Source organism: Rhipicephalus microplus, unplaced genomic scaffold (genome assembly GCF_043290135.1).
Source record: "Rhipicephalus microplus isolate Deutch F79 unplaced genomic scaffold, USDA_Rmic scaffold_28, whole genome shotgun sequence".
Taxonomy (NCBI): Eukaryota; Metazoa; Arthropoda; class Arachnida; order Ixodida; family Ixodidae; genus Rhipicephalus; species Rhipicephalus microplus.
Window position 1 is genome coordinate 6,994,163 of NW_027464601.1, and position 72,089 is coordinate 7,066,251.

Genomic DNA, 72,089 nt, shown 5'->3' on the forward strand with positions numbered 1-72,089 from the left:
CCCAAAAACAAAGAAACTTTTCCAAAATACCATGTCCTCCACTGCGAACAATCATCTACAAAAGCTAGAGCAATGTCACCCTTCCTTGTAGCCAAGTGCTTGAGAGATACCATTGGAACCGGTTATAAGGCCACGAAGATGGCAAGTGGAGATCTGCTTCTCGAATTAAAAGACAAGGAACAGTACAATAAACTCTCGCATCTCGTGGCCTTTGGTAACATCCCTGTCTCTGTGAGCGCACAGCGTACCATGAATACAGTGAAGGGCGTGGTATCGGACGAAGATTTGATGGCACTGAGTGAAGAAGAGCTCTTTGATGGATGGAAGGATCAAGGTGTAATACAAGTCCAGCGCATCAAAATCAGACGTAACAACAATGAAATAGCAACAAAGCACTTGATACTCACCTTCAACTCAACCACTTTACCCGAGACTCTCGAAACTGGCTATGTAAAACTCCATGTCCGACCCTTCATTCCATACCCGAGGCGTTGTTTTAAATGCCAGCGATTTGGTCATTCATCCCAGAGCTGCCGAGGACAGCTGATGTGTGCTAAGTGTGGCACAACCGGCCACAGTGCTGATGAATGTAGTTATGACGAGATCCTCAGTGCAAACTGCGAAGGTAGCCACCCCGCATACTCCAGAGCGTGCCCAGCCTGGAAAAGAGAAAAAGAAATAATAACTATAAAAGTTAAGGAAAATATCACATTCAGGGAAGCAAGACAACGAGTCCCGTTATCATTAGCACTAAAAATACCTTTTGCCGAAGTGGTGCAACGAGGGGCGGCACCACAAAGGCCCTTGGCAGTTGCCCGGACCACGCCTAGCGTGCCGAGGCCAATGCCACACGCCCCTGCGGCGGGAGCAGCCAGCGCTGCCCTGCCCACATTCAGCCTGTCCACACCAGTGACCTCTACAAGCTCTGGCAGCAGCCAGGGCAATCACGAGGCCAAGGGGGCTCCATCAACCCCCAGCTCGGTGGGGACAAAGACTTCGTCGATCGAGGCGAAGTCTAAGCGACGCACAGATCGCTGTTTAGAGCGGGTGTCCAGTGCCTCGCAAGAGGCTATGGACACCAGTTCAAGCCAAACGGCGCAGGAAGCGCCGAAGGAGCGGCGAGCTTCGCTCGACCGCCCCAAAAAGGACAGAACGCCGATTACAGGGCCTGACAAAGGCCCTGTAAAATGAGTTAATCCCCGTCTTCTTTGCACACAGCACTTTTTCCCTTTTTTTTCCACTATGGACAAAATCATACAGTGGAACGTAAGGGGAATACTTAGAAATTTAGATGACGTCCAAGAACTTCTGTGTAAGTTTAACGCGAAAGTGCTATGTGTGCAAGAAACGCACTTAACTCCTAAGCACAAGGACTTCCTACGACAATATATTATTTTCCGAAAAGACCGGGAGGATCCTGTTGTACCATCTGGCGGTGTAGCCATTATAGTCGATCGTAGCATGCCAGCATTTGAAGCTCCAAACGGCCCTGGAGGCAGTGGCCCTTCGAGCTGTACTTTTTAACAAACTTATTACTATATGTTCTGTGTACATACCACCACATCAACAGCTACACAGACGTGATCTGGAATCACTAATAGATGAACTCCCAGAGCCATTTCTAGTTCTAGGTGATTTTAATGCACATAATGTCCTGTGGGGCGATGCTCACTGTGATGCGCGAGGACGTCTCATTGAGCAGCTCCTTTTCTCTTCTAGTTTATGTCTTTTAAATATGAAGGAGCCTACGTATTTTAGCCTTGCAAGCAACACATACTCCTCCATAGATCTTAGCATTTCATCACCGTCCCTTTTACCTGTTTCTAAATGGAACGTTCTTAAAAACCCTTATGGGAGTGATCACTTCCCAATCATCCTGAGTGCGCCGAACAAAGATCAACTACCCCCGCAGGTTCCTCGATGGAAGATTGAGTCAGCTGATTGGGAAGGGTATAGAACTCTTACACACATGACATGGACTGAGCTGTCTGCCCTGACCATAGATGACGCTGTCACGTATTTTACAGCTTTTATACTTGATGCCGCATCTAAATGTATTGCCAAAACGAGTGGCATGTCTTCTAAACGACGAGTCCCATGGTGGAACGACGCATGCAGGAAAGCACGGACCACTCAGAACAAAGCATGGGCGTTGCTTCGCGATTCCCCTACAGCAGAAAACCTAGAAAATTTCAAGCGGGTCAAATCGCAGGCACGGAGAACGCGTCGACAAGCTAGACGAGAGAGCTGGACAAAGTTTATATCGAGTATCAACTCGTACACAGATGAGGGAAAAGTGTGGAATAAGGTAAAGAAAATTAAGGGCCAACAAACGTATTCTCTTCCACTAGTAAATAGCCTCGGGGAAAGCTTGGAGGATCAAGCCAACTTTCTTGGCACACATTTCGAACACATATCGAGCTCCTCACACTACTCCGAATCCTTCCAGAATTACAAGGCACGAATAGAAAAACAAAAGTTAGAAAGAAAATCCCCAAGAAATGAGGCATATAATGCACCAATCTGCTTAGCAGAACTGCGAGCAGCACTCAACTGCTGTAATACATCTACCCCAGGTTCTGACAACGTAATGTACGCGATGCTGAAGGAACTACCCTCCGAAACTAAAGAAACCCTCCTCTCTCTTTATAATCGCATATGGTTTTCAGGTGTGATCCCCTCCTCCTGGAAGGAGGCTGTTATAATTCATGATTACAAATAAGCAGCGCACGACGTTTTACACAAAGAGAGACGATAGGGACACCGCTGCACTCTCAACTAGTTTATTTCGTAAACGACCTTGGTTATTATACAGCAAGACGGTGTACCACGTGCTACAATGACAACGTATTTTCTAAAAAGCCAACTTCGCAATCGCTCAAAGTAATCGATGCTTGGCTTATACAGTAATCTTTTCTTTTTGCGATGTGTGTGAGTTTACGTGGGAAGTGCCACGGGAAAGTCAGCTTCAGTTTTTGGACTTGTTGTTATCACGTAAGCCAGACCATGTTTGCTGGTTATATAGCCCACGATCTGAGAAGCCCCTGCTTAGCTATTCTTCCGGGCATTCAAAGACAGTTAAGAATGGCATAGCATTCTCTTGTCTCCGCGCTGCCTTGGCCAAATCTTGTCCCCACAAAGTTAATGATAGCTTCATCAGACAAGTAGATAGATTGGCTAGTGCGGGTTACGAAGAGCATGTTCTGCGCAGAACCGCACAGAAGTTGGTTCATCGTGTGCGCAAGAATATATCTTCGGAGCAGCCTCAAATTGAGAGGAATTATGAAGAAAGGAAAAAGAAATGTGTCTCCATACCCTATGCGCACAGTATATCACATAATCTAAAGAATGTAGGCAGCCGGTATGGCTTACAAGTTGTTTTTTCTGCACCTAACAAACTAGGAAAGATATGCGCTAGGCTAGATAGGAAGCGATTGACAAAAAAGGATAGGTGTCGGTGCTCTGTTAAGCACAGTGTTTTGTTTGTTGAGTGCAGAACCGCGGTGGTTTACTGTTTGCTCATGTCATGTGGGAAAATGTACATCGGTCAAACAGGCCGGTGCATAAATACAAGGTTAACGGAGCACAAGAGAGCATTAGCTAATAATGCTTACTCGCACTTAAGACGGCATTGCTTAGAATGTGGCTGTTCCCCGCTGTTCTCTGAGACTAAAATTCTTTCCAGCCACAGAGATAAGATGACAAGGGAAGTGATCGAGGCCTTCCACATCGCAAAAAGAAAAGATTACTGTATAAGCCAAGCATCGATTACTTTGAGCGATTGCGAAGTTGGCTTTTTAGAAAATACGTTGTCATTGTAGCACGTGGTACACCGTCTTGCTGTATAATAACCAAGGTCGTTTACGAAATAAACTAGTTGAGAGTGCAGCGGTGTCCCTATCGTCTCTCTTTGTGTAAAACGTCGTGCGCTGCTTATTTGTAATCATGAACAATCACCAACTCGCCCAACTTTCGGTGTTACTGAAAGGCTGTTATAATTCCATTTTGAAGCAGGGAAAGGATCCCTCTACTGTATCAAGTTACAGACCTATAGCGTTAACAAGCTGCCTCTGTAAGCTATTTGAAAAAATCATTAATTACCGCTTACTCCACTACTTAGAAACAAACAATTTGCTCGACCCATTTCAGTGCGGGTTTCGAGAAAGTAGATCCACCACAGACCACCTTGTTCGTATTGAGGCACAGATCAGAGACGCCTTCGTCCATAAACAATATTTTCTCTCTGTGTTCCTCGATATCGAAAAGGCTTATGATACAACATGGCGTTTTGGAATTCTAACAGACCTGTCCCACCTTGGTGTGCGCGGAAGAATGTTTCACATAATTGAAAGTTACCTGTCAAACCGAACATTCCGTGTCCGTGTGGGCAGTGTTCTCTCCCGAACATTTGTCCAGGAAACAGGCGTGCCACAAGGTGGTGTACTTAGTTGCACACTTTTTATTATCAAAATGAATTCCTTGCACTTGTCCATCCCCCGCAATATGTTTTATTGTACATATGTCGACGACGTTCAGCTTGGCTTCAAGTCATGCAACTTGACAATGTGTGAGCGGCAGGTTCAGCTGGGTTTGAACAAGGTCTCCAAATGGGCTGATGAAAACGGATTTCGACTTAACCCACAAAAAAGCACCTGTGTCTTGTTCTCTCGAAAGAGAGGCATGCATTCGGAACCTGACATTGAACTGAACGGTCAACGTCTGTCTGTCAATGCGGAGCATAAATTCCTAAGCATAATCTTGGACAACAAGTTGGCCTTCGTATCGCACATCAAGTATCTAAAAACGAAATGCTTAAAAGCCATGAATGAATGAAAAGTGTTGTCACGTACTACGTGGGGTAGTGACAGGCAATGTCTCATCAACCTGTATTGAAGCCTCGTTCGCACCCGCTTAGATTATGGGGCCGTTGTTTATCAGTCTGCAAGTCAAAGTGCTTTGAAGATGCTGGACCCCATGCACCATTTGGGCATCCGCCTTTCTACGGGTGCTTTTCGCACCAGCCCCGTAGAAAGCCTTTATGTTGAGTCAAATGAGTGGTCGCTTCATCTGCAGAGAACTTACATGTCCTTTGTATACTTCCTGAAGGTGAAAGCAGGCAAGAAGCACCCCTCATACTCTACTATTAATGATCTGTCGAGCTCCATTCTGTTCCAAAACAGGCCTTCAATGAGGCAGCCCTTCTCAGTACGCCTGAAGGGTCTAGCTAAAGAAACTGGAGTGTCACTTGAACACAGTTTAATGGCTCCTGTAGCATACCCGCCACCGTGGCAGTGGCAGATTATAGACTGTGATGTGTCGTTCCTAGAAGTTACAAAACATGCGCCTATTGCCCATATCCGAACATACTTCCTGGATCTTCAACACAAATACACACGTCCTGAGTTTTTTACAGATGCCTCTAAGTCCAACTCCTCTGTGTCCTACGCTGCTGTCGGCCCATCCTTTTCGGATGCTGGCCCTCTACATCCAAGTACAAGTATCTTCACAGCAGAAGCTTACGCGATACTTGTGGCAGCTAAACACATCAAACAACTACAAATACAAAAAGCAGTAATTTATACAGACTCCCTCAGTGTTGTAACGGCTCTGCGCAGTCTTCAAAAACAAAAAAACCCTGTCCTCGTTTCACTTTACTCCATTTTATGCACCCTCTACACACTCAAGAGACATGTTGTTGTGTGCTGGGTGCCAGGGCACCGTGAGATTCAAGGCAACGTGATGGCGGATCAGCTTGCTGCATCCGCCCATGAAAGCACCGCCATTACACCGACATCAATCCCGATCCCGGCCCTTGATCTTAAGCCGTCTCTCAAACGAAAACTCAGGGACTACTGGCAGAGCAAGTGGGATACACACACACAAAACAAACTACACGTTATCAAGCCACACCTTGGCCATTGGCCACCAGTATCAAAATCACGTCTAACAGAGGTTATACTAACGAGACTCAGGATAGGACACTTATACACGACACACACATATCTTTTGTCTGGTGGCGATCCACTATTGTGTGACAGATGCGGTGAACCATTGACCGTCCTTCACGTGTTAATCCAGTGTAAACACTTAGAAACTATAAGAAAACAGCATTTTCCATTACCCTACCGACAACATATACCTTTACACCCTGCAATGTTCGTTGGTAGGGAACCGTTTTTTAGTCATAAATCATTGTTAGCGTTTTTTAAAATAAATTCGTAATTTTCATATCATATACCCGGGCATCCCGTAGCTCGACCTCTCCAGGGAGGTTTTTGCTGCGGTGGCTACACAGGAAAGCACTTGCCTCACGGCCCTTGCACGCAAGGGTATGAACCAGTGAGGCACTTGTGCTAATGCCATACATATACACCATCGTTTTTTATTATCACCAACTTTTGTTATCTATTCACACCACACACACCTTTCACGGCATGGTCATGACTTTACTACTTGTTATGTTTTTACCCGCCTTACCGCGAGGAATTTTATGGCCCTTATACAGCCGCTAATCACAATCATTGTCCACATACCTTGTCGCATGAACTGGCGCTCTTTGGCCATCAAAGGGCCCTTGCGCCAAAAAACACCATATATCATCATCATCATCAAAGTGGGAGACCTCGTGTCTTACTCGGTTAAGCTCGGTTCTAAACGTACGCCACAGGGGTTGGACGTATACCCTACCCCTTTACACCTCACCATGATTAGTCTGTCCAGAAAAGTCTCTGAGCTCGACGGTATTAATCCTAATATATAGGCAGATGACGTCACCATATGGTATACCGGGGGCAGCAATGGGTATTTGGAAGCTGCGCTTCAAGATGCCATAGAGGTTACAGAAGGCTACCTCAGACCAGCAAGACTCCGAAGCTCGCCGCGCAAATCAGAGCTGCAACTGTACAGCCCTAAGCGGAAGGGCTCCAAACCGAAAGGTTGGAGGCCTGTAGAGGACATAGACATCACTCTAAGGATAATTGAGGGGGATACCATCCTCAGGGTACACACCCTCCGTGTTGTAGGTATGATGACTGCATCAAACGGTTCAAATAACCAGACTGTACTGAAGCTTACCAAGAAAACAGACAACACACTCAGGTTGATAAGCAGGGTTTCTAACCGGCATTAAGGACTATGCGAAGACATTCTCACGAGGTTGGTGCATGCTTTCGTGGTGTGTCACGTCACCTACGTAGCGGCGATGCACAATTGACCAAGGTCAGAACGGAACAAACTGAACACGTTGATAAGAAAAGCGGTGAAGAGAGCCCTCGGGCTTCCCATGTACACGAGCTCGGAGAGGCTGTTTCACCTCGGCGTGCATAACAATTAAGCTGGAAGAGATAGCTGAGTCACAAGCGAGGGCACAGTTTATCACAGTTTCTACCACCAGTACCGGGAGGAACATCTTGAGAGAGCGTGGAGTTCTCCCGACAGAAATCGATACCAGATATTGCAACATCCCTTGACAACAGAGAGAGCATATTACCGTGGCACTCATACTATGGTGGCTAGAAGGAGAGGTGTCAGCATCGGTGTGCCACAGAGCATGCGACAATTCATCCGGATGTGGCGGCGCGGCGGTCGCTTTCGAGATGCCCCTCCTCACGCGATACCATACCTATACCTCGGAATGTTCACCCTAAGTACAATGTAGGCAGACGACGGGCTAGGGTTAAAGCTCTCCTGAATGGAGCCCGCCCATGCACCAACTTGCTGTTTCGTTGACGCTGCACTGTACCCGAACGGAAAAGCATTCGTCGCAGTCACCATTGATGAAGATGGCATTGTTACAAACTCCTCGACGGTCCGGACCACAACGGCCGAGGTTGCCGAACAGGTTGCGATAGCCTTGGCCCTGGTAGACGACGGGAGAACAACTCTATGCATGAGGGTACACTATCGCAGCACCAGGTTACAGTGGCTAGAATAGGGAACTATGATGAGTGGCAAGTGGCGCCTACGGAGCGCACCGAAGCCTCTGAGGAGGAGCTGCGTCGGGGCGCGCGCAGTCGTTTATAAGTTGTTTGTACTTTTCCGACAGCTTGGTCGGGCACGTTCGTCCTCGTTTTTTTTTTTTATTGTGGTGGCACTCTGACACCACAATTCAAACCAACTAGCCCAAATAGCCTTTCTTCTTCTCTGACACCAAGGCTTCCGCTTGCACTCTCATTGCGCAAAACAACGTCGTTGCTTCATGCCGGGGGTACTACAGGCTGAAAGTAAGCTAAAAAGAAGCATGCGTTGTTCGGCGTTCCAAAGGACGAAGCTCCGTTAGCGCAGTTGCGGTGAGCGATCCCATGTGCTGACAAGCTGCTTCGAGAAAACTCGGCTGTGTGCGAGCTGCACTTCTGCGAGAGGCACATCTTCCGGCACTTTGAGCACACTGAGAATGGCGAAATTGTCCGGATTGAAAGGGATAGGCCAATGAGCGTGCTTGCCGCTCGGGGGGGGGGGGGGGGGCAGGTTCATTACAGGGAGATCTCCTCCCTATGATATGAATGTATGAGGCAGAATTTACGCCCCCCCTTTAGATCACTACAAAGTGTCCCGCTGCCTAGTCAATGTATAAAAAAAGATTTAGCACCCCTAGTTGTTCAGTGGCACCCCTCTCACAGGTGGCCAGCCCCCTTTGCCCCCCTTCGGGCGGACGCCTATGTGAGTAGGCCTTTCGGAGAAGCTCTTCGCATTTGTAGACGCCCTTGAAATCGGTTCTTCAAAGTGGTTTAGCTACAACGAGCTTCACAGTGACAGCTTGGAAGAGTGTTTCTTGCTTAAAAAAAGTAATAAAAGATGTCACACTGGGCTGCGCACAACATGCTCCGAGCCTCACCAATCAAGCAAACAAACCCCAGGTGGTCGAAATTTCCGGAGCCCTCCACTACGGCGTCTCTCATAATCATATGGTGGTTTTGGGACGTAAAACCCCACAAATCAATCAATCAATCAAGCAAACAAGTTTTTTTTTTCTGCTCCCCCATTTGCGTTTTTTACACAAAGGTACTCCACAAGCAGCGAGCATCTTCCCGTTAAAAGAGGAAGTACCTGACGCTCAGGCGCATCACTTCTTTGCAGCTCAATGGTCTGTGGGGTGCTTGTGAAGTCTAAAACATTTTTCCTTGGGAATAAGATAGGACGCGTGACCAATTATTAGGAATGCATTGTTGCAAACAGATAGTGAGTCACTACTCTGAAATGCGTTGTATGATCTGTGTGCAGAAAATGAAAGGTTTTCATGCAGATAGCGCTCGTGATTCTCGTCTGTGAGTGTGACGTTATGAATGATGGGGCTTCATTTACAGATTAGTGCTTGAGGCGACGATGGTTCACCGTGAAAGGTGTCTTAGCAATGGCTCACAAATGAGTTCATCGTTCCACTCCTCTACCACTTTATATCCATAAAATGTTTCAGTGCCGTCACGTGCTCCTTTTCGGCATTCTGTCGACCTGACGATATTTCAGTTCAGTCCCGCACCCACGTAGGCATCCTGTCTCCCAGAAGCTAATTAACATAATTTCTCGGTCGCCCTTTGAGGCCATGCACCAGCGAAAAATATATTTTAAATGTTTCACATTGCCCGGGCGCATGGTTGATACCCGTCTCTGCGCAACGCATCGCCGCCTTGGGTGACGGATGGATGGATAGATTTATCCAGCTGTTCCCTTTAGATCAGGCCGTAGCTCATGCCACCTAGCCATAAAATTAAGTACTATCACTTGGTGTTTAAGGATTGACTTTCACTCGCACCTGAATTGTAGCCACCAATCAGTTAGCCTCCTCTTGGTTATTTCTACCCGTTTAAAGTATATTTTGCCTTCACTGTCCCTAAACCACAATTCTTTGAAAAATTCGGCGCAATAACTTCGACTATAGGGTGGAGCCCTTTACAGAGCATTATCAAATTTTCAGCCGTTTCCTCCTCCTCCCCACACGCACTACACACAGTGTCTGTGCCTTCGTATTTTGCTCGGTACGTCTTGATCCGCAATTCTCCCGTTCTAGCCTCAAAAAGCAGAGAACTACTCCGTAAACTATCCTAGATCTTTTCCTTCTTTTCCGGGGTGACTTGTCACACGTCTTAGCAAGCTTTAGCTCAAAGAGTCTAATTAGATTCATGTATGTTCACACTGCCTTATTATCCTCCGTGATTACTTTCTCAATTTGTTCAGTGGCTATTTCAATTTGCCTTTCTGGACAAAAATTTTCCTGTAGTTGCTCATCTTGTCTCCTTCCCACTTTCACTGCTTTTCCAAAACTTAGCTTGATACGTTTTTGATCACTACCCCGACTTCTGGAGCCACCTTTATCTATGTGCATTCCCCTGAGCTTATCATACATCCTATGTGACATCAGTGCATAATCTATCGTCGACTGCAGCCTTCCTACCTCCCCTGTTATTTGCCCTTCACACTTCTCGGTACTGTTGCAAATGATCAAATCAAGCCTTTCACACATATCCATGATCATTTTGCCTGTCGGGTCGGTATAACCATCTATATCTTCTATGTGCGCATTCATGTATCCTACTATAATTATCTCGCACTCTCTTCCTAACTTCTGAATGTCCTTTGATATACACTCTACCGTTGCCTGGTTTTTCTCTGTGGCCTTTGCTCCCGTCCACAATTACACGAAACCAAAGAGTGTCATTTTTCCTGCCTCTTTCCCTTTTAGCCATAAATGTTCCTTGCACTCCTGCTTGACCCTTTGCCAGTCTGTACTTATATGAATGAATGCCCCAATACCACCCCCTTTCTGCTGCCTTCTGTTCTATTACAATATTCCCACGCGTATTCCGGATTGTTCGGAGGTGGTTCCATGTCCCTGAGATGTGTTTCTACAAAACCGTATACCATCGGCCTCTCTTCCCTTAGCTGTTATTCTATCTCTTCCCACTTCAGCCTGTTCCTACCACCCTGCATGTTAATATACCCTATGTCTGAACTGGCTGGGCGCTCGTGGCTACGTCTATTTATGCCCCAGACTCTACCTATCTTAGATATTGGTGCCACATTGGAATCGTATCTGTCCATACCACCTGTCGAAGAGTCTCCCTGGTTGTTTTCCTCGTTACTAGCTATCCTGCACCCCGCAGGGCTCGCTTGCCCCCCAAAAAAGCTACTGCGCGTCCTGCCAGTCGCCAACCCACCTCATGACCTAGCCGCCCATCGAAGTGAATTCTGTCTCGTTGAAAACCACCCCACCTATGCACCTCTCTGTTTATTTCCACCACCTCAAAGCCTTTCTCTCGACTACTCCGCCATATCTCTTGGTTTGCGTTGACAACCACTCTTTGCAGGTTGCTATCACGCACCGGTACCTCCGGTATCGTGCATATCACTACCTGCACCTTAGGAGAAGTGGCGCGCATGTCATCGACGCCTTTCGCCAGTGTGGTTGCTAGTCCTGCTGTATCTTCATTTAAGACATCGTTTAAACCGCCTGAGATTATCACGAGGTTTCGTCTATCAGCTGTAGTTTTTAGTTTTGTGCTCGCCTGCCTCATGACTGCTTCAAGCTTGCGTCCTGGGAACGCCGCTACTGCAACCCTCTTGTCACCTCTTACCCTCTCTTTGATGGCTTCAGTGCATCGATTTAAATTCGAGTCCCCGGCGATTATCACATGCTGTGACTTTTCAGCTGGAGCGTCCTGCACCGGGGCGTTACTTGCACCTGTGACGCCAGCTGCTTTGTCCCCTCCCAGCCCCACCACTACTTCGCTGAAGCTGGGCCTTGCGACAATTGGACCGGCTGAACCTGTTTTTTTTTCAAACTTGCTTGCTCTTTCTTCTCCGCCATTTTGGTTGCCGGTTCCCTACTGTTCTATCTGTGGGCCGCTCCTTTGTTCACCTTGGCTAGTGCTTCCTCGGTGGACTTCAGCCTTTCTCCCATTGCCCTCGTTTTCTCTTGCTGTGTCGCCAACGCAGTCTCGAGATCGGCGATTCTCATCAGCAGTTTACTCTGGGCAACCATCATTTTCTCCATTTTTTCCTCGACCTCACATTGCCTACACTTCGTGCCAGCCTCTTCTCCATCCGCTTCTACGCTTGGGTCCACTTTCAAACTCACTCCACATCCTGAACATCTTAGTCTTTTTAACCATGTCTTTCTGACACCAATTTTCCCTATACTCGATAATTACAAAACTCGAGCCCTGCACTACGAAAAAAGAATGTCTAAACTCTACTACAAAAATTTGCGTGTTCAATGTACGCGCACCTCCCCCATGGAGTGGGAAAAGAAAAAAAAACAACAAAAATTCAAACACACACACCCACACTAACTAATAAATACCTGGTGACTGGCCCCTGAAAAAGCCGTACCATAAAATAGGTGCTACGAAGATTTCAACCACTGCCTTATAATTATAAAGACAAGCTCAAAACATGCAAAAACACTTATCTGCGCAATCGATCCGGAACGCTCAAAAAACACGTCTATCCACCGTGACAGCCCAAACGTGACAATGGATGGATGGATGGATATGGCTTTACCCTTTACGGGCGGTGGCTAGCGCCACCAAGCCGTAATACTTAATGAACTCAAAACTATATTTATTTATTTTTTCCTTAAAAAGTGGGTTTGAGGATTCGTACTTTGCAGTGAAGAGTTTAATTTTCACTCATGCCTTAACTTTAGCCACCAATCAAATAACCTCCTTCGAGTTAAGTCTACTTGCTTAAAGTCTATTTTGCCCTTCTGGTCCCTAAACCCCAGTACTTTGAAAAACTCTGCAGCATCATCCTGAACTATAGGGTGAAGCCCTTTGCAGAACATTATCAAGTGTTCGGCAGTTTCTTCTTCCTCTCCACACGCACTGCATACTGTGTCTACCCCTTCGTATTTCGCCCGATATGTCTTCGTTCGCAGTACTCCCGTCCTTGCCTCAAACTGTAGAGAACTACCCCGAGTATTATCATAGATCCTTCCCTGGCAATTTCCTGCTTAAAAGTTCTATAGATCTCTAGTGCGGACTTCTTAATCATGCCCATTTTCCACATGTCAGTCTCCGTTTCCTTCACTTTCTTCTTAACCGATAGTTCTTTTTGGTTTGGCCACCTGCTGTTTTCCTAATATTTACCAGTCAACTTCCTGGTTCGCTTCCTCCATTTTGTATCGACATTCTTTATGTAAAAGTAGCTGAAAACCTTCCTAGCCCAACGCTCTTCCCCCATTTCTCTCAATCGCTTCTAAATTTTATCTTGCTGCTAGCTTCCCTGCCCTCAAATGATGTCCGTCCCATATCACCTTGTACTCCCTGATATGGTGTATTCCCGTGAGCTCCTAAAGCAAGCCTACCTATTCCACGTTGCTTAATTTCTAATCTTGCTTGAACTTCTGATCTCATTCACAAGACCGCATTGCCGAACGTCAGCCCAGGAACCATGACCCCTTTCCATATTCCTCTCACGACATCATACGTATTGTAATTCCACAGTGCCCTATTTTTCATCACTGCTGCATTCCTGTTACCTTTAGTCGTCACGTATATTTCGTGTTCCCTCAGGTACTCGGTCCCTTTGCTTATCCGAACGCCCAGATATTTGCATTTATCTGTTATCTCTAGCGTGACTTCCTGTATCCCAAGCTCGCAACCTTTATTATCATTAACAATCATGACTGCTGATTTTTCCTTACCGAATCTGAAATCTCACCTATCTCCCTCATTACCGCAGATGTCCGTCCATCTCTGCAAATCTTTCTTGTTGTCGGTCGTTAGCACTATATCATCTGCGTACATTAATGCTGGTAGTGCCTGATCAATAAGTTTTCCTTGTTTGACTAAAGAGAGGTTGAAGCCCAGCCCACTTCCCTCTAATTTTGCCTGTAATCCTTGTAGGTACATCATGAATAATAAGGGTGACAGGGGGCACCCTTGCCTAAGCCCCCGTTTTACCTCTGCAGGCTTGGATACCTGTTTTTCCCACTTTATAACTACCTTGTTACCTTTATAGATACCCTTTAAAAGATTAGTGACTACATGTTCCACGCCTAGTGTGTCCAGTATTCCCCACAACTCCTCTTGAACCACACTATCGTACGCTCCCTTGATATCCAAGAATGCTAGCCACAGGGGCCTGTGTTCCTTTTCTGCTATTTCGATCCACTGCGTCAGTGAGAACAGATTGTCTTCCAACCTCCTGTGTTTCCGAAACCCATTCTGCAGTTCCCCCAGCACCCCCTCATCCTCTATCTATGCCTTCAGTCTTTCCTTTATAATCTGCATCGCCAGCCTGTAGACCACTGATGTCACTGTTATAAGACGGTAGTTGTTTATGTCAGCTTTGTCCCCCTTTCATTTATAGATCATGCTCATCCTACTAAGTTTCCATCCATCGGGAACTTCACCATCGATTATTGTTTTGCTCACTGCCTCTCTCAAAGCCTGCTTAGACTTCGGACCTAATGTCTTTATCAGCCTAATTGGAATGCCATCTGGGCCTGTTGATGTACTACTAGGAACCCTTTTCTCAGCCCTTTCCCACTCTCGTTGTGAAAATGGAGCCATTGCACCACTTGATTCGTCCTTGTCTATTGTGGTGCATAAAGTGTTTCTTTGTTGAAATTTTTCTGTCACCCTTGCTCTTATATATTCAAAAGCTTCGTCCCCTTCTAGCCTGGCACCTTGGGCTGTAGTTATAAAACTCTGCTCTAGGCTCGTCTCATTTCTTAGGGAGTTTAGATGGTTCCAAAATTTCGAAGCTGCCTGTCTATCTTTTTTATGTACTGCTGCCGGCCACTGAGCTCCCTTCCTTCTAATCTTTTCATTGATCAGAAGGGATGCAGCCCTTCTACAGCTTAGAAAGGTTTCCCATTGTCTTTCAACATCATCTGTCGGTTCACCCCGCTGCTTACCATGTCTATGTTCCCTTGAGGCTTCCTGACATTTTGCTATGGCTCTCATAACTTCCTCATTCCACCAACTTTTGGGTTTGTGTCTCAAATGTGTTCCATCGCCATCTGGCGGTTTCCTCCCAAGGCATTACGCGCAAGCCGGCGCGTTCCTCATACCACAGAACACCTACCATACTTTTCTATTCTAGCCACCTAAACCAGGTTCCTCTCTACAGAACAACTTGTATGATACTCTATGACCCAAGAATAACCTGTGTCACTTGTCCTGACACAAAAACATTTTAAGTAATCACATATTTCATCTTGTTTTTGTTCTAAGTGCATGGTCTGTTTTTATTAAATTGATCATTTCTTCGTGAATAAAATAGTTTTGTGTCAGTTTATAATAATTAAAATTGTTTTATCTTGATTTCTTGTTTTTGGCTCTTCGGGGCTACTTTTATGAGTTACCTAAGGTACGTTTGGCTATTTTTGGGCTACTATTGGCCCTGAACATGGTGGGTTGCTTTCCGAGCACCTGGCAACCCCGTCCATTCCATGTGCGCGCCCTGCGCGCGCTGAAGTCCAATGCGCCGGCGCTGATCCGCACGCCAAGATGAACTTTGCTGTGCTGTCTCTGCACCTCAGTGCGCGTGAGTTATGCTGATATTGCGGCCGCGAATGCCTAGGCAACACAAGGTGCCCAACTGCATCGTCAGGCTTCCTGCACCACGCAACTAGAGCAGCAATCATGGCGGCAACAAAGAGTGCGTCGACTTCGCTGCGCAACGTGAGGCGGTGGTCAGGTTTGTGTGTGTATGCTGCATGTACATCTTTTACCGTGTGTGTAGTACTTACAGCATTCTTGCCCATGAAAAACAAGAGTTCGGCGTCACTGGCTAGCGGCGCCTGCATTTTGATAAGCTGTCGTGTGTCGGGAACATGCAGCTGTCGTAGTAAGCGCGTTTTGATTTTGGTCCCACGTGTTGCTCAAACCTTTTTCGCGAGAGATCTATCGAACTTTTAAGCAGGAAATTGCCAAGGAAAGGAACTATGATAATACTCTTGGTAGTTCTCTACTGTTTGAGGCTTGGACGGGAGTATTGCGAACCAAGACATATCGGGCTAAATACGAAGTGGTAGACACGGTATGCAGTGCAGAGAAAGAAAAAACTGCCGAACACTTGATAATGTTCTGTAAAGGGCTTCACCCTATAGTTCAGGATGGTGGCGCAGAGTTTTTCAAAGCACTGTGGTTTAGGGACAGGGAGGGCAAAATAGAATTTAAGCGGGTAGAATTAACTAGAAGGAGGTTACCTGGTTGGTGGCTAAAGTCAAGGCACGAGTGAAAATTAAACCCTTCACTGCAAAGTATGAATCCTCAACCTCACTATTTAAGGGGAAAAAAATCTAGTTTTTGGTTCAATAATTATTAGGGTGTGTCTATTCTCCCGGCAACCGGGATAATTGTTCAAAAAAATTTCTCCCGGCAGTCGCCTTCCATTGGCTCTCACATGTCACGTGACTAACTGCCGGGAAACATTTTTTGTATTATTTTCCCGGCAACCGGGAGAATTATTGAAAAAAATTTCTCCCGGCAGTTAGTCACCTGACATATAAAAGCCAATGGGAGGCGACTGCCGGGAGAAATTTGTTTGAAGAATTCTTCCGGTTGCCGGGAGAATTATTCAAAGAAATTTCACCCGGCAGTTTCCTCCCACTGGCTCTCGTATGTCTGGTGAGTAACTGCCGGGACAAATCTCCTGGCAGTTCTCCCGGCAGCGTAAAATTTGTCAGCATTCTAACGGCAGCCGAACATGCACTCCCTATACACTCTTAAAAAAGTGAGTAAAAAGTTAGCGTCTGCAAGCAAATAAGTAGTAACTGCAAAGTTTACTACTTTTTTTGAAGCATTACTAACCTTTTGCAACCTGTTTACTACGTATGCTAGTAAATAGTTACTAGCTGCAACCGTTACAAACTGTTTACTACTTGTTTACTACCTGCATTAGTACCCAGTAATTGGAATGAAATAGGTAGTAACTGATGTTGCTTCTAAATTTTTGCAATCCGGCCATGAACTATGCAAATTAAAATAATAAGTAACTCATATTGTATCATATACAAGACGAATCGTCTCAAGGTTTCATCTTTAAACGGATTGATATGTGGGGTTTAACGTCCCAAAACCACCATATGATTATGAGAGACGCCGTAGTGGAGAGCTCCGGAAATTTCGACCACCTGGGGTTCTTTACCGTGCACCCAAATCTGAGCACACAGGCCTACATTTCCGCCTTCATCGGAAATGCAGCCGCCACAGCCGGAATACAAACCTGCGACCTGAGCGTTATCGCTGGTGGCCGCATTTATTCGAGCAGTGAAACTTAACTGTTGCATTTGCGCACTCAAGCCCAACAGTTGATCTCGAAATAATCTGGACTGCTCCCGGGAATTCTCTCGGCGCTTGTGCAAGGCAGTAATTACACGTGCAGTGGGCTGGTAACATAAAAAAAATAAAAGGTCACTTGCATGATGCATTAGATAAAAAAAAAGTTGCGCAATAGAGATATCTAAGCATCATTCAGCTATTATCACAACGAAGAGGTTCAAGTTAAAGACCCATAAGCAAGTGCTGCACGCATTGTAATACACAATTATAATGAACTAATATGACAGGCAGATAGAAATGAACCAGATGGTCAAAATTAATGCAGAATCCCTCATTACGGCGTGTCTCATATTAATATTATGATTTTGGTACATAAAATCTCAGAAACTATTACTTTCTAACAGCGGATATATTGGCACAGTGAACCATTAAATTGCACTGAGACTGTGTTAATGAGTCGGTACCTAGTTTCGGCTGCTGTAGATATAACTTTCACTTTTATATGAAATAGAAACGACATAATTTTTTATAAGCACGGCTGACCCAAACACAAACAGTTAGTATGATATAGTGCTCTAGGCTGGCATTTTTTATAATTCATCCCGAGACACAAGTGCCGACCTGTGCCAGACATGCATCCTAAAGTAGGGGCTATATAGACCGCGCGAGTCATTTACTTAGTACTGTAGCATTAGTGTACTTTTTACAACCATGTAATCTTCGTGTTGATGGTGACACAACGCAAAATTACTGGAAGTTGCATAGTAATGAGACATAAATTGACCAGTGTTATCAATGGTGAAATGATGTGGCAAAATGGACAGGGTACTATCAGCTACTACCTTTCTTTTTCTTGAAATCTCTAGAAGATGCTACCTATGGTAGTAATTAGTAATAGCTAGGGTAGGAACAGTTACTAAATGCCGTTAATAAAGGCAAAGGTAGTAAGAGTTACCACCCCTAACATTGCTAACTGCACAAACTACCTGGATTGCAACACATGTGGCAAACCATTACTATCCCAATGTTAGCAAGTACTACTACCTTTTTTTGAAAGTTGAGAGCACTGTTAATTGAATTTCTACAGGAGCACAAAAGCCAACTCATATGTAATTCCAACTTTGCCTCTCACGGCCAGCCAATACTGTAGGTGAGATTAGAAAATAGAAAAGTGTAGAAAAATATTTTATTGCACAATCCCGAAATTCTATTATACTATACAGGGTGTCCCACATAACTTGAGCCAATATTTTGAAAATGAGAGAGACTTCAGTGGTGAATTGAACCAAACGCGTACTACTCGCACTAGCCTATAGAGACTCTGGCTAGTTTTTCTCCCCATACTAATTAACTAATCATTCTTAATTATTTATTTTAATATTTATGGGCTGGAAACCCAAAATATGAACACTGACATGTTCCAGAAACTACCGTTTAAATTGTTTCCTGTACGAAACATCTAGCGCTGTTATTTTTTCCATGTCGTAAAGAAAGCCTATAGCAGCATTATAGCAGTGCGCTCGCAGTCCGTCACACGGCTCCTTTTCACATTTCACGGGCTTTTTTTAATCAGGGGGTCTAGCCTGTAGGTACTCACTAGCTTGTGAATATCTACAGGCTAGTGGGAGTAGTATGCGTTAGGTTCAATTCGCCTCCTAAGTGCCTTTCACTTTCGAATTCTTGGCTCAAGTTATGTGCGACACCCTGTATATGGAGGTGCTGCTTTTTTCACAAAGGCAACATGCTACTGCGCTGTAGCAGTGGTTGTACACGAGCCACATTTCCACAGTTTTGTCTTGGGTTTCTGTTTTACACCAACACATGGAAGGTGGTACCATAATAAGCACCAGTCACACGATACTGCATCATGGTCATCTAGTTTTGTTTTGCATTTTGTGCACTTCCACTCCTCGTCCTTTTTTACACTAAGGACCATTTGCACAGCTTTCCAAGCATCATCTGTGAAAAAACGCCGTACTAGGTTAATGTCAACCATTTCATCTCGAATGCCGTCGTGTATGTCTTCAGGCCTTGCTTCCACAGATTCTTCGTCAAGTAGTTTGCCTTTGATAGCATCTGATGCTTGCCGCTTCCCCACCAGCCAACTGAGCATGGCTAGCTTTCTCTCTCTCATTGTAAGCTCAGAGAATGGTCCCAGTCTTGCCGTTCTCTTGCGTTTTTTTGGAAGGCCAATAACTGTTAGCACATGACCTTTAGGACGACCACATTTTCTCATAGCAACTGGCACTTTGATATTTTGAAGGTCAGAAGGCTGCGACAAAGAATTCTCATCTGTGCTGGCTTCATCTTGTCTATTGCAGTGTTGGCTGCTTGAATGCTCGCTGACTTTAGTGCTTGCTTCCGAGAGCTCCTGGTGATGTTTCGCCTCTTCCGAGGCTCTGCACAGTAAATTCTGATCAGCATTGCTCTGTACATCCACAACAGACCCCGGAAAACCTTCCGAGTTTGCACTTTCAGCTGCAACTGCAGCTGTCAAGTGATGTGCAGGCTCATGTGCAGTAACATGAACTTTCGAGCCATTTCTCCAATGGTCGGCTCTCCTAGAGAAAGGCTGGCTCTCCTAGAGAATTGTCTCTAGGAGAGCCAGCCTCTCCTTGAACATTTCCGTGGAGCATTCTGATGCCATACTTGCAAGCTTCGATGCAACGCCAGCTGCTTTTTTGAACTTTTTATGTGCTGACAATTTTTTTTCATTGCTGTGAGTGCTTACTTGCACATGCTCTACGTCACTGCACATATCACTCTTTCTTAGTTGGATATTGGCTACATACGTATCTAAAAACCAGCGCTCAGCACATAGTCCTTTATCGTACTTGGGCATGTTGGATGCCGTTCGTACAACGAAAATGTGTCGACAGGGCAACAGCATTGATTTCCTGAAGGCACACGAACAATCTTCAGTTGTACAAATCTTGCCATCAGTAATAGCAGAATTGATTTTTTCTGTCGCAGTCATGGAAGCTTGTAGCTCTTCATTTAAATGACGAAATGCATAGGGAGTCAGCAGGGTGGCGTACAATTTGGCCGCTTCATCGCCATTTGGTATTACTATCTTCTTTTGCAGCATAACAGCTGCTTTGTGAGCTTTCTCATTTCGCTGAGTGTTGATCAAGGCGAAGAATCGCTCAACAAACAATTCCAGAGAACTAAAGCGCTCTACAATCTGCTTTAGCTTAGAGTTTAAGCACTCTGCTCGGTTGTTCATGGAGCTGAAAAAGTTGCCGCACGACCACTTTGATCCCATTGTCCATTCTGTATGAATGGCATGCCAGTTGGTAGTGAAATATTCCACTACTCCCTTTGCTGCTGTTTGCTGCAGCAAGGCAAAAAGCTCATCATATTGGTCTTCATTTTTTGTATAGACCATTTGCTGCAATAAGTCCAGAGCAGTGTCTTGTTCAGCTTTTGTGATTCCCAATTTCTGCACACTTACTTCTCTGCGGAATGCTTGCAGGACATGGAAAGCACATATATGGAGTGCCGAGGATGGAAATAGTTCTTTTATTACCGGTCGTTCCTTCACATCTTTGTCCGCCATGGTCACCCTCACTGAGTTCCAACTGGGATTCAAATCTTTGAACTCTTCGAAAAACCAGCGAAGCGTGTCGGCATCTTCAGTCGAAAACAACCCAACAGCGACAATTTCACTCTCTCCATTACCATTCTCAATGATGACAAGAAAGGAAGACATTCTTGTCTCTAACAACTTGTACGTAGCGTCGATAAAGATGACTTCAGGCCAACATTGAAATGATTTCTTCATCACATCATCTTGAAAGTAGACAGCCTGGAGCTCACGGTTTTCATCTGTAAGCAAACGTACTGTTGCGTTGTGCTTCTCTTGAAGCATGCGTACAACTTCGGGCCAATCATTCCTTGGTTGCAACAGTCTATGTTTGGCTGCAATATTTGACAAGTCCTTGAGAAGAACAGCACTACCACTCTCCTTCTCCATTTGTCCTCTCACCATCATCTTGTTGGCCTTCATTTTCATCAGCTCATGAGCCTTGTTTTGAAGCTGTGGTGCCAACCTTCTCTGTTGAGGTAAATGCCGAAAAAGTTCCTGGTCAACGGGATGATTGTGTGTCAAGTCGAGTGACCTCACTTCCAGGAACTTTCCTTCCTTCTCCGCAGCAATGTAGATATTGAAGCTGCAGTCCCGTTTGAATGTCCTAAAAAGAATGGGGGAAAGAAAATAGAAATAGTATATGCATTACAAGGGCGAAATTCCAATAGCAGCTCATGAATAGGCAAGTTTAACAGTTTAACGACGTGCCACTTTTGTTACGAGAAGACGCTCTCATGCCAGCAACAGTGATGACTCGCCAGGTTTGCGATTTGCGTATGCAAGCAAGCACTTGCGCGAAGGCGTTCTACGTCGCGTCGCGTGCATTTTTGCGTATATGAGGTTTTGGCTTTTTTTAAGTGGTAGACGGTTCGCAAATACTAGAGGTCCGTTCGAATCACCTGCAGCGATCGGAACCGCTTCACGGCTGTGCACGAGAAGTTGAGTTGAGAAAATGTGCAACGCGAGTTCAGGGGTGCAGGCACAATGCGCCACCCCAAACGAATGACAAGATGCCGAGACGGTGCAGGCCGTATTTTTGTTTGCTTAATTACTCCATTCATTCAACTAACACCCACCGATGGCAAACCGTACATGTGCACAGATTATGAGGTGCAAATATCTGGGCAAAACACGCTGCTTAAGTTACGCCTTAGTGCAACCTCGTCTGCTCAGCGGCACGCGCGGCTGCACCATGCCGGCACCACGGCGTAGAAGGTGCCGGAAAAGGTGAACCACCTACTAGTGCAGCACAGTTCAGTAACTCAACCCAAAATGCAAATGAAGAGCACACGCATAGCCGCATAAAACTACTTACGATGATTTCCGTGCGCCTTTGTTGGTGCTGATAAACTTCGCGCCGCCATGGATACAGCAGTATCGAAGCTGGTAATACTTCAGTGACTCCGACATCTTGCTGGCCAGTTTCCCCACGCGGTTTTTCGCCGCCGCAATGGTCCTTGCGTCCCGTTTCCATAAGTGCACGCAGTCTTCTGCACTGAAGCGGGAGATACACGCTTCGAGGTCTTCAAAAGTGCCGAAGCGATCACCGACCGCAAGCTGCACTTTGCCGCCCTCAGCCTCTTGCATTAGTAAAACACTCGATGGTCTGATGTCTCGTAATAAATAAAAGACACCACGAGCAAAATAAATACGGCAACGAAGCAGCAACACACGTTGCACGTGTTGCGAGCGGAGACACGTGTACGAATGGGCTCGTCACGCACGCAAGGCTTCGTCTGTCCGGTCTCAGGTGGTCCCAGAACGGGTGGTGGGGTGTTCTCCCCGGCAGTTAGTCACGTGACATGTGAGAGCCAATGGGAGGCTACTGCCGGGAGAAATTTTTTTGAACAATTATCCCGGTTGCCGGGAGAATAGACACTACCTAATTATTATGGCTTGGTGGCGCCAGCCACCGCCCGATCTAAAGGGTACAGCCATATCCATCCATCCATCATCATGGCGGCGGACGGTTACAGCTAGGCGTTTTTAATCTGCGGCGATTAGGGGCTCGTCAGTCGAGAGTTGTTTAATGTCCCTCCATAATTTTTAAGGTAGCGACATCTGCCGCGCGCGCCACCTAGAAAGTTCCTGTAGCAGACGACGCCCAGCTTTAAGCACGGCATTCAGCTGTTGGATAAATATCTGCACATGCCAGGAAATAAAAGCTACTGATGCCTGACTGTGATGAAGGCCGAAATAAGGGCCCAAAATGTTATAGCTGTGCCTTTATTTCAAATAAACATTGAAAAAGAGAGGGGAAAAAATGTTTGATCGCCTAGATTCGGCATGTTTACATCTTGGTTATTCGCGTTTGTATTACATTGCGTTTTTCAACCTAATTTAGCTGCATATAATTAAAAAAAAACGAAGGCGCATTGATTCGCTTTCATTTTACAAAATAGTCGAAGCCCTTCACGGAAACAACTAGCCGGGACCGAAGACAACACGAGGCGAGTTTACCCGCGGCTGCCCATGGCGCCTGCCTTGGTCGCTGTATTGGCCGTACCTTGGCGACTGCGTGCGTTTAATCCGATCGCTCTCCGCCGTTCTTGCTCGTAAGTGTGCTCTGTACATATAGCGGTCACTTCGGTCGAACAATACATCTGACATTCATCCGGAGTGAAAAATTTCGACATGGCGTTGCCGAAACGCGATCCTCACTGAAAGTAAACATCCTGCGCACGTGTGTGGAAACTAAAATTTGGTGGAAACGCTTGCGCTAACAGTCTTCTTCTCACTGCGTGCGGCGATTGCCCGACCACTTGAGTGTCTTTTGCTATTCTGTGCTACGAGTCAACGCAAGCGTCACAACATTCCAAAGCGGCGTGTCATCGTCGATCGTCGAATTTGTTCGTGTTGCAAACGCGACCTAACCGCGCGGAACACCATGGTGTAGGTAAATTTCTTCGACAAGGCTTCTTGTGTGCGCGTGTGTGAATGCGGTTGTATTCCTGATATGAGCAACGTCGGTACGTAACCTTGAATAACCCGTGGATTTTTAATAGTGTGTTTATGCTTTTTCGATTTGCCTTTGTGCCTCCCTGAAGCGCACAAGCTTCTCTAGAATTAAAGATCCTTAAGTGAAACGCCCGCGAATTGGCCTAGTTATTGTTGCACTTTATTTTGCTGGCGATTTTATATCGCTTCTGATGTTTTTCCCATGTTAGTTCGCTGGTTGGTGCTTTTCATCAGTGAAATAGCATTGCTGCTTGCCGAGACATTTCGTTTAGTATCCGAGTGTGAGGGTAACCTAAGAGTAACAGAGTGGACAATAATGTACTTTATGATATAGTTTTATTATTTGGTGGCCAGTAGCTTTGAATATGGGGTATTTATTTATTTATTTAAGAAGATACTGCCTGTCAGAATGCCATACTTTAGGCAGCGGTGAGCGATACATATAAGAAATATACAGTGATGGCCAGTGGCTATAGGAGGGTCGCACAGGGGCGTGGCCCACGAGATGGCGCCAGCGTCGAAGAGGCAGCGCATCCATCTTTGTGGTCTCCCTCCCTGCCGCCGCGGGCAAGCAGTCGCAGAACGTACACTAGTACGAGGTACACTCACGGCTGCGCGCCTGTGCAAGATTCCTGTGCTCATAATGGTGAACTGTGCCTTATTTGGTTGCTACAATCACTCGAGTGAGAAGGCTGGTCATGAGAATGCGTCTGATGTCGGCTTTTTTTTTCTTCCATACGTAGAATGATCGTAAACCAATCGAAAAGGTTTGGATGGTTCAGCCACACAATATACCACGTGTGCGTTAAACATTTAATTTCCGATAAGTGTTCAGAACCTATGCAACATCTTAGAGGTTCGCGTTTGTGGTGGAAAACTTGGGTTTTCGAGACGTGCTATGGAGCTTTGTTTACGCAGCAGGAGACGAGCATGCGCACTACGACCGCGATCGCTGCTTATCAGCGGTATCATTCAGGTAGGTGCTACGTGTTACTGATTTATCTGTGTTAGTAAACAGTCAGCGACGCAGTGCGTTCTTGTTTCTACTAGCTTTAAAGAGCTGAGCACATTAACGTCGATCAGTTACAATCGAGACTGTGATTTCTGGGTGCGCAACTGCCCGACGTGCGTCATTGGACCCTGCAGCAAAGAGCATTTTTGATCGCAAGCGACTCAGGTTCAACCATGAACAAACTATGACAATTGTATCACCTCACATGCTCTTGCAAATGGTGAAGCCCTTCTGCACAAAGAATTCGGAAAACGACACCACCGCAGTGAAAAAAAAAAAAAAAAACAGAATTATTCGTCCGAGCACTGAGCAAGGAAAAGCAGTCACGTTTCCGACGACGACGCGGTGGCCGTCTCTGAGGTCTCTAACTCGATGCTGTTGGACCCATCCGCTAGTGACATAGTTTTGGGTGTCCATCAATTTACAGGCTTTAAGCTCGTCCCTTGTTGCAAAGCTTGTGCCGCCAACAAGGTGGTCCTTAATGTCCGTGAGCTTGATGCGGGAATAACACTTTAAATCACACACAGCTTCATCGCTGCTGAAGTCGAACGGTTCGATATCTGCCGCAAATGTGAACCTTATGTTCATAGCGAAGTTTCGCCGGATTTCGGAAGTCACGCGCGTAAGCACTCAGTCGAATTTCACCACGTTGGTACCGTACGTAGCGGCACGCACACAACCTCTCACTGCCGCTCACCGCTTCAAAAAGGGCGCGCTTAGACCATTGACATGGCGGTAGAGGCAAACGCCGCTTGCGCCTCAAGCGGATGACGTCACGTGCAACCCTCCTATATGGTATTTATTTATTTATTTAAGAATATACAGTTAGTCCGAATGCCATACTTTAGGCAAGGGTCAGTGATACAGTGGGAACAACACAATTCAGGAAATACAGTGATGGCCAGTAGCAATGGCTATGTGGTATTTCTTTATTTATTTCAGAACATACAGCCAGTACGAATGCCATACTTTAGGCAGGATCAGCAATACAATGGGAATGACACAATACAAGAAATAGACAATGCGTACAGAACAATATGAAATATAGAACGGATCATAATGTAGGAACAAGAGTATTATTTGTTTAAAACGAAAGCCTGAATGATACACAAACTCAAACAAAGTTTCATAATACCACACAATTATCACTACACAAGCAGTACAGTAACAGCAACTACCACTTATTTACCATAACGGCTTGACATATACACATGCCGCCTTGCAGGAGCTGAACAAAGTTTTTCATCCATCCATCCATATACACATGCAGCACAAAAATATAATGACACTAAGTTGTACAACTCCGTAAGGTTATGCTTGCAGACAAAAGCAGCGGCACATGCCACCCACAATGCAAAGTACAGAGTAATGCAGGTACTTACTAGTATATTTAATTACACATTCAATGCACGAAATACGCTTAGGATGTGCTTCCAAGTGAACAAAAGGACATGACACGAAGCTGGCACTGAACAGTAAGGGTAGCTTAAATAACTATTAAAATGCAAAAACAAAGAATAGCCACACTTACAGTAGTACAAGAGACATCATACATTTTACACAAACTTTCCTACCAGTACTACCTAATGCTACCTGCAGCAACATGCATGCCAATGCTTCGGCTACCACACTTCTGTGAGCTTTGAATTTTTGTCATAAGGAGATGGTTCTTATTTTTAACGAGAATTGAGATTCTAGTTCTTAAAAACGTGGCAAGGAGTTTGTCCGATATGAGTGGCATGTAGGGAAGCAATTGCCCAAGTACAGGGAACTTTGAATGGTACTCTGAAGTTTAGATGCAGAAACTCTGTTTGCAATCAATGCATCTTCATTTAAGCACACATAATTTTCAGCAGCCTCTATTAACTGCAAGACAGCTGGTGATGGGACTGTCAATGCCGGCTTCTCTTTGTTGTAGCACTTCAGCATTGTGAGCTTTTTTCCCTCGGCTGAGCTTGCGATCGCTTCAACACAGGCTTGATAGGAGTTTGCCTTCTTCACTTGTCGAACAACATAACCAGCAAGGTACTCCAAGGATTCATGTTCTAAGTCTTGAATATCAAGGAGGTCAGACGGACGAACAACATATATTTTGCTTTCATTTGGTTTGTTGTCATCGGCCATGCCAGTCAAGAGAAAGCAGTCTTCTTCAGTGTAGCTGCCGTCCTTACTTGGCCTCAGAAACTGGGCCTTCGTAGCAGCTCGAAGTGAAAACTTGAATTCAAGTACACGAGGCACCGGGTTCTTACACCTTAGTGTAGAGAAAAGATTTTCTAGGGCATCTTGGCCGAATCGCTCAGCAGCAGAAACTTGAAGTTGCACTTTTCAAGAAACAGTGCCTGCAGTAGCAACACTGGTGTTGTCGCTAGGATAACGCCAGTCTGCACTGGTTTCCAGGTGGCTTTTTTTCATCCCCAATACATATTTTTTCAAAAAGTGCAATTGTTTCTTCAAGAAACTGAAGGGCCTTTCCATACTCAACATCATCAAAATGGCTCAAAACCAGTTTTGTTGTTCTGAAAGTCATGAGCCTGAACCATCGAAACATCATCTCAAGAAACCATGCAGTTGTCAAGGCTGTTTTATCTAATGTTCCATTATCTACAAGCAAGCCTACTGCAGCAGCAGTGTCGCTGTTGATAAGGCTGAATGCTGGTCCCACCTTCATTTTGTCATAATGGCTGGGTCAACTGAAGAAGTTTCAGGTGGGGAGCTAGCTTTAGCTCTGCATTGCTGTCTATCTCGACAAGCTTCTTTATAGGCTCGATGGGTATTTCATTTCCCGGCAGATTGTTTTTTTTCACTACTTCTTCGGGCAAGTATATCTTCTGGCCTTTAGTTAAGTGGCTCCTCAGGTTCTTAAGGAGATGAGGAACATCAGCCATGAAAAAAAGTTGCCTAGATGCATCACATGGGTGGGGACACGAGGTTTTAGACTTGCTGTGCTTGCCTACAATTTTACCGAACAGTTTCCAGACGGCTTGGGTCCCCCCTCCCATGTCTGTCACCACAACATCTACATTCAGGGAAATTGCCTCACATGCTTTTATGAGGACAGTGATTATATGCTTAACTGTTTTGGCATGGAATGAATTTCCAGTCAAATGGTAAGCAACTGTTTGCTTCCAGCGGGTTGTTATTCCACCGAGCATAAATACCAGCCCATGAGTGGCCAAACAGTCGGGTGGCAGTGTTCCGTCTGCAAGAGGTATAGTTGGGGCTCCAAGCACTGTTCCCGAGGATGGGTTGTACACTAAGCCTTGTGCAAGCTGCATCTCATCGAGCATTAAAGTGGCGTGCCGCTCCTCTGGTGACATGAGGCTAACCTGTGGAGTGGAAAGATTTAGTTAGGCGATGCAAACAGCGGTGCTATGGTAACAAGACAGGTCAAGGGTCATGGGCACCTGTCTGTGCACTTACCTTTAGTGCGAGAGACGCCATGATGTCCTCCAGCAAACCTGGTGTGAACTTGTACTCTTCCAAGTGACGATGTAGGGTGCGTTCTGTTAGCAGAGGTTGTCCAAGCTCCCTGACCGAGTCATAGCCACGTGCTCCGCAGGAAAGTCTCATTTTCAATGCCCTTATAACAGTCTTCTTAGTCCATCGAGTCCCCGGCATTGTTGCCATCTTCAGACATTTAACTTGGTCTTCATTCAAGTATTTTAGTCCTGCAACAAGGTGCTTATTTGCAGTTAGTGCCTGGAAACGCTGCCTCTGAGCAAGTTGAAGCTTCCGTAGTGTCGCCTGAAGTTCAATTTCAAGCTGGGCCACCCTCTTCTGTAGAGCTGCTTGTATCAAGTGGCCTGAATTCGTGCACCGAAATTAGGTCTAAAGCATTTGTCAATGCTAAACAGGCAAGACCGGGGGCTGGGTGGTGCTTCATATTGAAGACGTCACACTGATACAGAAAGCGCATGCACGGAACAGCCTGTTTGCTGTTCTCTGTGTATTCTTTATCAGTGAGACATCTCCCCTAGTTTTAAATAGCATTGTTAGGAATGCGTTGCTGACAGCAAATGACCTGCATGAGAGCAGGGAAGCGCAACACAAAAACATCAGATAAGCGCAGGAATATCTAACATTCCCGCATGTTTCTTTTCCCTTGTTCCCTTCATGCAGTTCATTTTCTCTCACTCTGCACGAGTTGCACACACATCGGTACTGTTACGAGTATAATGTATTGCGATTTACGAAACAAAGGGCCTCGACCTCCTAGTAAGTAGCATGGAAACTTGCATTGAAAGAAAGGTTGTGTCAGCTTCCGTAAGTATGTCGCTATGCGCAAAAGAGGCATTGAATGATGGCACACACAAAAATTCGAACAAAACTGTTCAACTCACTAGCCTGTGTACTTTCTGGCTGGAATAGAGCAGGGATCTGTAGGTCTAGTTGCATATTAGGAACATCTACGTAGAGCACAAAGCAAGTTGACAACCAGCAATGTAGAGAGGCATTGGTATGTCACATGGGGAATACACATGCTTTGGGCCACACAAAATATCTGCCTGTTTGCTTGGATCAGCTTTAGACACAGCTTTATTAGACGTGAAGGTAAGTTTGAACCATATTTTGCAACATAAAAAAAGATTGTAAATTACAAAATATAAAATATCTCTGTGCTCTCTGCACGGCATATATCGTCTGTATGTGAACGAATGAAGAGCATAAGCACGCAATTTACCAGCTGATGGAAAGGTAGGAGCTCACAGACGGGAGAAACTTACCATTCTCAGTGTCGGCTGGTTGGGGTTCGACATCGACCTGTGTGTTTTGCTTGACTTTGCGGTCATCTGGGTAGGATACATGAACATAATGACAAATGATAACTGAAGGATTGTTTTCATTGCAATAATCAAATTTGACTTGAACACTGTGAATAGCATTCAAGATCATTTGTCCTAATGAACACCGTGAACATACCAGTACTTTCCGCTCTTGTTTTTTTAGGGGGTGGCTCGTGTGGCTTTGCAACTGGTCGATGCAAAAAGATGCTTGGCATCGCAAATGGCCTTAGCTTCTTTTCACCAGTATTCTTGAGAATAATCGGTTCAAACTGGTCTTCTGTGAAATGATCCTGTAGCAGAGTTGGAAACGACTTTCTGAACATGTTGTAAAACGAAGTTAACGCGCGCAGAGATAGAGAACTGGAGATAGTAGAAGTCACTGCTGAAATTTATGAATGTTTATCGCTATAACAATAATAATAATTGCTGGGGTTTTACGTACCAAAACCACGATATGAGTAAGAGGCATGTCGTAGTGGACTGCTCTGGTAATTTCCCGACTACTTGAGATTCTATTACGTGCACTGAATACGCGCCGTACACGAGCCTCTAGCATTTCACCTCCATCGAAAATGTGACCGCCGAGGACGGGATCGAAGCGCGTCTTTCCGGTCAGCAGCCGAGCACCGTAACCGCAGTAACTGCCATACCACGGCGGCGAACAAATTTAGGTCGCATGCAACACAATGCGGATATCTGTCAGCGAGTTAGTGCGCTTCCCTCGCTTTATTTACTTGCATGCTAGGCTCGTAGTGCATGACCTACGTCAGCGGGTTCATAAAGCACTAAAATGAATAATCTCGACAAATGTGGGCCATCAAAACCAGCGCGCACGAATGAAATGCTATTGCAGCTCGGCACATGCACGCGTATGCTTTTTCTTGCGCCTTTGTGTCGCGTTACTTACCTCGCATAGTCGTGCAGTGTCCGACGGTTCGAAGTCTTTCCTTCCAATTCTGTGCAACTATACTTTTCTTCTGGTTAGGTTCTGCTTGCCCCGCGGGATGCAAAATAACTTTTTGCCATCTTCCGTCCGGTTTCGGCACACAAGCGCACAGCAACACGACATATCGGACCTTCCAGAACTAAATCACTGCACAACGTGCATAGCGGAACAGGCGAAGCGAGCGCTCTCCTCCCAGACCGCGGGAACCTTCATGGCGTAGCAAGCTCACGTGTCACAGATCAGCCTATCGCAAGCGCCGTCGGCTTCATGAAACCTTTTCGATACATTTGAATTTATTGAGGGACTTTAGAGTTGTTCGAGACCTGCAACTGTACACCACTGTTTCAGAGGCTATGCAAAGTGTGGCGTTGTTGCACCGTCCGCCACAGGTGGTGCTGGCGACCGAGAACATTCTAAAATGAAGGAGGGAAAGGGTGTGGCAGCTGTTTTCCTTCTCATGCGGCAGGCATCTTTCTAGAGGAGGCGTTGGTAGTGCGCAATGGTCCCCTCTTCCATGCGCGTCAAGGAGTAAGCAGCGTGAAGGCGTTCGACAGCTTCCGGCCATGGACGCGGCAAATTCTCGAAACCTAGCTCGTGACCAGCGTGCTCGTGAAGGTGCATTTAGGAAGTTACTTGTATCATTTCAGCGCGACTTGGACGAAGACAGGAGACGCATAAAACACATACGAGCGCTCGTCTGTTTTATGTGTCTCCTGTCTTTGTCCAAGTCACACTGAAATTATCCAAGTAACATCCTATTCTTCCAAGTCAGAGTTATTGGGACTAGGAAGGCTGGAGTGTACTAAAATATCGTGGTATGGCCGTGGCCGTCGAAATGCGTACTAATCGGCGCGAATAGAATATAAATTCGCAGCAAGGATTCGCTCGTGTATCCGCGCATCGTTGAAACGAAAAGCGGGCGCAGGCCTACCTCTGAGCGGTACGACCAAGCAGATAGCATTGCTTGCACCTCCGCACTCGAATCAACAGCGCACGCTAAGCTCTACACACGAGGCAATACAGTTTTTTGTCCCCTCACCCGACCTCGCATCTTTTCAGGCACCACGTGTACGGCCAACACCACGTACGGCTGGAGCTAAGTTCTGCCTAACCGCACATATGTGTGGTGTTTCAACGATTAATTTCGAGGGGGGGGGGGGGGGGAATGTCCTCCCCAGCCGGAGCGCAAGGGGCGTCAGGGTGACCCTCCCAAGATTTACGCCACTGCTGGTGGCTGCCCGTTATCCTGAAACATGCCCTGGAAATTAACCAGACATGGGAGAGATGAAGCACCCTTTTTCGAGAGGCTTCGGATTAGGGCTACCTTTGACGGCAGCCAAAATGTCACGCAAGCAGACAAGCAACTACGTTTACCAATATTAAGTGCTATCCGCAGGGTAATGTCTGCAGTTAAAATTGCTAGGTAAAATAGTGTTAACGCCGATGTATTTATAGCAAACTAGCACAGCCTGTGCACCTTTGCATCATTCTGCCACGCGAACCAGTTGAACTTACGAAATTTGCAGATGTCAAGACCACCAGGATACTGTGGCATCTGTCTGTAAAAGTCCACAAAATTGAGAGGGGGCAAATAGTTTTATTGACCTTAGTTACTTTGGAGTTATCAAAAGTACCCTAGGCACATGGCATTCATTTGGCAGGTGCTATTCTTAACAGGATGATGGCAGAACTTAATCAGAGACCACAGCTTCCTTGCAGTTTCCTTGGTAATCCCAGCACATGGCCTGAAATGAAGATGGCTGTGCTGTGAAAATTATAGTAAACTTACTATGCAAAAACAAATGAAGTGAATAAAATTTTGATTCAGGATGACAGCAACAGTTGTGGCCATTGATGATGAACTTCAAGAAAAACAAGCTTTACAACTGTTTATCTCAAAATTGTTGGAGATAAATGCATTTCATCACATTATTGTAGTGTTTTTTTTTTCATCAACTATAGAAAGGGGGTCTTATGCAAAAAAAGAAATGAAAAGGAAAGAACCTATGTAGTCATGTGGCTGAAACCCTTTTTCACACAGTGTAACATTTTCTATCAAAATATTAGCGATAAAGTTCCCAGAAAACATGCCCTCACCAGTGGAGCCACTCTAGGCATTGGTCGCAGCAAACCATACTAGTCTGCCCATCGTCGATAAGCTCGAAAAGGCCACAACTCCACAGCCCTTTCTCCTTCTTTACAGCAACTACAAACAAAAAAATAGAGATTTTCAAAACAAGGAGGCACTGAGTATGTTACAATAATTTACCCGAGGAAGTTAAAAGAGCCCATGCATCAGGACTGAAGTATTTTTTTAGTTAAGGCAAGGATACTCTGCAGTCTAGCAGAGCACTGGGGAGGACTTCAGGATGAACTTCCAAGTCACGCTCCTGTAAGATGTAGGCACCATCTAGCACCCTTGGGCACAGGCCATCACCAATGAGTCCAGACAATATCACTGGGGAGAAAGTGCAATGAAAAAAAGTCAAAGTTAACGCAAACACAGTGGCTAGAATAAATGCAAGCTTCAATAGCAGAATCCAATCTTCCTTACATTGTGTTTGCGACTTCTCAGGCAGCTGCTTAACTGGCACTGGTTGGCCATCATCTTGTTCTCTCAGTCGTTTTAACCTGCTTTGCAGCACCCGCTTGCTTGGACAGCCTCGACTCTTGACTAGGGGGAGTTTTATCTCGTTTACTCGGCTGGATGCGGTGCCCTCTTGGTTCGCAGAGCTTCTAGTCTCACTGCCGCTGGTTGAGGGTCCCACAGAGCACTTTTCGTTCGCAGAGCTTCCAGTGTCATTTCCGCTCATCGAGGGTCCCGTGGTGACACTGGCCTGACTCTGGTTGAGCAGCTTCTGTGCTCCATCAATATGCAGCGTATCTCCAGAGCCTACACCTTGGCAAGTGGAATTTTCTGGTGCTTGCACCTCGTCTTTTTCATGATTGCTCAGTGTCACCTCTTCCTGCCTTAGCCAGGCTGTGTTCAGACTCTAAGAAACTGAGTCGTGCCGCAAAGACGTCTGGCTGGGAGTCAGCCAGATTGTCTGCAATAGCTTTCAGCGTCCTCATTGCGTAATTTAAACGTTGGTTTCTATGCATTTTTTGAAAGGAAGGCCCTGGCATTGACATAACTTGCACTTTCGCAAAGCTGCCCGTCGTGGACTCCAAGTCAGCGTCAACTTCTTCATGGTTGTTCACTGCAGTGGTTCCAAGGAACTCCACCTGATATGATTTGAACCATCGCCTGCTGACAGCTTCCTCCAGACATGGCTTTATGTCAAATTTAGCACAAACTGCAAGCATGTGCCGGCAAAGCAGCCTCATTCTTTTGTACGTGGTGCAGCTGCATGAATGTTTTTCAAATGAGACATCGTGCCAGACATCAGTGGATGTAGAAAAAACTGCATAGCTGTGCGCTGATAACTTTCTAACCTCTCGAAGTTCATCGTGCAGTTTCACCAGCTCACTGCTCAACAGCTTGCAGACATACGGTGTGAGGACTTGGCGACACTGCTCCTGCACACCTTCATGTCCTTCATCGCTATAAAAGTCGCAGGTCTTTAGAAGGATGGTTTTGTGATGTGCTGCGTGTGACAAGCTTGTGGATAACTTTAAGCGGCCACAAAGAGCTTCATGAAGCTTTGAAGACTATGAGAGAACATTTTTTATCTTCGCGTTGTGCGATTCAACATGGTTGTTGGTATTGTTTCCTCCTGTAAACTCTTGATCGCAAAGGTGCCGTACTCACATCTTGGTGACGTTTGCCCAGTTTTTAGTGAAATAGCTGGTGGATTCTGAGCTGCCATACCTTTCGAATTCAGCTTTTGCTTCATCATATTTCTGTAGTGTGGGAGCCTGCAGCATTTCACTAAAGCTGGCTAACGTTTGATTGCGTTCATCAGGTGACTTTCCGAGCTGTGCAGCTGCAGTTTGAAAGGCTTTCTTCGCATGAAATTCGCACAGTTGTACAGCTGGGGAACCTGGGAAGGCTGCTTTGGCAGCATTCACTTCCGTAAAATCTTTGTCTATAACCACAACTTTGTACTAAAAAACGTGTCTAAAAGATGTGTCACAACATACTGCTGCTCAGATGCCACAAATGCATAGGCGACCACATGACTAGAACCGGATCCATCTTCTACAACCATTACAAACGGAGGCATGCGCAGCTTGTTGGTCCGGTATGTTGCATCGAGCAGGACAACTTCCGGGAAGCACTTAAACGCCTGCTGCTTGTGCGGAGTTTGGAAAAACAGGATCTGTAGTTCCTTGTTTTCATTTGTTATGGGAAGCACTTTAGCACCATACTTTGCTTTCAAGTTGTTCATCTCCTGCAGCAACTGGATCGCCTCATTCTCTCCTCGCCGCGCCAAGGATATACAAAACCTGAAGTGTGCCGCGCACACTTCAGGTTCTGTATATCCTTGGCGATTACTGCTTTCTCTGCACGAACATAAATTAAAGAGAGAAATAAATGACAAATCTCGCAGAAAAAAATTCTTACCAGTTTCCTGTCGCAGCTTCTCCACGATGAGGCTAAGTTGAACATTCAGCTTTATTAGGGGTCGAACGAAATTGACCTCCTCCTCGTTCAGCTGGCAACACTCTGAGTACGCCTTATATGTTTCCGGGCTGACCTCTTGGTTGTGCTCTAAGTTGACAACCGTGACCTTTAGTAGTTGGCTGGCCCGGCGCGCCGTTACGATAATTTTGGCTGGGCAGTCCTTCTTCATAATCCTAGGAGAAATCTTTTTGAGTTTCACAGTTCCCGCTCTGATCTCATGGCTAAGGCGAGAGTGGAGGTGGTGGAGGCGCTTACCTTTGTTGCAGACGAATTTCAGTCCCCGTCTTTCTCACGACACCTCAGTGCTTGCAAACATAAGTTATGTTCGCGAATTTTAACTTTGAGTCAAGCTTAGTTAGACTGGCAGAAAGCCGAGAATTCACAACGTCCACAGTCTTGCTTGCCCTTTGTGACAAAAACAGTGTTTGTAGCGACTTGAAAGTCTCTGAATGCTCTATCAAACTCGACATAGCTGTCAAACTTCGCACCAACATTCATGTCGTCTTCGAGACTGGCACGCTGCTTCGTGCACAGAAGAGGGGACCGTTGCAGACTACAGACACTCACCCAAGGGTCCGAGGGCACGTACGTGAATGAGGAGCGATAAATGAAGGCCACCGACTGGGTCCGCGCGCTACTAACGCTACCACTAAGACCACAACACTGCACAACACACACCACCACGTGAGGGCCATGTCAGCTATGAGCTAACATGACCCGGCGCTAGATTGCGTTATACGCCGCGTCGTGCGTACAGCCTTTTCCGGTATGCGCGCACGACTTTCTGCGTGCAGCATTGTGCTTTGGTCTCACGTGTTGCTCAACCCTTACTCGCGAGTTGGCACGTATTAGCGCCCATTTTAATAAGGTTGCAAATGGGATAACTTGATGAAACCGCATGTTAGTGTTGGACACGACCGACGTTTACGTGCCCAGCGTTGTGGTAAGCAAAATACGCACGGCGCGGCGACCTTTTGTCCTGCGGAATTCCCCCGACAGGTATTCATTGTTTTTTGAAGAAAGAGACCATTATGGGCCATCAAGATTTGAATGTGTAAGCCCGTCAGTTTGCAGGAGATGTTTTAGGAGAAACTTTTTTGGAACAACGTCAATACATTTGAAAATGGATTTGCGTATACTTCCTTGCGGATGTGATTTGCTGAACCTAAGTGAATGAACAGGGCACTGCACTCTGCGCAAGTTTTGTCAATAATTATTTCATAACCCCTTTGCTGGAGGACCTTTGGAAAGATTGTGGATCATGCCAAAATTCTTGATGGGTAAAGCGCAGTGATGTTTGTAGCCATGACACGGTCGTGTTGCTAGGTAATAAAAGCCTATCCAGGCTATCTGCCGTTGTTTCATAAGTAAAATGAATAAACATGTGTTGCAGTGAAGCTAAGTATTCTGATGTGTCACTTAAAGTACTCTTCTAAGGTCGTGTGCTTGCTTTCAACTGATAATACATATTGTTCATGTGATGTCACTTTCGCCGTTGTCACCCTCTCCCGCGATGCCTGGGTACCTACCCAGACTGCATAGCATTGCTGCCGTTCGTGCAAGCTCCCTACAAGACCGTCTTCGTGCGGAAGAGACGAAAATGACGAGAGGCGGCACGTACCGAATGAGCTGAAGCACAGTGCTAACGTTGTTCGAGTGAAGTTTATTTTAATACAGTGCACATATATTTCCTTAGCTCTCTCGCTTATCTTCCTTCATCTCTTCGCTGGTTTGCTGCCCACTTGGAAAAGCCATCGCACCAGTGGTAGAGCATGCTGGAAACAAATTGAATACATTAGACACTTTTGAAATAGCATACCCATAATACTGCGTACTCCATTTCTTTGAGGGTTGTCGCCGATTAGCGGTGAAATAATTTTTTTTAGAAGATAGCGTTGGTAACCAAGCAGCTAGGGGTCTAGGCACTTTGTTAACGTGGTTTACTTACGGTCTAGGTTGTTGCCCCGCTGATCAACAGCCTCGACATTTGTGGACTCCTCTTCGTTTTTGACGACCATTGCTTTTCCGTGATTCTGAAAAGAAAAGAAGAAATGTTGAGTGACCCTAATGTACGCCCCAGAGAACTAATGACATTACCTTCAAGTGAAGTTGCTTTTCAGTCGGTTCGTCAGTTTTCTTGATCTGCTGCTCGCGTAGCGCGTGCAATATATGTTGCTCCTCTATCTTCAGCCTGTTTATTTGTCGTTGAAAAAGTTCGATTGTTTCCAAAATGAGTTTCTCCTCCTCCTTGAGATACTCAAGCAAACGACATTCTGCTATGGTGACTAATAAACGTAGAGCACGTATCCGTTCGTTCACGTTAACTTTTCTGTTCGCGGACTACCGCCAACTGTCTGTCTGTCCCAATTAACCGCCTTTTGCTTTGGGCACGTATTTTCCCAGTTTTTCGGTTTCCTATAATAATTGCGTTGCCACCATACAAACCAATTAAATTTTTATATAAAAATGAACTCATAAAATTTGAACAATTCTTTTATTTTACTCTAAAAATAGATTGTTTTTATTTTTAGATATATATTGCAAACGCGGTAGTTACCACACATGGTCTTAGAGTGTCACGTTAGCCATGCTAGTACAGTTACAGTGGCTAGAATAGGAAAGTGTGATGAGCGGCAAGCGGCGCCTACAGAACGCACTGAAGCCCCGAGGAGGAGCTGCGTAGGGGCGCGCGCAATCGTTTATAACCTCACTATTTAAAGGGAAAAAAAAGATAAATCTAATAGTTAGTTCACTAAGTATTACGGCTAGGTGGCGTTAGCCGCCGCCCGATCTAAAGGGTACAGCCACATCAATCCATCCACACGTTGTTGGCACGTTTCCGACAGTTTCAATGGGCGCGTTCGCCCTCGTTTTTTTTTTTTTTTTTTTTCTGTGGCACTTTGAGACCAATGCTTCTGTATGCACTGCCATGGCGCGAAAACAAAGCCATTGCTTCGTCCCGGGGTTCACTACAGGCTACAAGTCGGCTAAAAAGAAGCATGCGTTGTTCGGCGTTCCGAAGGACGAAGCTCTGTTAGCGCAATGGCGGAGAGCGATATCCCGCGCGCTGCAAGCTGATTCAAGAAAACTCGGCTGTGTGCGAGCTGCACTTAAGCGAAATGTACATCTCCCGGAATTTGAGCACACTGGGATTGGCGAAATTGTCCGCATTGAAAGGGACCGGCAGACTCATAGGCGCGCCTGCCGGCGGGGGGGGGGGGGGGGGGCGAAGGTTTAATTCAGGGCGCCTCTTTCCTATTGAATCAGTGTATGAGGCACATTTTACGACCCCTTTTAGATAACTAAAGAGTGCCTGCTGCCTAGTCAATGTATAGAACAGCAGATTTAGCACCCCCCTCCCAGGTGGCCAGCCGCTTTTGCCCCTCTCGTGCGGGCGCCTATGGGTAGGCCTTTTGGAGAAGCTGTTCGCATTTGTAGACGCCTTTGAAATCACTTTTTCAAAGTGGTTTAGCTACACAGTGATAGCTTGATAGCTTCACAGTGACAGCTTGCAAAAGCTTGTTTCCTGCTTTAAAAAAAAAAAAGTCACACTGGGCTGTGCACAACATGGTCCGAGCCTCGCCAATTAAGTAAAGAAGTTTTTTCTGCTCACCTATTTGCGTTTTTACACAAAGGTACTCCAAAAAGAGCAAGCATCTGAAAAGAGGAAGTACCTGAAGCTCAGGCGCATCACCTAGGCTTGCAGGCCAATCTTCTGTGAGGCGCTTGTGAAATATAAAACATTTTTTCTTGGGGATGAAAAAGGGCGTGCGACATATTATTGAGAATGCATTGTTGTAAACATATAGCGAGTAACTACTCAAAAATTCGTTGTATGACGTGTGTGCAGAAAATAAAAGAATTTCATCCAGATACCGCTCGTGACTCTCGTCTCTGAGTATACGTTTTGAATAATGGGCTTTATTTACAGATTAGTGCTTGAAGAAATGTTGGTTCGCCTTGGAAAGTGTTGCAAGCAATGGCTCACAACTGAGTTTATCGTTACACTCTTCTACCACGTCACATCAACAAAATGTTTCAGTGCCGTCACACGCTCACTTTCGGCATCTTGTGAATGTACCTGACGATATTTCAGTTCATTCGCACACCTGCGTAGGTATCCTGTTCTCCAAAAGCTAATTAACATATTTTCTCAATCGCCATTTGAGGCCATGTACGTGCAAAAAAAAAATATTATAAATGTTTCACATTAGCCGCGCGCGTGGTTGATTGCCGTCTGTGCAGCGCATCACCGCCTTGGGTGACGTGGATGCATGGATTGATATGGCTGTACCCTTTGGATCGGGCGGCGGCTAACGCCACCTAGCCGTAATACTTAGTGAAGTAACCACTAGATTTGTCTTTTTTTCCTTTAAATAGTGAAGTTGACGACTGGTACTTTGCAGTGAAGGGTTTATTTTCACTCGTGCCTTGACTTTAGCCACGAATCAGATAACCTTCTTCTAGTTATTTCTACACGCTTAAAGTCTATTTTTCCCTTCCTGTCCCTAAACCCCAGTGCTTTAAAAAACTCCGCGTCATCATCCCGAACTATAAGGTGTTGCCCTTTACAGAACATTAACAAGTGTTCAGCAGTTTCCTCCTCCTCTCTACATGCACTGCATACTCCGTCTACCACTTCATATTTGGTCTGATATGTCTTGGTTCGCAATACTCCCGTCCTGGCCTTAAACAGTAGAGAACTACCCCGAGTATTATTATAGATCCTTTCCTTGGCAATTTCCTCCTTAAATGTTCGATAGATCGCTAGTGCGGACTTTTTATTCATGCCAATTCTCCATATATCGGTCTCGGCTTCCTTCACCTTCTTCTTAACTGATAATTCTTTTTGGTTTGGCTGCCTGCTGTTTTCTAAGTATTTACCATTCAATTGTCTGGTTCGCTTCCTCCATTTTGTACCGACATTCTTCATGTACAAGTAGCTGAAACCTTCCTAGCCAAACGCACCTCCCCCATTTCTCTCAATCGCTTCTCAAATTTTATCTTGCTGCTAGCTTCCCTGCCCTCAAATGATGTCCACCCCATATCACCTTATACTCCCTGTTTCGGTGTCCCGTTAGCTCCTAAAGCAAACCTACCTATTCCACATTGCTTAATTTCTAATCTTGCTTGAACTTCTGATCTCATGCACAAGACTGCATTGCCGAACATCAGCACAGGAACCATGACCCCTTTCCATAATCCTCTCACAACATCATACCTATTGTAATTCCCCAGTGCCCTATTTTTCATTACCACTGCATTCCTGTTACCTTTAGTTATCGCGTATATTTCGTGTTTCCTTAGGTACTCAGTCCCATTGCTTATCCGAACGCCCAGATATTTGCATTTATCTGTTATCTCTAGCGTGACTTCCTGTATCCCAAGCTCGCAACCTTTATTATCATTAACAATCATGACTGCTGATTTTTCCTTACCGAATCTGAAATCTCACCTATCTCCCTCATTACCGCAGATGTCCGTCTATCTCTGCAAATCTTTCTTGTTGTCGGCCGTTAGCACTATATCATCTGTGTACATCAATGCTAGTAGCGCCTGTTCAATGAGTTTTCCTTGTTTGACGAAAGAGAGGTAGAAGCCCAGTCCTTTTTCCTCTAACTTGGCCTCTAATCCTTGTAATTACATCATGAATAATAAGGGCGACAGAGGACACCCCTGTCTAAGCCCCCGTTTTATCTCTGCAGGCTTGGGTACCTGTTTTTCCCACTTTATAACTACCTTGTTACCTTTATAGATACCCTTCAAAAGATTAGTGACTATATGTTCCACGCCTAGTGTGTCCAGTATTCCCCACAGTTCCTCTTAAACCGCGCTATCGTACGCTCCCTTGATATCCAAAAATGCTAATCACATGGGCCTGTGTTCCTTTTCTACTATTTCGATGCACTGCGTTAGTGAGAACAGATTGTATTCCAACCTCCTGTGTTTCCGAAACCCATTCTGCAGTTCCCCCAGCACCCTTTCATCTTCTATCCATGACTGCAGTCTTTCCTTTATAATCTGCACTGCCAGCCTGTAGACCACTGATGTCACTGTTATAGGACTGTAGTTGTTTATGTCAGCTTTGGCCCCCTTTCCTTTATAGATCATGCTCGTCCTGCTAAGTTTCCATCCATCGGGGACTTCACCATCGATTATTTTTCTCACTGCCTTTTTCAAAGTCTGCCTAGACTTCGCACCTAGTGTTTTTGTTAGCATAATTGGAATGCCATGTGGGCCTGTTGATGTACTACTAGGAACCCTCTTCTCAGCCCTTTCCCACTCTCGTTGTGAAAATGGAGCCGTTGCGCCATTTGATTCATCCTTGTCTATTGTGGTGCCTAAAGCACTTCTTTGTTGAAATTTTTCTGTCGCCCTTGTTCTTATATATTCAATAGCTTCGTCCCCTTCTAGCCTAGCACCTTGAGCTGTAGTTATAAACCTCTGCTCAAAAAATCGTCTCATTTCTTAGGGAATTTAGATGGTTCCGAAATTTTACAGTTGCCTTTCTATCTTTTCTATGTACTTCTGCCAGCCACTGAGCTCCCTTTCTTTTAATCTTTTCATTCATCAGCAGGGATGCATCCCTTCTACAGCTTAGAAAAATTTCCCATTCTCTTTCAACATCAACTGTCGGTTCATCCCGCTGCTTAGCATGTCTGTGTTCCCTAGAGGCTTCCTGACGTTTTGCTATGGCTCTCTCAACTTCCTCATCCCACCAACCTTTGAGTTTGTTTCTTCTTTTCCGGGGTGACTTGTCACGTGCCTTAGCAAGCTCTAGCTCAAATAGTCGAATTAGATTCGTGTATGTCCACACTGTTTTATTATCCTGAGTGATTACTTTCTCAATTTGTTTAGGAGCTATTTCTATTTGCCTTTCTGAATAAAAATTTTCCTTAGTTGCTCATCTTGTCTCCTTCCCACTTTCACTGGTCTTACAAAACTTAGCTTGATATATTTGTGATCACTACCCCAGACTTCTGGAGCAACCTTCATCTATGTGCATTCCCCTGAGCTTATCATACATCCTATGTGACATCAGTGCGTAATCTATCGTCGACTGCAGCCTTCCTACCTCCCATGTTATTTGCCCTTCACATTTCTCAATACTGTTTCAAATGATCAAATCATGCTTTTCACGCATATCCATGATCATTTTGCCTGTCGAGTCGGTATACCCATCTATATCTTCTTTGTGTGCATTCATATCTCCTAGTATAATTATCTCGCAGTGTCCTCCTAACTCCTCAATGTCCTTTGATATACACTCTACCATTGCCAGGTTTTCCTCTCTGACCTTTGCTCCCGTCCACAAGTACACGAAACCAAGGAGTGTCGTTTCCCTGCCACTTTCCCTTTTAGCCATAAATGTTCCTTGCACTCCTGCTTGACCTTTTGCCAGTCTGTACTTTTATGAATGAATGCCCCAATACCACCCTCCTTTCTGCTGTCTTCTGTTCTATTACAATATTCCCACGCGTAGTCCGGATTGTTAGGAGGTCGTTCCATGTCTCTAAGATGTGTTTCTAGAAAAGCGTATACCATCGGCCTCTCCTCTCTTAGCTGTTCTTCTATCTCTTCCCACTTCAGTCTGTTCCTTCCACCCTGCATGTTAATATACCCCATCTCAGAATTGGCTCGGCGCTCGTGCCTACGTCTATTTCTGCCCCGGACTTTACCTATCTTAGATACTGGTGCCACTTTGGAAAGGTATCTGTCCATACCACCTGTCAAAGAGTCTCCCTGGTTGTTTTGCTCGTTACTAGCTATCCTGCACCCCGAAGGGCTCGCTTGCCCCCCAAAAAAGCTACTGGGCGTCCTGCCAGTCGCCAACCCACCTAATGACCTAGCCGCCCATCGAAGTGAATTCTGTCTCTTTGAAAACCACCCCACCTATGCACCTCTCTGTTTATTTCCACCACCTCAAAGCCTTTCTCTCGACTCGTCCGCCATATCTCTTGGTTTGCGTTGACAACCGCTCTTTGCAGGTTGCTGTCACGCACCGGCACCTACGGTATCGTGCATATCACTACCTGTACCTGAGGAGAAGTGGTGCGCATGTCATCGACCCCTTTTGCCAGTGTGGTTGCTAGTCCTGCTGTATCTTCATTTAAGACATCGTTTAAACCGCCTGAAATCATCACGAGGTTTCGTCTATAAGCTGTAGTTTTGAGTTTTGCGCTCGCTTGCCTCATGACTGCTTCCAGCTTGCGTCCTGAGAACGCCCCTACTACAACCCTGTCACCCTTTACCCTCTCTTTGATTGCTTCTGTGCATCGATTTAAATTCGAGTCCCCGGCGATTATCACATGCTGTGACTTTTCAGCTGGAGCGTCCTGCACCGGGGCGTTACTTGCACCTGTGACGCCAGCTGCTTTGTCCCCTCCCAGCCCCACCAGTACTTCGCTGAAGCTGGGCCTTGCGACAATTGAACCGGCTGAACCTGTTTTTTCCAAACTTGCTTGCTCTTTCTTCTCCGCCATTCTGGTTGCCGGTTCCCTACTGTTCTCTCTGTGGGCCGCTTCTTTGTTCACCTTGGCTAGTGCTTTCTCGGCGGACTTCAGCCTTTCTCCCATTGCCCTCGTTTTCTCTTGCTCTGTCGCCAACGCAGTCTCCAGATCGGTGATTCTCATCTGCAGTTCACTCTAGACAACCATTATTTTCCCCATTTTTTTCTCAACCTCCCATTGCCTACACTTCGCGTCGGCCTCTTCTCCATCAGCTTCTACACTTGGGTCCGCTTTCAAACCCACCCCACATCCTGAGCACTTTACAGTCTTTTTAACCAGCCAGGTGACTATAGCGCCATGGCGCGAACTAATAAGAGTAGCCTCGCGCTAAGTGCTTTTCTCACAACCGCACGTGGCCTAGGTACCAAATTTCGTGAACATCTCTAGGCACTTTAGTCATTAGCGGTGCGCCCGCGCTGGCTGGAGCAATGGGGGTATGTAAAAGCTCTGCTGGCTGTGTTATGTGTGTGTCAGCGCTTCCTCTATATCAGTGTTGTGCGGTGGTTTGTATTATTGCGATATTATTCCTTGCGAATATGGTGATGCGTGAGTGCTGACTGTTCTGTCTGGATGTTAGTTCAGAATGCGCGGTGCGCTGACGCGCTTTAGTGAATGCTGTCACACGGTCACTTGCTGCATGTGGTCGCACTGCACTGTATTAGATCTGGATTATTTTAGACCGTGTAGGGGTGACTATTACCGGTTTTCCTCGAGAAATTTTAATCGCGTGCAACAACTTTGTTGTTGCTGCGCTATACAGCATCGAATTTCGCACAGATGCTCTCACCGCGATCACAAGTATCTCTGTGACGCCGGCGGTATGAATATCGCATTATTTCCACTACTTGCACAGATAGTCCAAGTAGCATAGAGAAAAAAAAAAAAGCTGTGATTGCTGTCGGTGATCGCACGTGAATGCTTATACCAAGTTAAACCTTTCAGTTCTGTTCAGTTTTGTGGCCTCTACTTCTTTGGCTGCTGCTTACATGACAATGCACGAAAAAAGCAGTCTACTAATTACATCAAAATTACGCAGAAACGGTGCATCATACTTAGGCAAGTCTTTAGAAAAGATAAAACGTCTGCAAAGAAGCCCATGTTCATGTTCAGTCTTGCAAACAAGCTTATTGCTCACGCTTTTGGCAAATTTTGTTGTTAAGGTTCTGCTGACATGAGCCGCAATGGACCACCGCATTATACATATATTGTATGATTGGTGTGTCAAGTGGTCACCTGTAAATTGCGATCTGCATAAAAAGTGAGTGCTTTGCCTTCAGTGCAATTTCGCATGCTCACTTTTTTTTAAACCTCGTCATACATTGAAGGAGTCATCATTTTCAGCCTGACTACGCCCACTGCAGGGCAAAGGCATCTCCCATGATTTGCCAATCAACCCTGTCTTGTGCTTTTTGTGTCCATGTTATACCTGCAAAATTTTTAATCTCATTGACCCACCTAACTTTCTGTTTCCCCTTCCTGCATTTGCCTTCTCTCGGAATCCAGTAAGTTACCCTTATAATGACCAGCGGTTATCTTGCCTACGTGCAGTGTGCCCAGCTCATGTCCATTCCTTCTTCTTGATTACAACTATGATATCCTGAACCCTGGTTTGTTCATTGACCCACTCTGCTCTCTTGTTGTCTTTAACGTTACACCTATCATTTTCCTTTCCTTCACTCACTGGCTCATCCTCAATTTAAGCTCAACCCTTTTGTAAGCCACCAAGTTTCTGCTCCGTAGGTAAATACTGGCAAGATGCAGTTGTTATATACCTTCTTCTTGAGGGTTAGTGGCCAATTACCATTCATGATTAGAGAATGCTTGCTGAATGTGATCAACCTCATCTTTATTCTTCTAGTGACTTCACTCTCATGGTTCGGCTTCGCGGTTACTACCTTTCCTAAGTAGACATATTGCTTTACAACTTCCAGCATCTCTCCACCTATCGCAAAGTGCTGTTTTCTGCCGAGACTTTAGCACATTACTTTAGTTTTGTGCACATTCATTTTCAGACCTACTTTTCTGCTTTCCACGTTCAGTTCTGTAATCGTGAGCTGTAATTCATCTCCTGAGTTACTCATCGAGGCAATGTTATCAGCGAATCACAGGTTACTAAGATACTATCCATTAACTCTTATTCCTAACTGTTCCCAAGCTAGGGTCCTGAAGACCTCCTGTAAACACGAGATGAATAGCACTAGAGAGATTGCATCTCCCGGCCTTAGTCCCTTTTTTATTGGGATTCTGCCGCTTTCTTTATGGTGGCTGCGCATCCACTGTAGATTTCTTCCAGTATGTTTATGTAGCGTTCTTCGATGCCCTGATTCAGTAGTGCCTGCATAACTGCTGATGTCTTGACTGAGTCAAACACCTTCTCGTACGCTATGAAGGCTATGTATAGGTGTTGATTGTATGCGAAGGTATTGTTTGATATATTTATGGCACACGATAACGTTAACATTATGGTGCATTCCACAGTGCAGTTAAGTGCGGCATATTTCGGTCGGTGCATCTTCTTTTCATGTTCTAGCAGTAATGTATTTTGGGCAAGAAATATCTGTTATAGTCTTGTTGCTTTTTACTACCTAATAATGCAAACTATTTAATAAAAGATCGCATCCCATACATTAATAAAAGGGCCAGGGCAATGGAGGGCCTTGACACTTTGTTCATGCACTGCCATATTGCATTTTTCAACTGCAACTCAAAGACCACTGCTTGGCATATTTAATGCATAATAAATTCTATTGTTGCAACATTTGTCTTTGTAAACTTTTGGTTGTGAAAACATGCTCAGACGATCAACAACAGCTGGTCCATTAGTTTTTAAAAAGCACCCCATTTGGTACTCCGTGCCTACTAATTATAGCACAACGTAATAGTATTTGTCGAAAATATGTGGCCAATATGTACGAAACAACAGCTGCGGCATTTTAAGCAAGTTATTTGCAGTTAAATAAAAGCTGGGAGCACTTGATCACAGCACTATTGGAAGTTTGTGACCATGTACAGACCTTTTGTACTTGTGTAAGTTTCTGTGATTGCAGGCTCATGCACACCAAAGCAGAAGGAACCTACATTGCTCTCCGTTAAAAGCATAATAAAAGAGCTCGATTTACCTCTTACAGCCATAAATTTCAACTAGAAAGGTTGTCTGGTTAGAGTTAGTTGTCGAGATAAAAGTACTTATGATCTTCAGATGCTATAACACCCCCTGAGGAGGCTTTGGTGGTCAAAAAGAGAATGCTTAGCAGAAAAATCAAGGCAAGGCTTCTCTTGATTGTGATTAAAAAAAGCCTTTGCTAGTCTTTGGCAGTTTTAACGTCCTTTGCTAACACCAAGGAAAGTCAACTGTCTTTCTAGGTCTTAAGCTCTTTTGCTGGCCTCCAAACAATGTTATACTAAGCTCTATTTTTACTCTTTATATAGCTTCTTTCTTATCCGTTTTATAACAAACTCTTAATACCTGAACATTAAATGTCTAGAAATTCAAATACTTCTCTAGTCAAGATTGTCACAAATTATTCGAATTTTCTTTAGCATGTCAGGATGGTGTCATAAGATATTGAACTTCACTGTAATAAATATGATATTTTTGCTCTGATTGAACAGGTGCTTTTTCAATTGTCATGCATTTGCACAGATTGTCAAACACATCACAAATGATCTAATCACAAATGCCTCAACTTAGTAAACAGAAAACTTACATAATTCAAATGTGGTGTTTTATTGTATCTCATGAAGAGGGTAGCATCATTCAGTAAAAACATTGCTGGTGAGCTCCATAGTCATAAAACTAATTGAATTTAAGTAATTAGTATTGAGGTTCCACTTTGTTGCATGTACATATAGTAGCACCATATTTATCCTCTTCTTTATGCCTGTGCATTTCATTATAGACATTTGAACAACCCGTCAGTGTCGTATTATTATTGCCTGTCTTTGTCATATTTCACTCCGACTTAGCATAGTGTTTGATGCTAGATGCCAAAAGAGATTAATATGTCACATTTCCCATTCACCAGGAAGACGTTTCTTTTTGAGCTGTTGTTTAAGGCAGTGACGTTCTTCAGCATTCTGCTGTAGAGCATATGAGCAATACGGTTTGTTTATACAAGACGCTATACCATTGGTCCCATATAAATGCTTTTTTGGTCTACACATGTAGCTTTAAAAATTATCAGTGTAAATACGGCTGTCTTTATTTAAATATGAAGTAGTGCATTAAAAGAAAGAAAGTCTGTATCTCTATTCTGATGCTAAGGTAAAGGGAAATGGTGCCGTGCAGTCAGGGGGGATTCAGTCAATCATTTTAGGCGAAGGGGGAGTTGCTTTATTGATTGATATGTGGCGTTTAACATCCCCAAACCTCCATATGATTATGAGAGACGCCGTAGAGGAGGGCTCCGAAAATTTTGACCACCTGGGGTTCTTTAACGTGCACCCAAATCTGAGCACACGGGCCTACAACATTTCAGCCTCCATCGGAAATGCAGCCACCGCAACCGGGATTTGAACCGGCGACCTGCGTGTCAGCAGCCGAGTACCTTAGCCACTAGACTACCGCGGCGGGGCAAGGGGGGTTGTTTAATGTAACACCGGAGAGAGGTGGGCGGTCATTACTTTTTAGTTTTTTTTTTTAGCGTAAAAACTCTATCATGGCATAAATATTATTAATGTGTGCCTAAAGGAATCCCAGTCATTTGTCCTAATTGGTGATAACAGGTGGACAGCAAACACTAAAGAGAGGGGGAGGGGGTACTGACAGGCTTTGGGGTGGGGGGCGATTGCCTCTAGCGCCCCCCTTTTGGATCCGCCACTGCATGCAGTTCTGCACGAGATCACAGGATTGATTCCGAACCTCAGGAGTCCCATTAAAATAGTTGTAATATGTACAAGTGCCCTAGTTCCATGCACTCAGAGAGATTATGAGGTCAAAATTATTAAGCTTTATCTTGAAACAGTGCATCTCGTAACCAGATTTTAGTTTTACAACATGAAATCCTCAAACTTAATTTTATTAATTCTTCTCTAAACCAGCATAGATGTACAGTGCTTGTGAAATTCTGCTCCCAGTTTTTTTTATGTGAATGTGTGGTTCATCACAGAATTTATGGCGTTATATAGCAACATGATTTTTCAAGGCCTTCCCTATTGCCATCACCTTTTTTTTTTTTCACATTTGTTCAAACCAGAAGACAACCAGAAGAGAAGTTCACCAGGGAATATTTACTGCATGAGAGGGTGTTTGAAACAGTTGGTTATGTGTTCATGTTGGCCCATACACACACCTTTTGCAAATCAACAAAATTTCTTCGTCTTCATTAGGCAAACTAATTCTATATAATTGTGCAGCAGTCATGTAGCTATACTGTCAAAGAAATAATGTTCAAGAGAAATAGAAATGTTTAATAAAGGTCACAGACAAGAAAATGCAAAGCCATGCGTCTGTCATAATCATGTGGTGGTTTTGGGATGTTAAACCTCACATATCACTGGAAATAAGGTAACCTTGCCAGAAAAAGTTGCTTGTTATTTACTACATGCCTCAAAGATCAATATGAATTCTCTGCAATTAGAGACAAGTGCATCTTGAAGCCAAACAAGGGAGCAGATAAACAATATTGCCACTGAGCACTTTTACTAAATATCCTATCCAAGATTGCAGCAAAATAAGCACCTGCAACATATGAGCTAGTATTAACAACGGAATGCTCAGCTTGAGGTTTTTCATGCAGGAAAAATAAAGGAATCATGAAAACGACCACATGTTGGATGATGAAGCGAAGACAATACTTTATTAGCAGTTTTTAAAATGCTTATCTTGTGGTTCATTTCAATAATGTTCCTGACTTAGCTCGCTGTGCACTTGGCTGGAGTGCAGATTCATTTCCGCCACTGTCACTTATCCTTCTTCGAGGTCCTTGGTTGCAAGTACACCTACCTGTAACAGACATGGCAAATTACCCCACCTCCTTTTTTATTTTTCTGTACAATTCAAGCAGCAGCCTATCTTTCCACTCCTAAATAAAGGTGGCGGTGAGTAAGCTGTGCATGCATGAACTTCACTGCATGACTCGGGTTGCAATTCAAAGCATAAACTTTCTAAGAAACTCTAATAAGTTTCCACTTTGTTCAGACTGCAGATATTTAAGCAAAATTGGTTGAAACACAAAAATATGAAAATAGGTGTGCATTTTTACTGTAAAGTATCGCACATTTAAAACAGTGTGAAGAGAACACTCGCAGATAGAGCAGCTGAATTGGTGGCGAGCGTTCCTTGGTTGTACGGGTAGTCACATTCAATGGGCCTCTCGTGCAGCCCTGACAATGCTATGAAAAAAGCACACGCTAGTGTTTCAATTCCAACTTCAATCGCGAGTGGGCACCTAAAATACAGAGCAAGTGCCCCTTTTTACTTTACAGGAGATCTCGAATATGGGCCAACGACCGAGCAAGCGCCCCCTCCCCTCCCGCAGTTATTTTTCAACCTGTTCTCCACTTCGGAATTCTGCAGCAGCAGTTCTTTGGAATCAAAGTTCTGAGAGTCATTATATATGTGCAAGATTTTTTTAAAGGAGCGGCGGCACTACAGCAGCAATGTCGCTGAAACATGCGTGGCTTATCTTGCAGATGGTGCCGCTTGTGCACAGTGCTCCAACATCGACCGACAAAGTCCCGGCCCTGCCCAGATTATCCCCGAGAGCATCCCGTGACGTCATCGGGGCCAACCTATGGAACTGGAAGACTTCGGTGACGTCACCACACGAAGAAGACATAAAACCTCGTCCACTTCAGCGGCACCTCAGTGGGAGCGGCGGCACTACAGCAGCAATGTCGCTGAAACATGCGTGGCTTATCTTGCAGGTTGGTTATTATGCTCCTGCATCTTACTATCGTTCCTGCAATCTTTTTTTGATTGTGCTGCCGCTCCCAGTGAATTGTTTTGACATTTTGTTCAAGTTGTGGTCAGAATTGGTGCTAATGCTTTCCGGGGACATCGAACTCAATCCCGGACCAACTGTTGAGGAAATGCTAGAGACAATCTTAAAGACACAAACTCAAATACAAGCTAGGCTAACTCAGATAGAAGAAAAATTGGAACCTTTGTCTGAATAAGCTGCTAAGATAAATAACCTTGACATTGCTGTTGAAAGCCTCCAGCGCACGATTGAACAACAGCAAGAAAGGTTAAACGAATTGGAAGACAGGGCTAGAAGAAATAATCTTCTTGTTTTTGGTGTCACTGAGACTGATAAGGAAACACGACAGGACATTGAAGAGAAAGTATTAAGAAACATATTCTCAACGCGCCTTGGTGTTACAGTGTCCTCAGTAGAAAGAATTCACCGCATTGGTCAGAAGAAAAGCAAACAGGAGAGACCAGTAATTGTAAGATTTTATGACTACAATGAAAAGATGGCCATATTTAGGAGCTGCAAAAAATTGAGAGGTACTAATATCGGAGTCTCTGACGACTACTCAAAAGAAACATTAGAAAAAAGTCCCTTTGGCGCTCTGCTCTTGATGATAGGCGCAATGGTGCGAAGGTGAAGCTTGTTCGAGATAAGCTTTACATCGACGACGCTGCTTATACGTGGGATTCCCGTTTCAATACACGCGTGAAAGTTAAGAACGCTCAAAGCGAAGCACGCCGCCCGGTCTGACAAAAGAAGCAGTGCGACATAAAGCTGATAAACGTGAACGCACGAAGCGTTCTGAAGAAAACAGAAGAACTAGAATCGTTGACACTAATTTATGACCCTGACTTCGTGACTGTAACAGAAACTTAGCTAACAGAGGATGTTGCAGATACGGATGTTTTTCCCATTTCATTTCATGTACTGCGTAATGACAGACTAACCCGAAACGGAGGCGTTGCTTTACTGATTAAGAAAACTCTTCGGTACGAATTATTGTCGCCCATTAAAGACTGTGAGAACGTGTGGTGCAAATTATTTATGGGAGATATCACGTTACTTATAGGGGTTCTCTATAGGCCCCCCGGAACTTCAGTTGATATTTTTGAGAAATTGGATGACTACTTGCTAACAATGACAAACAAACGAAGCAGAGTAATAATCACAGGTGATTTTAATTTACCAGGTGTTGACTGGAATGCACGAGTTGCTGGGCCGCTTAACAGGCCTCTTGCAGAAAATCTGCTTGACATCATGATCAAGTACGATTTGGTTCAGGTAGTTGACAAGCCCACTCGAGTTCAAGGACAAATCGAGACATTGTTGGACTTACTATTTTTGTCACAGGAAGTGTTTGATTATGAAATAAGTATCAAGGATGGAATCTCAGATCATAAGGTGGTTGCAGCAACTCTTAAACCAAATAAAAAATTAGAAAAAATAACCAGAGTAAAGGTGTACAATTTTCAGGCCGCAGATGATACCTCAATTCTTGATTACTTAGAAATGGCTTTTGACGCTATCCCGCCTACAGATGATGTAAATGACCTCTGGGAATACTTTAAGAAGGTAGTAAACGACTGTTTGTCACGTTTTGTTCCCCAAAGAGAAAAGAGAACTGCAAAAGCTAACCCATGGATTACCAGAACTATCATTCACCTAAAACGGCGACTATGTCGCGCCTGTTAGAAAATACCAAGAAACTCGTCTGTTATTGCTCACATTAGTGCTCAGGTACGAAGAGAAGTCAAGCAATCTAAAAGTAATTTTCTAACTAATATATTGTCTGAATACATATCCAACTCTCCCCAGAAATTTTGGCGGTACCTGTCTAGTTCGCAGTCTGAAATAACTGGGCTTTCTATAGACGGGACCTCCTATAGCGAACCAATTCAGATTGCCGAAGCACTCAATCATTACTTCAGTACTGTTTTTTCTCCAAGTATTGATCATTCAAAAAAAAGGCTGTACGTTCGATGATACTAGTTCCAATCTTCTTACCGTATCTAAAGAGGGCGTAATGGCATTACTGCTTGAATTGGATGATAAAAAATCACCTGGTCCGGATATGATTCCCAACGAATTTTTGAGGTGCTACTCTGATTGGGTTTGTAGTTTCTTAGGTAAAATTTTTAATTTATCTTTGTGTACTGCCGCTGTTCCGATTGATTGGTTATTAGCAAGAGTTGCGCCCATTTTATAGCTGGTGACCGTTTTAATGTTTGTAATTACCGTCCAATTTCGATCACATGCACGACGTGCAAAGTAATAGAACATATAATTTCAAAATATATATTTCAATATATAGAAAACAATAATCTGTTTTATAATAAGCAACACGGTTTTAGAAAAGGCCTTTCAACCGTCACTCAGCTTTTTGAATCTGTTCATGCTTTCGCTACAGCGATAAACTCAAAAGAACAAGTTGATGTCATAGCAATTGATTTCTCTAAGGCCTTTGATAGAGTATGTCACCAGAAACTTATTCAAAAAATGTTAATACTTGGTATTGATCCCGCAATTGTAAGATGGGTTGAAGCGTACTTGCACAATAGGTTGCAGTTTGTTGAAATAAGTGGCGCACGTTCTTCTCTTTTACACGTATCCTCTGGTGTGCCACAAGGCTCCGTGTTGGGACCTCTACTCTTTTTAATTTATGTGAATGATATTGCAACGGTTGTGCCTCCTTTTGTTGATGTAAGGTTATATGCAGATGATTGTCTCTTGTTTTGTCATGTGAAAAGTGTTTCTGATCAAATGCTCCTCAATGATGCTCTATGATGTATTGACAACTGGTGTGAAAAATGAGACATGAAAATTAATTTTGATAAAACTGTTTGCATGACAATTTCAAATAAAAAATCCCCCCTTAACTATAAATACACAATAAACAATAGAGAAATTAAGAGTTCGAATGAGTTTAAATACTTAGGTGTTACTATATCCAGCAGTTTAAAGTGGGACAATCATATTGACAACATTACAGGACTGGTGAAGCGAAAGCTGGGTTTTCTGAGAAGGAAACTTCGTAATGCAACGCCCTCTGTTAAATTGTTGGCGTATAAGACTATTGTTAGACCAACGCTGGAGTACGCATCTATCATCTGGGATCCGCTTACTAAAACTGAAATTAACAAACTTGAACGAGTACAAAGATTGGCAGCGAGGTTTATTTATTCAAATTACATGAGAACACAGTCTGTATCACTTTTGCTTGCTAGGGCTGACCTTTAATCGTTAGCTACACGAAGAAAAATAGCTCGCTTAAAATTTATTCATGACCTGTATCATAAGAATTACAAGCTGGATCCCAGTGTATACCTGGGCCCCCCAGGACGAGTGTCGGCTCGTACCAATCACTCATTTTCTGTCCAAGCTTATGTACCGCGGGTGGATGTATTTAAGTTTTCGTTTCTGGTGCGATCTATTGTTGACTGGAATGGGCTTCCTCCCGAGGTACTTACAGGATGTAGATCCTCACAGGATTTTCAATGACGGCTGGACTTGTTTTTTGCCTAACATTGTTTGTGTATTGTTCACCTGTTCACCTCCCACCCCTGCTACAGCCCACAAGGGCTAGCAGTATTGTAAATAAATAAATAAACACATTTACAGTGTGATGCCTCGAGGCTGCATTCCGAGTTGTCACAAATTGTCAGAACATTTGTCTTTGTCTTGTCAGAACATCTTTTCCACCTTGTCACAGCACCTTGTCTTGTCATAAAACGTTGTCAACGTCGTCTTCATTCTCGGAGTCCGAAATATCGGATGTTTCCCGGTCGCAAATTGGTTGCAATACTTCGTCTGCCTTCTTGGTGGATAAGCCTGAAATTACAAAGCAACGGGAAGCTAGACTTGAATTCCCACTGGTAAACTTTCATAAAAAAGAATGTGCTAGTCGGCCATCTGACTTCAATATAAACACGCACATGAACCCAATGTCCCTTTGCGAGGACACTAAACTTAGTAAGCTGCGAAGGTCCCAATAAAGTCAATGGTTTCTCTAAACGGTGTCAAAGTGTTCTCCAGGCATTAAACCTTTGCACGCCGTTGCAATTTTTTTAAATGAAAAGCGTTAAGACCAGCAATAAAGCGACTTACCTGGCCGTCTCGCATAACACGTGCTGGCGCTGATTGCCGCCATGTTTTTTCCGAGCGGGAAAGAGAAATTTTGCCGAGCTCAAGGTAGATGGCGCCACATACCTTGTCCTCCTAAGGTCCCTAGATAAAAAAGTTTTCAAGGTAGCGACACCCTTCCTTTTCCTCCTCGCTTATTTGCCTGAAGCGCCCCCAAGAAGGGTCAGAGCGTGCATAAAAAAGCGAACGTTTGTGTTCAGTTACTACGGCAGATAGAAACAATTATACCAAATGAGAAGTAAATGAGACCTAGTATAAAAGGTTTCTTAGTTGAAAAATAAGCGGTACAACATAGGAAGCGTGATGTGTGTTACCCAACTGGCAACTTTGTGCAAGTTCTATATTTCACACCATTGGCCATGGCGTCTCGCATCGTACGTCGTAGTTCGTCCAGTTCTCCGAATGTGTTTCGCTCGTGCATGTGATGTGGCACAGTTAACGTTCCTCTTGCTGGATCCTGTGACCCTGACTTACCACAGGGCAGCACTTTGTTGTGACGTTACGACGAGTGATCATAGCCGCTTGTGAGCACACAGGGAAAAACGGCGGCCAGTCTGGAACGAACGCTTCACTAGCAGCACTGCGATTACAGCTTTTTCTGAAAAAATACGTCTACTTTCGCAATCAGGATGCCAGGTAATCGTGGTGCATGTTATATTAGCTGGGTGACTATGAAAGAGACTGCGGCACCGCAATGCGAGTGCACGCAACTTATGGTGCATTCAGACGACGGATCGAATCCCGATGTGGCGGGACGGACGGCGCGTCACGTGACCTCACATCAGCGATTCCCCTCGTCCGCGACTCGTCCGCGCGGCTCGCGGACGGATGAACCCAACCTGTTTCTCACATCGGGATTCTGGCGGGGGAGAGCCGGTACTTCAGCGGAATAGCTTGGGGTCGGTGGCAACCAGTACACTTTGCGTCTGCTCGCGGCATGTCCTCCATGGCTCGCGGACAGCTGCATGACTGGTCGGCATCATCTACGCTTGAGCATTGTTTACTTAGTTTCCGGAGACTTTGTTCTCAGGTGATTAAATATGCAGAAATCACTTTTGGTGGTTCGGGAAATGTCGCCGCCGTCGCTTAACACGCGAGATTCTTAGCCGTCATGGTGGTGAAATATTCCAACTTCTGCAACCGGCGACGTGCCGCTTCTAAAAAAAAAAAGGTGGGAGACACGTTTAGAAGTTCTACAAGTGGGGAATAATGTAGCTGAAAGAATATCCTGCTAGCAACTCCCTTTTCTCCTGAAAGAATAACACTACTCGTTCATTTGTCACAACACGACAGACATCGCAGCCAAGCTTCGCTTCTTGCGGGCATCCATGTTGAATACTCTCAAACCGGTCTGCTGCCAGCGGGCGCAGGTGAGCGCCGAATCTGCTGTCGAGGGTAATCCGGCTGTTTTCCCCTAGGACACCGTCCGTCGTGTGGATCCGCCTGCAGGCGGACCATCCGCGGATTAGCTGTCCGCGTCCACGACAAATCCGGATTCGGTCCGTCGTCTGAATGCACCATTAACGACAAGTTAGGGTTCTATGAGTGGGGTGTCCCGGCACGAAGTGGCACTACAGCGTGCGCGTACAGAGACGTTTGTGAGTGACGCCAACAGACACGCACGTTGTACCCTTTGTGACTCATCGCCGCATTCACTGTCCCGAAGTGATGAACTTTGCGACGATGTCGTCGCCCCACCATCAGCGGCAAGTAGCAGAAATGTGCTGGAATACCGAACGATGGGCATTAGAAAAGCGTGATAGTAAGCGCGGCCTTTCCAGCAAACTCGCTGTAGCACTGGTCTTCCTGCATGTTAACCAAATGCTGGCGCACCACTAGCGCTTCTCTGTTGTGCACGGGATTGTGCCGTTTGAAACTGTCATTGTGAACTCGTTCGACAGAGTGGCTACATTCCCGCACACCCGAATACTTTACAGAGTGCACCCGAGCCAGAACGGGCTGTAATTTCAGTCAGAAGCACCGACCAGCACTTCGCCCTCACCTCACCTCCAGCATGCACCCCCACCCTATGCCACCCCTAAAAAGCGATGGAAGGATCTTGCCAAGGTTCCTTGTTTTAACTAGGGACCTTAGATCTTGCTGCCCAGCCCTGCCTGCAGTGGAACAATAATATTTAGCATTCCAGTGTAATTTTTTGAGCACTTATTACCATTTTGTGAATATAATCTTAGAGACAGCCCCATAGCTAAACCAACCTTTTTCCACAATGGTATATGTCCACTTTTTTGGTTAATACTTTAAGCAGCTGTGCAGTGTTCAGCTGTTTCCAGTGATATTCAAAGTACAATGTAGCTGTGGTAACATGTGGGGCTAATTTCAAAGCAAACCAAGAGCTTGACAAGTAGTTGAGCAGCCCCCGAAGAGCAATAAAGTAAAAAATGTTACTGTAACGTTAACAGACAGCTAGAGATGACAGACGAAGTGTCGAATGCTGCTATTCTGGTGGAAATTGTGAAAAAAAAACTGCAGATGGGTACGGCTACGGCGGCCAGATAAAACAATGTTGCTTAAATAGGAACCTTAGGCGACACGTGTAACTGGTAGGGATGATAACTGATACACATACACAAATATAGAATGAGCGGTTATGAAATTATTAAACGTGGAAGTGCACCCTCAATTGAGGGGACGCAAGAAGCGTAAACACAAGAACGCTGGAAGGGGCGTTCGTTCTGCAAAGGACAAAAATAGGGCGCTGATGCATCAATAGATGCACTGAGCTACGTACAACGGCACTATTTCAACATCCTATGTAAATCAGGACACTGGAATGTTAAAAGGAACAAGGAGGCACAATGTTGACTACAAATATTTATTCTTGTTACTTCGTTACAATCTCTGGCAACATTTTCATAGCAGGCACCTATGAATAAATAAGCATGTCCTGGGCTGTTGCAAAGACACGCAAACCACACCAAGACACTTCATTTGTCAGTAAACAATAAAACTATGAAGAAAATTGCAGCATGTGACATTCAATGCAGAACATTGCTTGATCATTGCCTGAACAAGAGGTACCAGAGGAAGACTCACCGTTACATTTTTTTCAACATGAACGTGCGTGCTTTGAAATATACAATGAATGGCCTAGCAACACACTGTACTTACAATTTACACAGACACGAATGCCTTAATGGCATGAACAAAGGTGAACATGCAAACCGATTTCCACTGCAGCTTGTTGTCATATACATGAGGTGTATTACAGCAAGATTCACTGAGTAACTTTCGGATCAATAATATGTGTTTCAAATATACAGGTGATGACACAGTAGAGAATTCCACTAACCATTTCCGCAGACTTCCATACAAATGTCTGCATGGGATCATGAAAGTTAAACAATGCACACTACATCCACATTCGTGTTACAATACAGTTTGTGATGTCACATGACGTACTAGTGAAAGGCACGTTCAACAATGCTTGCGAAAATGACCTGTGTGGTTTGAGATGTGTAGTAAAACACCTGAGTAACAATTTCCACAAACTTATACACGAATGTCTGCATGGTAGGAACACTTCAACGGTGTATGTAAACTGCAGATAAGTTGTTGCCACGTTGTGCGTATGCCTAGAGGACAGTGTGGTCAAGTGACGTTTGGAAAAAAACTGATATTTCCAAAGTGACGGGAAGTTGCATTGTAACAGTTAACTACCGTTTCCACTAGCTATACAAGTGCCCTGTGGCATAAACGTAGCAGTACAGTTTATATATCCACACATTACCGCAAAACCTTGGTCGTACGTTACATAACAGATAAGAGACAGGCATGTTCATCATTGCTTGGAGGAGTAACTAGACTGTTTGAACAAGTAAGTATTCAATGGACACTTTGTACTTACAATTTGCACAAGTGATGGTAATGCCTTCATGGTGTAAATGAAATGAAACATTACCTTGTGTAAAGAGATGTTCCTAAGGCGCCTCTCGTTCATTTGTCGTGCGAGCTTATAGGAAGGTAAATTGGGCATTGTGTGTATATGCATGTTTTGAAGAGGATGGAATGAGTACATAAAAACATTGCACGAAAAATTTTCGTATTGTACATGACTGCATCCATGGCAGAAGATGGAAAGGTACAGGTTATTTCTATCGCGCTCATCTATGTGACTTGCTGTCATGTTACATTGTAAACTACAGAAGGATACCTTAAGAGTTGTCCCGTGCCGAAAGCATGTTCTAAAACGATGAAAAATACAGCAATCACATACCAAAACAGGTTGTGCTTTGGTTCTTATACTTGCGCTTACTTGAATGGCATGGTACACGTGGGGTAGTGCTGTGAAGCTAGGCAGCACAAAATTTTTTAAGGAATGTAAATCTAGTCAGGATGTTGTCAACAAGTTGACAATGGCAGCATTAAGGAACTCGGACAGTATGGCTCTTGGTACTTCAGTTTCTCAAGCACGCACGACGTGCAAGATGGAAAGATTTTGACAAGGCTATTGAAGGTGCGCAGGCAGCTAGATAGAATAAAAATGCGTTCTCCAAGGAGCTCTCCTGGCACGCACGCCACATTGGCTGCAAGGGCGCTTTCTACACTGCTATTTTTTAAGGAAGGTTGGCCACAGCAGCTCTCATTCCTACACTTTTATTTCCACATTTATTGTCGATTTGCACGCTTCGAGCCAATGTCTCTTTTCTTACTTGCATGTGCATCCTTGCGGAGAAGAACACAGAAAGAATAGCTTCCAATACATTATGACTGTGTGGAAACAAAGTATTACACGTTATCGCACTTATAACAGCAATTTTGGTGGCTGATACAGGAACATGATTATGGATATGCTGCTCTTTATTTTTTTGAAAGTGAGACTCCGCTACCTTTAGAACTTCAACTGCTTCAGAAGCTACACACAACGCTAACTTTTCTTTGTATGATCTCAGCTGTGTGAGTCGCGGAACGTCTTTGTTCCCTGTCATGGCACTTACACAAGCATCACAGTTTTTTACTAACTTCTTAGCACTGTGAACAACATACCCTGCGAAGTACAAAAATGACTCGTGCTCTAACATATTCATGTCATGAATGTCAGCAGGAATTAAAACTGTTTCTCTGTTGCTGTCTTCGTTGTCTGAGCTCAAACCAGCAAGTAAAAAGCCACCATCCTTAGTGTAGCTGCCATCAGAACTAGCATGTAGAAACTGTGCTAACGTTGCGGATTGCAACGCGCACTTAAATTCATATAACCTGGGAATCGGATGCTTAGCTCTAAGAGTAGAGAAGAAATTTTCCAGCTCATCTTGACAAAATCTGCTAAGGAACAGAAAGCGGAATTCGCAAAATGATAGGAAATACTCCTGCAGCTCAAGTACAGAGAGCGTACTGAGAATAGCCCCTGTCTGCACAGGCTTCCATGGGGCATTTTTGACGGTGCCGATAGAGAGCCCTTCAAAAAGTACAACAAATTCTTGAGAAAGCCAATACTTGCCTGCCTCTCTGTCTCAATATATTTACTCAAGACAAGTTTGGTTGTTCGTGATGTCATGATGCGGAACCACTTGGCCACAGTATCAATAAACCAAGCAGTGGCAAGCGCGGACTTCTCTAGCAGGCCCTTCTCAACAAGGATGCGCAGTGCAGCCCCAGTATCCACATTGAAAAGACTGTAAGCAGGGCCCACCTTCATTTTTTCGTAATGACCAGGGTCAACACAAGTTTGTTTTAGGTGCGGAGCCAATTTGAAGTCTCCTTTACAGTCAATTTCAATGAGTTTTTTTATTGGTTCAATGAGAACCGCATTTGTGGAGAGACCAGCTTTTACAACAATGTCATCGGGAAGATACAAAGTTTGGCCCCTGGTGAGGTGATTGCGCAGATTTTTCAACAGGTGAGGGGCATCTGCTATAAATCATAGCTTCCGATTCGAATTGCAGGGGTGTGTAGCACTGCAATTTGGTTGACTGTGCTTGCCGACTCTGACAAGAAATAACCTCCATAGAGCCTGATTGCCACCCCATATCTGAAACAACAGCATCTATTTTAAGGCCAATGTCTTCACGTGCTCTTATCATTTTCAAGAGTTCTTGCTTGACAGTGAGTGTATGAAAACAATTTCCGGTCAAATGGTGCCCAATGACCTGCTTCCATCTAGTAGTAACACCACCCAGCATAAATACGAGGCCATGGGTAGCCAAAGTGTCTGCAGGGAGGCTGCCATCCGCCAAGGGAATCGTAGGTCTGCCCAGTACTGCGTCAGCTGAAGGATCATATATGAGGCCTGGGGTGATCTGCATCTCATCCATCATGAGGTACGCATGGCGCTCGTACTCTGTCATGCAGTTGACCTGCGCATGATTGGAAGATACGAATAACTAACATGAAAGGTTAGGCAGGAAATAAAAGAAGTGTTAGTGTTTAAGTACATTACGTCGCACAATTAGGCTGCAATAAGGTGCCATAACGTAAACAGCCCCACAGTGAAAGATAATCATTCCGTTAACGTTAAGGTCACCTCCATAGAAGCACTTCCCAACCAAGCATCTATTTGAATGAGGTTGACCAATGTAATGAAATAACTGTTTATCATGACACAAACACACGAGCCGTCGAAAGATACCACTGAGAGCTTGCGATGTGCACAAGCGTCGTCAGGAATATGCATGTTCAGTCAATCAGTGATGATTCGTGGTTTTGGCGCAGCGCACCGATTCGGTACGCTTGCACAACCAGAACGTGCAATGAACACTTCCGTTATTTTATATAACAACACACTTTATCTGGCCAATATCTCGCGCTACCTTACACTATAAACAATAAGCTTCCTATCACAAAACTCTCTTGCATCCTGTCATGATCAGGCAACTATCAAATGGATGTTTAATGGCTTAGATTGTATTGTAGTGTCCTGCAAGGCCTAGGTTGTTATTAGATGGGTTGCAGCTAAAATGACAACTCTATGCTATCTAACTTCCATTCAGGCAACCATGAAGTGCTAATCATTTTTTGGGAACACCGTGATTGTATTATGAGGCATGCCAGCATAAGTACAGAAAATACAAACAAAAATTTAAAATATCGGAACTTCCATATTGTTGCAAAATGGACAAATTCGTTACGATTACCTTAACAGCGAGAGAGTCCATAATGTCCACCAGCAGCCCTGGACGAAACTTGCAGGGCTCGATATGACGTTGAAGTGTACGCTGTGAAGGCAATGGCTGGCCGAGCTCCTTGACCATATCATAGCCCCTCGAGCCGCAGGATAGGCAAATCTTCAGTGCTTTGGTCAATGTTTCCTTGGACCACACTGTGCCTCTTGGTGAACGATGCAAGCTGGTGAACTGGTCTTCATTTATGTACGAAGACAGGTGCAGCATTTCTTTTCAATTTCTTCGTTCTTCATTTTCGCTGATGTTACTATAAGGGCTGAAGTCTTTGGCCCTTTGGGTTCTTGAATATCCCTTTCTGGACTAGCCCCCAAAATGTCAGCATAGCTTCTTCCTTTTCTTCCAGCTTCCTCAAGCTCTTGAATTCTTGCTTTTTGAAATTCCAATTCATGGCTTGATTCTAAAGTCATTGTTTTGATTTTTGTGTACTCTGACAGAAGGGTGTCCATTTGGTCAGTTGCCTCGTTGTTTGTTGTCACTGTTAATCTTTGACAATTTCATCAAGGCTCTTGTGAAAACTCTGTCTATCTTTGCCATCTTTGACAGGACTGGATGATCAGCTTTTTCCATGGTGGCTTTTGCTCTATCCTCCGCTTCTGTCTTTTCCTTTTTTTCATTTCTCTTCAAATTCTCCATGCTTTTACTCTTGTTGTTCTTGTCTGTTCCTTGTTTTTCCTCCTCTGCTAAGTGTGGTTCAGCCGAGCCCTCATGATCTGAAGCCTCATACCAGGGAGTTTCATCTTCTCTGAGCTTTTGCTCATAAAGACCGGGTGTTGCTCCACTCAGTTCATCTTCAGTTTCCTCTTGTACATCGTCCTGGCTTCCTTTCAGCTTTTCTGTTCTTTTGTCGTGTTTTACTTTGCCTGTTTTCTTTTTTGTGGACTCTTTTTGCTTCTCTCCCTCCCTTTGAGAGATGTCATCCTTTGCTTTCAGCTGTTCAGGGATCTTTCCTCGTCCTTTTTCTTCTCTAGTCTTCATTGACGACGGAGCAACCTGTTTTCCAGGTTTCACGCTTCCTTCCATTGATTTTCCTGGTGTCTTGGTTTCTTCTTTGGTTTTCTTGGCCCAAAAATCTTCTTTCCTGAAGTCTTTGTTCACCATTGTCAAGGTGCCCCAGTGTGTCGTAGATTTGCCCCTAGGAGTTATGGTTAACGTCAAAACTTCCTCAAACTGTGGCCAAATAGCCACAAGTGCCCAGGGAAGTCAAAAACAGCATTTAGGACGGTTCCAGCTAATTTTAGCAGATTTCAGTTTGTAGGTCGAGCAACAATGTGCTTCTGCCACTTTTGTTGATGTATGACAATTTGTGCTCTTACAGTCCAACACCGCTTTCGATGTTTTTCGTACGGCTATCATCGTATTTTTCCGATGGCGGCCTTCAGACAGGCGTGGAGCCGAACCAACAGTCTTTCCACTACAGAGAAACTACTTCTCCTTTCCAAAAAATGCTGTCTATTATTAATAAAATAATTCCGGCATGATTTTGAAGTCATTTGTTGCAAATAGTTTGTGGTTGTTTTTCGTTTGAAGCCTATCCCGCTCTCTGGTCACCTAAGCAAGATGGCGGCGTCCATGTAGGCGGGCTTCGCGATGTAAACAAACCAGCTTTTCAGCAAAAAGACACCTCTTGTGCTTCCTCAGCGCGTTTTTTTTTTTTTTTTTTTTTTTTTTTTCACGTGTGAGGTTTCGAGTCATCCCAGGAGCAGTATGTCAACTTTTTATGACCGAGAACGATGCAATTTCGCCGATCTCGGGGTGCTTTGCCCGAAGGTGAGTAATGGCTGCCAGGGAGGCGCCAAAGGCGCGAAGTTTTGTAGATTCCACCAATTCTGGGCCGATTTACTTCGTGTCCTCGGTCTCCTGAGGTGCCCGGAACACTTTAGAGGAGGAGTAGAAAAATTTGGGGCTGTACTCACAGTTTTGCTGATGCGAAAGATGAAAAAACTCGCTGCTGCCGAAAAGGCCGCCCGCAGGCCATGGACGCCGATGATGGTAGTAGTAGATAGCAGTGATGCCAACCTGAGGCAACGCTTTATCTCTAGAATGACCCCTCAAAAATCCCTAGATAGCAGACCAAATCCCCAGATTGCATTTTTTTTCTTTTCGCACGTTGGTATTCACCTTTATTAGTCTAAACGCAGCTTGCTCTTCGCTTCGTTTGCTCTGAATCTCATTAGAGTTAAGATATAGCTTACTAGCAGCAACTGCAGCTCTTTTTTTCAATATTTTCTGTGGAGCGATGTGAATTCGCTTCTTCGAGCAGACGACTCTGGTTTCACAGCAACGCCTCTTGAAATGCTCTTGCAACAGTCTCTTCTCTGTATATGCGTAAATTACTGAGGCAGCCGGCCGAGGCTTGCAGGACGACGTAAATGCTGGACATCGTGACACGTAACCTTTTGAAGTCTTAATCACCATACATTTCTTTCTTCATCCGCTTCAAATGCGGTGGAGTGATCTGGAAGGTGTAGCAGGAGCTGTCCGTCAAGGTTCTTTTTGCGTGCAGCAAGCCGCACAACGCGTCTGTTGACAACCTGTTTCTTTGCTTTGTTTTCAGCAGATTTACTTGCGAAAACACACGTTCGACCGCAGCGCTGGAGTGTGGTAGGCACAAAATGTTTTTCATAAACGCTGACAACAGGGGAAACTCTTGTGATCCATCGCCTCTTCGCATCTGGGATACGGCGTGCCAAAACTGGCTCACAGTCAAGCCAGCGTGCTCACTCAGGTCCATGTTGCGGAGGAGACGCCACTCCCTGTCCAGTTCATTCACTTCATTTTCCCTCACGATCAGGGGAAATGAAACCGCAAGGGGCGCGATTGATGGAATCGTCTTTCCCATGACAACTTTCGGGTCCAGGACTCGAAGATTCTTCAACTGGTGACTTTTCAGGGGGAACCGCAAGTATATCTGACGAGCGGCTTCGATGAAAAACTCTAAGCACCGCAGCCTAAAGTTGTGAATCTGGTCATCGTTTAGGCCGTGTGTGCCACCGGATAGCGCTGCAGTTGGCTTTTCTCCGAGATATATTTCCTCTAGTGGCAGGAACTTGGCGGGGTCTTTGTACTGCACATCGGGCAACGGCGTGGCCTTCAAGTAATCCCGCTTGATGTAGCATTCGAGTATGCATTTTAGCGTGCCCAAAACCTTTTCGTGCAGCAAGTGGATTCTGGTTTCCTCGGACTGCATTTCTTTGTTTAGGTTTGTAAAAAAAGGCAGCACGTACTCAAGAAACTCGAGGTAAAGCTTAGTCGACGGGTTGCTAAGCTTCTCAAGAATGGCTTCTGCGGCAAACACGCGGTCCTCAGTGGCTGCTTTTTTGAAAAATGAAATCAAGGCCGGCATCTGCTCAAGTAGGCGGGTAACAACAACTTGGAGGGACAGCCACCAGGTTTGGCTTGGGTGCAGTAGCTTATGTGGCTTCACCTCTGCGAGCCTTTGGACCTCCTGGTATGCAGACGTCTGCTTGGGAGACAAAAAGTAGTTGTTCACATCGCGGGCCAGATCCTCCACTCCTCTCGGTAGTGCTTTGCACGCGTAGGAGGCACAGAGATGGGAGGAATGGCAAATGCATTTCAGAATGAAAATTCCTGGAATTTGTGCTTGCAGCATCGATGCGACGGAATGATGAGCACCCATCATCACGTTTGCTCCGTCCGCCGCGAAACCGATCAAGTTTCTTTCGTATGGAATTTCTGTGCTAGTAAAGACTGCCTTCAGACTGCTGAAGAGAGACTGGGCGGTTCCGTCGCTGACTGGTACCAAGTCAAGAAACGCATCCACTACGTCGCCGTTGGCATTCATCACTCGGGCGACAAGGGACAGATGCTTCACTGTTCCCTTGTCAGTAGATTCGTCGACAAGCAGAGAGAACTTCTGTCTGCGCAAGAGTTCACAGATGTCTTGGCGACTCTGCTCTCCAAGAACATTTTTTACGATGGCAGTGCACTTCGTCCGGCCACAGCTCACATTCTTTGCAATTTGGGAATCATCGCATGCTGCTTTGACAACGTCAGCTAAATGCCCCATGACATTAAATGGCAGGTTATGCTCTGTGATGAACGCTGCAAGCCTTACTTCCGCCTCTTTGACAGATTTGTCTAGCTGAGTTTGCCCACTTACTGCAGGCATAGATGTCAGCGTGTGGGTCGATTGCAAGCTTGCAGCACTGTTCCTGTGCTTGGAGCTTGCGAGGTGGCGGTCGATTTCCGATTTTCCACCTTTGCAATCAGCGTTGCATGACTTGCAGTAGAAGTACAGGGGCCCTTTTTTACCCGCTGCTAGCCATCCCTTGTACTTTGGTTCAGCTTCCCATTTCGTCAAATATTTTTGATCGTATGCTTTCGCTTTCTTTCTACTCGGCTCACCTTGCTCAAAGTCTCTTCGTCCAGAAGTTGCCATTTCACATGGAGCGCGCCTTCACTTTGCACAGTGAAGGTGCGCGGCGAAGGTGAATTTCGCACGTTTTTCTGTGCACTGTAAGTCACAATGGCACTTTCACTCGCGAAGCCAAGTAGTCACTCGTGAAGACAAGTTCCGAAAAGTTCCTTCGAGTGTACAGCACACCTCAGAGTTTCCACAGTTGCACTTCACTTGCGAAGAAAAGTTGTCACTCGCGACGACAAGTTCGGACAAGTTCCTTCGACAACACACATCAGAGGTTGTTACAGCGAGAACCTCGCGTCATAGAAAAAGAAATTACTTTTTCAATGCTCGCGTTACAGAACCAAAGTCGCCCTCTCTCGGCTTGCACAACACCAATGCTCTTTTAAACGAAAAAAATAGAAATAGCGAAGGAAAGTTAGAAATGAAAAATAGAAATTAGCAAAAAATTACATTCTTTGCAGTTACTTATTATTAAAAACGCGTGGTTACTCAGCAACACCAGTCATTAAGCTGCATAGCGTTTCATTTCAACACTCTAAAAAATCCCTAGATTTCACAAAAAAGACGCCAAATCTTTAAAAGAGACAAAAAACCCCTAGATCTGGGGATAAATCCCTAGGGTTGGCATCACTGGTAGATGGGGACAAAAATTATGGTGAGGCAGTGATAAAAGAACATAAAATAATGTGCCTCTGCCCATGCCACCGTGGTATAACACGCTTGAATTAATTAAAAATAAATGAATAGGGCTTCCGCCAAAAGAAAAATTTTGTTTTTGAAAGGAAAAAAGAATAAAGGAAAAAAATGTAATCTACCATCTAGAGTCACCCCAGCCACGGAAGCGGACCCAGACTGCGGGTGTTTATTTGTATGCTTAGCCCATCTCGATACATGGTTACTTTGCTTTCTTGCTTCACATTTTGATGCCTGATTTCTGCTCTCATGGCTCTTGTTCGCCGTACTCCTGCACGGCACTTTCTCCATCGGCTCTCTGGGTGTCTGCTGTTTGGCCACAGTCTTCGTGCCCGAAATCTCGTTCTCGTCCTGCTCCGCCGTATTCTGCATGTCCTTCGCCCGAATTTTTTCTCAGGCTGCTCCCTGAGAATCTGTTGTCTCCTGCGTCCTCAAGAAGACAGTAGATAGGGACAAAAATTATGGTGAGGCAGTGATAAAAGAACATAAAATAATGTGCCTCTGCCCGTGCCACCGTAGTATAACAGGCTTGAATCAATTAAAAATAAATGAATAGGGCTTCCGCCAAACGAAAAATTTTGTTTTAAAAGGAAAAAAAAGAAAAAAATGTAATGTACCATCTAGAGTCACCCCAGCCACGGAAGCGGACCCAGACAGCGGGTGTTTCTCACCGCCCTTCCCTATGTCCCCCTCAAAGCTGTAGCCCTCACCTATTATTCATCTGCTTACCCTCCCATCCCACCCTTTGCTCCTAATGTGGTGTTGTTGTCGACCGAATGTGTGTTGTAATGTTATCCTAATTTAGGTGGTGATTTCTAGCTATGTGTGGGTAGGGTGCTCTTACCTGTTGTGGAAGCTCTAAGGGGAGATAGTTATGATTAGAGGGCTGGTGGAACCTGTTTCGTTACCTCTTTTGTGTGGGTTTTGTTTGTTTTATTCCTGCCAATTATGTTGGTTTGCTTGCCAGCCAATCGGTTCTGTTACTCGAACTTGGTTGATATTCTATGATCTTGCTTCAATGTTTTTTTTTTTGTCTTTTCTTTATTGTTTGTTCATGTTCCTGCTCTTTTCCTCTTTCCCTTCCTAACCTCTGTGGTTCCGTTCACTAGCGGCAAACTCCTATAATGTCGAATTTTGTATGGCATTCTGTTGCGCGGCTGCCCTATCTTTTAATGATGTTATATTCCCCTGGTTTTGTCCCTTCGCCCTACTCTCTGTTGGCCTCACAATTCCTGAAGTGATTCTTTTTATTTGACTTTGGTGCTCACTGGGAGAGAAATGTTTATGGTTCAATTGGGGTAATTTAAATGTTTGTTATTTCAGTGCCTCCGTGGCCCAAACATGCCACCAGGGGGTGGGTGCACGAATCTCCTCCTGAGTACTTTTGATTGTGCCGTGTTGTTCCTTTTTTTTTTCCTGCTGGTGTTCCTTCTTGGAGATTGCGTGGGTCTGGGATCTTAGCTTGGGACATAATGTCCTTGATCGACCAACGACCCCGCTCGTGGAAGCGTGGGTCTGGGATCCTAGGTAGGGTTCGGTGCCCGTGATCTACCAACAACCCCGCTTATTGATGAAGTTTGGGTCTGGGATCTATTGGTGAACTCTTTGGTCCAGATCTACCAACAACCCGTTGCGGTGATGAAGGAACGTGGCACTTGATGTTTTTTGTGTCGAGAATTATACCATGGTGCGTATCCATGTAATTTCGTGCAGTGATTGCCCCTCCCGACGACGAAATTGAGCCACGGAGGGGATTTATTTGCTTAAGTTTGTTGTGAGAACTTCTCCTTATTTTCTACTTTTATTTTTCCTGACTCATACTCTAATTTTTCCGGTCCCAGTGAGCACCGATGTATTATTATGCTCGTAAGATTTTTTTCGTTTATATTCTGAACTATTTCCTTTATCACTTCAGTGCTTTCTTCATCCCCAATAATCTCCAGTTTGGAGTTAGATGGTTTGGTGTATTTTTGTTTCAATTTTTGAATTTCGTTGGCTGTTAATTTGCATGAGTCTAAGTAGTGGTCGAATGATGGTGCTTCAACTCCGCACACACATTGCTCATGGTCTGTTATGGCAAATCGCTTGAAATAAAAAGGGAAATGGCCATGTCCTGTAACTGCCTGAACTAACCAGTAATTCGGTGGGAAAGATGTTGGGATGAGTTGTGTGTTCTTTATCCATTGGTAAGTGTATGAATCTTTGCCTTGCAGATTCCAGCATTTATTCCATTCCTGCATGCCTTGTTTTCGAAGTTCATTTCTGATGAATGATATTGACATTGGAACTGAGTATTCTTCGCCCTCTTTGGTCGCCTCCTTAGCCAATCGGTCGGCAAGCTCGTTACCTGCAGTTCCCTTATGTGCCGGCGTATATACAAGTCTTACCTTAATATTTTCTAATTGGTTTAGTTGTTGTCTAATTTTATGAACGAATGGGTTCGTGTAATTTGGGTTTTTGAGAGCTTCTAGTGTTAATAAACTGTCTGTTACTATCTGGTATGTATTAGTTTGGCTCATTGTGCCCATTTCTTTTATGGCTTCATAGATAGCTACTGTCTCGGCTTCGAAATTGTTTGAGTGTTCTGGAAGTTTCATTTGTTTGTATTTTATTGCTCTGCCCAACTTGTCTATGATGACGAAGGCTGCGCCAATTTTGTTTCCCATAGCCGATCCGTCGGTATAAAAGCTGTAGTCGGTTACATCGATTGACTTTGAGTAGTCATATTTTCTCTTTCTTGCTGGGTGTGTTTGGAATGGCCGAGTCTTGGTGGCGATATCTTCTTTCCCGAAAGCCTGACTATTAAACACGAATTTTCCGTCTCCATGAATGATGTTAAAAATTGTGTTTTCTCTTTATATTGTTATGTGTACCGGGGGAATGTTGCAGACAATATTTAGTGCTGCGTTCGATACTGTATGAAAAGATTTAGCAATTTTTGACAAGGGGATTCTCTGAATTGCCTTCACTCTATTTATCTTCTCTGTGTTATTTTTGTTCCGTGCGGATATTGCCGGGTACCATATTGGAGAGCCATATACTATCATGCGTTCGATTCCCCCTAAGTAGATTTGTCGGAGGTGTTTTGGGGTCATGCCCCAATTCGTTCCTGTAAATTGTGCCAGACCAGACGTAATCCTTTGGATTCTTTGCTTCACCATTTTTAAGTGTGGTATAAACGAAAGTTTGCTGTCGAATATCACCCCCAAAATTTTCGTTTGTTGGACTCTCTTAATTAAAATGCCATTAATTTTAATGACTGGGGCTCTATTCTTATACGCGGCCCCTAGGTTGATGAATTCACTCTTCTCCAGGCTGAAGTTCAGCTCATTTCGGGTGCTCCATTCGTGTATGATCGTCAGTGCTTTCGCGGCCTCCGCTTCTAGTTTGGCTCTACTTTTGCCCCTAACCACTAGTGTTAAATCATCCGCGAATGCTTGTATGGTGGTAGTTTCTGGCATTTCTGCCACTAACAATTCGGAAACAATTACGTTCCATAGAAAGGGACTTAGGGGGGAGCCTTGTGGTGCTCCTTTGTTTAGTTTTAGCTGTATTTTGTTTTTCCCCAGTTCATAGCTAATTGATCTATCTTCTAGCATGTGCAATACCACTTGACTCAGATCCTTGGGAATTTCTAAATCCCTAAATCTTTTTTTTACTCTATCCACATTTATATTTCCAAATGCGTTGGTTATGTCTAATGAAATTACTATGATATTGTCTTTGTTTTCAAGGGAATGTACTATGTCCCGTTTTAGTTTATATAGTGCGGTGATGGCCGATTTGCCATTTGTAAATCCAAATTGATTGTCAGGGAAGACATTATTTGTTTCAAAGTAATAATAGAGACGATGATATAGAAGCTTTTAGAAGATTTTCCCGAGTATAGAATTTATGGCAATGGGTCTGAATTTGTGGGCTGCCTGCGGGCTGTGTTCTCTGCTTTTGGGGATTAGAATGACTCTTGATGTTTTCCAGGCTCAAGGGAAATGTCCGAAGCGGAGTACTGCATTGAATATCTTAATAAAGAATTGCTTGTGCGCGTGGTAGAGTGTTTGTATAAATCCAGTATTTATCTGGTCGGGTCCTGGGCTGATCTTCCTTCTAATATTATTTATAACGTGGTCGACTTCCAGTTCGGTTAGTTCAATAATCTCACTTGCATCGTCTTCTGTTCCCTTATGGATGCTGTCGTTTTGCATTGTTTTCGAGGATGTAGCTTCAGTTCCGTAGAGGTTTTGCAATATGTATCGAACGGTTTCCTCTTTAGTCTTTGTTTCTTCTCCATTTTCTTTTATGAGACTTTGGAAGACTATTTCTCTTTTTATTTTATCAGCCACTATTTTGTATGGAAGAGAGAATGGGTTCTTGTCCTGCTTACTGCAATAATCTCTCCAGGATTTATTCTTGGCGTCCTGTATTTCTTTCTGATATTGTTTGAGTCCTTCGAGGTAAAGTGATTTAAAGTGATTCCTCAGGTCCTCGATGCATCTTTGGTATCGCCTTCGCATGGCTCGTACTTTTTTCCTCTGAATTTCCAACTCTGGCTTCCACCATGGCTTTTGTTTTTGATCTGCCTTCTTCACATTCTTTGCAAATTTCTTTCTTAAGTCTTCTATTTTTTTGTAAAACTGGGTCACTATAATTTCTAGTTGGTTCTTGTTTTCTATTTTTCTTTGTGCCGTATCCTTGATCCATAAGTCTCGACATAGTACCTCCAATACCTTCTTTTCGCCCATTTTGGTAAGACGTTTCTCTTTTGTGCTGGTGATCTCAAAAAACTCCACTTTGATGTACCGGTGATCGCTGCCGCTTTCCTCGTCCATCACCTCCCAAGTTCTTAATTGCCTGAGCAATGGCGTGGAACAAATAGTGAGATCTATCCAGCTCCTTCTGTTTTTTGTCTGAAAAGTTGGCTGTGCCTGGGGGTCGTTGAGCACATTGAGGTCGTGGCAGTTTACAAATTCTGCTAATTCTAACCCTCTCTTGTCTGTTACCGCTCCTCCCCATAATGTGTTTTTAGAATTAAAATCACCTACCAGGAGTACATTTTCTCCTGGCTGGATTGGTCTTAGGAATTGCTCAATTTCTAGTAATAGAGGTAGTGTATCTGTCTGTGGTGAGAAGTAACAGTTTATTGTTATTAACTCTATGTTGTTCCAGGTTAGCTTAACAATTATCATTGTGTTGTTCTCATGGGAAATATTTCGACGTTTTCATTATGT

At 44.6% G+C, this 72,089-nt stretch overlaps 1 long non-coding RNA gene and 1 pseudogene across 1 annotated transcript; one reads left to right on the forward strand and one right to left on the reverse strand.

Annotated features, from left to right (window-relative positions):
* The first annotated feature begins 15,387 nt into the window (after nucleotides 1–15,387).
* LOC142786703 (uncharacterized) lies at nucleotides 15,388–54,175 on the forward strand. The gene is made up of 2 exons (XR_012889124.1): nucleotides 15,388–15,642; nucleotides 50,228–54,175. It is a non-coding gene; the product is annotated as an uncharacterized LOC142786703 (long non-coding RNA).
* On the reverse strand, nucleotides 34,845–35,582 carry LOC142786676 (uncharacterized; annotated as a pseudogene).
* Nucleotides 54,176–72,089: the final 17,914 nt, after the last annotated feature.